General features: G+C 41.3%; 1 protein-coding gene across 2 annotated transcripts; it reads left to right on the forward strand.

Annotated features, from left to right (window-relative positions):
* Nucleotides 1–6399: 6399 nt before the first annotated feature.
* Nucleotides 6400–37339, forward strand: Fas (Fas cell surface death receptor). Of its 2 annotated transcripts, XM_021657972.2 has the most exons (10): nt 6400–6636; nt 22080–22233; nt 29565–29702; nt 31330–31438; nt 33442–33503; nt 33656–33715; nt 34175–34236; nt 35487–35511; nt 36494–36519; nt 36597–36751. In XM_021657972.2, exons 1-10 carry the CDS (start codon nt 6607–6609, stop codon nt 36606–36608), a joined length of 678 nt encoding a protein of 225 aa, XP_021513647.1. In that variant the 5' UTR covers nt 6400–6606; the 3' UTR covers nt 36609–36751. The 2 variants fall into 2 exon arrangements, with proteins under 2 accessions (XP_021513647.1, XP_021513646.1); XM_021657971.2 differs by lacking the exon at nt 36494–36519 and having other exon boundaries at nt 6405–6636; nt 36597–37339.
* The last annotated feature ends 34750 nt before the right edge of the window (nt 37340–72089 follow it).

The raw sequence follows: 72089 nt of genomic DNA on the forward strand, positions 1-72089 counted from the left end.
AGTATGTAGAGTCAGATGATCACAGTTATGTAAGTGACTGAAGCTCCCTCCTGCAGAAAACCGTCCACACACCTAGCTCTGCTTTGACTTGGTGCCCTACAATCTAAATTGGGCTGTGGCTCTCTTTCAACTCCATCTCCATGATATCTCCTTAACTCCACAGGACCCACTGTGGTCTTTCCTTCTTGCCATCCATTGTCTCCCTCTAGCTGCCCTTCAGCATCAGCTGACAAGGGAAGGCTAGGCAAGCAGGGGATACCCATCCCATTTCATGTACTAGCTGGGTCCCCTATCCCTCTCCCCTGAAACTAGATGGGCCTTCAGAGATAAACTCCCCCACCCACCATCACCCACTCGCACCAGCATTTGTTTGTTTGTCTGTTTGTTTTACATCATCTCTCTTCCAGAGCACTAGGCCAGGTTTGATAGTCTTAGTTTGTCATTTGGTGACAGGCCACAGGATAACGCTCAGAGTAGGGACTCTGCCTTGTACCAGCCTTTCCAGAGCTGCAGTGTTCTTACCGGTAGTGACTTGGGGGAACAGTTTTAGTGGTATGCAGAGAAATATTTTACTTCATATTTATTCTTGTAGATATTCTCTATTTTTGGCAAGGAATGCTGATTTTCCATTTTCGGCTAGCATGTAATCTCTTATTTTAAAAATAAAACGATTGAAGAAACAAGTAAGTTGACTTTTAAAAATACATTTTGTTGAAACGAGTATTTAATACATACTGCAGGCACTTGTGCGGTACACATACCTGTGAAGAAAACACTCGTGCCCATTAAATAAGTAAATCGCAAAAGAAAGAAGAACGAAAAGACTAACGGGTGGTATAAGAATTCGCTAAGTGACGTTGACCTTTAAAGTTTGTCATCAGTTGGCCAGTTGTCCGAGTTAGCCAGGTACCCTGCTGATAACAGAGAGATGACACCCTTGTCAGTTAGGATGAGTTAGGCTGAGCAGTTCACCCAGTCTTTCCCAGTGTAAAGCACAGCAGGGGCACAAGGTGATGGCGTCTGACACTGTCTTGAGTGGAGCCTACTCGAGACTAGACGGCATCAACAGCAGCTGGGCACTTCTGAAGACACGTTCCTCATCCCTCTGTGTGTCAGTTCATGGTGGTAAGTGCACTTGTCCTGCATGGAGTCCCGGAATGTCTCCGTGTTTAATGCAGCCTCATAGGCAGAAATGGCAGGGGCAGGGTGCTCAGTTGGATGTTGGGGTCTGGCTGCATTCTCCCACCCCTCCCCCCACTTTCCTCTCCGGCTATCTGCATCTCATTTTCTAAATGTTTTCTGACATTGTCACGTCCATGTGATTGGTCCAGAGGGATACTGGTATGCCAGTTTCAATGGTGAGAGAATCTGGCAGTTGGGGTGGCTTCTTTTGCATCCCAGAGGCCAGGCATTCAGCCCTGACAGCTCTGGGGTACTTTTCTTTGGATAGTACAGTCCCTTCAGGCATGTGGACCCGCTCCTGCAGGAGGAAACTCAGGAGAGGACACTAGAAGCCAGATAAGTTATCTTCCTTTACTTTGACTTGTACAGCCACCTGGGGACTGGCAATGTGCACTTTGGAGCTGGCTTCAGAGTGAGCTAAGCATTTTATGAACACAGTCTCTTCATCCTCTGAGAAATACAATCTTCGAGAAGTGAAAATACCTGTATGAGCAGCACTATCGATTACTTGCAAAATTAAAGTTCTTCCTTTTCCCTATCTGTGAACCTAAATACATTTTGTTGTTGTTGTTGTTTTTTTTTTTTTTTTTTTGGTCAATAGAAAATTTGATCTGTCATTTGGTCAGTATAAGCTCTGATGCCCTCTAGTGACAGAAGATTTATTTTGCACAAGCAGTGTCTCCCTAGATGTCACACAGTCTCTAAAGGACTGTCCAGGCTATCTTCCTTTCTTTAGGTTTGAAAACAGAATAGCTCATGTTAAGCAAGTACTTTTGATAACAAAAGATTTCTTACACTGACCAGAAGCTTTAATGACACCCTAAGAACCTTAGAGGTTTAGGAGTTTAGCTTACACAAAAGCTGGGTTAGGCAGTGTGGGGAGCCCAAGTTTCAATCTTAAAGATAAGTCATCCAGGAGTCACGTAGAGCCCCAGGCTCCACCTCTCCATGTGACTTCCTCTCAGTGTGAGCACCCTGCTTCTCTGTCAAACCACACGCTCTGCCAAATCGCCAACTGTTTTTCTACAGCCAACTGTACCAATAACACACCTCACATATATTTTTATCTCATTTGAAATCCAGTGACAAAGAGTTGCGTCTCAGTTGCTTCCAGCAAAACATCCCCAGGTTTACTCCAACTGAGTAGGAGACGTTGTTTTCCTTGGCCAAGTATAGTCTCTGGACTAATGCTTTATTAAAGAGATTGGCCACTGGTGAGAAAGTGAGGGATCCCACCAGCAGGCTGCCTTTGCATTTGCACATCAGCGTTTTCCTGGGTCTCCATCTGGCTGACGTACACCCTAGCTCCTGGGCACACCAGACTCTGCAAACGTGAACAAATCCCCGAAGATCTATCATTTCTCTATCACCTCTCCTTCCACCCACCCATTTATCCCTCCATCCATCCATCCTCACATCTACTGATTCTGTTTCTCATCTCCTAGAAAGCACCAACTAAAAGAACCACTTATATCAGATAGTCAAGGAGAGAGGAGATGAGCAGCTTTTCCAGAAACATCTTGAAAGTCCTAGAAAGTTACTAGAAAGGAGAAGAAAGATATAGGGTTAAAAAATAAAGTCATGGATGCCCACTACAGTTGCAAACTATTAAGTCAACTTATTGCTATTTCGTCAAAGCAGTTTGGCTGACAGCAATGTTTTAAAACATTAGCTCCGTTGAAGAAAGAACGGAAATAGTGTTGGCAGTGAAGAGATGAAGTGTTTTTATCTGGTAAGTTTTTATGCAGTCAGATATGCATGTGAATGATACACAGTATGGTCAGAAGCAGGCTACCTGTTTACTATAGAAGTAAACCTTAACTTGTGTGGTGTAGTGTAAGATGGTATGACCATCATAAAAACACTCTCCACATCCGGTGCAGTGCCTGAAGCTGTATTAAAGAATGCACATTCCCGTGTGGGTTCTGGTGATGGAATTCAGGTTGTCTGCCTTTCCTGATAAGTGCCTTTAAAGTAACTTCATAATCACTCACCCTGCCAAGCGTTAAGAAAGAATAAAACTAATGTGAAAGTTGCTGACTCACAGTTTATGTTCAAGGGATGTTGATTTTTACCAAGTGCTGCCTTGCCAAGAGTGCTCATGCTCCCCACCTCACCCCTGCTCCCCCCACTTCTCCCCTCCCCTTCTCTTTTACTTCTTTTGCTTTTTGCATGTAATATTTTATTTCAAATGCTCTTTCCTTCCTTTCAGTTTCATAATAGGTATAGGAGAGCACAGCCTGAGGCTTCTTCATGGTGCTGATAATCTACAGGAAGATGATACAAAATGGGGGTGGGAGGAGGGGAGAGAGACTTGAAGGGTGGGTGTGGGTGTAAGTGCAGTAACACCTGCCAAGTAGAACGAAGGAACCCGGACAGGAAGGAGAAGGAGGTTGACAATCCAGATTCAGAGGGGGAAAAAAAAAGCCTTCAGAAGAAAATGTTGCAGGATGATGTCTCTCTCTTTCCCCACCTCTGAGTGTGGGGTGTGTGTGTGCATTTTGCAGATAGCAGATATCCTGACCAGTAGAGGAATCCCTTCCTGACAGGGACCTCTTGCTGCCCTTGAGCAAACTTACCTTCTGTAAGCATGCTTCTTAACCTATGTGTCTCAACCACAAAGAATATCCTGCATATCAGATACTCACCTTACAGTTCGTAACAGCAGCAAAAGTACAGTTCTGAGGTAGCAATGGGATAAATAAATAGAGGGTCACAACATTAGGAAGGTTGAGAACCACTGTTCTAGAACAGTCACTTAACACTGAAGTGTTATCCACTTTTCTAAAACAATAGTTATTTTGAGCTCTGTTAACTAACCAGAGCAGTAAAGAAGTACAAGAATTATTTTTTTTTTTCAAAGAAAATTGGCCAGGAAATAATCAGTGACAAAAGGAGGAAGTAATAGTAACATTTAATACAGCTGTGTGAGGTTTTTTTTTTCTTTTCTTCTTATATCCTCATTATGGTCCCCCTCCCTCTACTCCCAATTCCTCTCTGTCTCCCCTCCCATCCAGATAGTCCCTTTCTGTTTCATTAGAAAACAAACCAGCTTCCAAGGGATTAAAGAAAAGAATATTAAAACAAAAACTAACATACTGAAATTGGACAAAACAAACAAACAGAAGGAAAAGAGCCCAAGAGAAGGCACAAGAAACAGCGACAGACTCATTTTCACACTCAGGAATTCTGTAGAAACACTAAACTAGAAATCATAAGTATATATGCAAAGGACCTGGTACAGACCTGTGCATATACTGCCTCAACCTCTCTGAGTTCTTATGTGCAGCAGTCATGCTGACCCATATCGCCTTGTTTTGTTGGTGTTGTCCATCTCCTCTGGCTCTTACACTCTTCTTAACTCTTCCCCTTCTGCTGGGTTCCCTGAACCCTAAGAGGAACAATTGGATGGAGATACCCCATTTAGGGCTGAGTGTTCCAGGGTCTTTCACTTTCTGCATAGCATCTGGCTGTGGGTTTCCGTATTAGGAATCACCTTATTGCAATGTGCCTTTCCGTGTGTGTGTGTGTGTGTGTGTGATTAATTTATTCTTTGTTTATTTATTTATTTATTTATGTTTTAAAGACTTATTTATTACGTATATAGTATTCTTCCTGCATGTACACCTGCACGCCCTAAGAGAGCACCAGATCTCACTATAGTTGGTTATGAGCCACCATGTGGTTGCTGGAAAATGAACTCAGGACCTTTGGAAGAACAGCATGTTCTTAACATCTGACTCATCTCTCCAGCCTGCTTTCTTTCTTTCTTTCTTTCTTTCTTTCTTTCTTTCTTTCTTTCTTTCTTTCGTTCTTTCTTTCTTTCTTTCTCTTTCTTGAACAGTAGTATTTGGTTTTATCCCTAGGTCCCTGGACTATCTAGTCTCTGGTTCTTGGTTCCCCAAGCAGTGATGGGTATGTGTTCCATCTTGTGAAGTGGGCCTAAAGTCAAATCAGGTATTGGTTGGTTCCTCCCACAAACTTTATGCCACTGTATGCACTATCATGTCTTTTAGACAGGACACTGTTATAGACCAAAGGGTTTGGGGTTGTGGTGGTGTTTACATTTCTCCTTTGGTAGCATGCAGAGTACCTTCCTGTACCAAAGACCTTAGCATACAGGGATGAAGGCTCTGTGTAGGCACTTTCTTCCTGTTCTCAACTTCTCCATATGCGGTGAGTTGTGTAGGTGTTGTCTACAGCAATGGGTCTTACTGTCAGTTTGTGGAGAGCAACCTATTGGCTTGGCAACAGACTGCATTGTTTGGGGACTCCCATGTGACCCTTTTGGCCAACAACTCAAATTGATGTAGCCCAATCCAGGTACTGGAAACTTCATTTGGTAACAAGAGATGTCCAGTTGGGGCTCTGTGTTTCCATTATTTGACAATTTCTTTTAGATAGCCTTCATATATGTGTATACTTTAGGAAACATCTGCTGTATTAGGTTTCCATGCTAACCCTAACCCTCAAATGGCCCTTAATTTTAGCTGTCTCTCCGTGTATTCCCTCCATCCTCTTCCTCTCCCCTCTCCTTTTGATCCTACCATCCCAGCCCCCTCACCCATTCATAGCTACCAATTCTATTTCGTTTTCCCAGCAAGATCTACCTGTCCTCCCAGACCCTTACTCTATATCTAACTCCTGTGGTTCTGCAGATTCTATCTTGGTTATCACTATGAAACAAGAGCTGTGTGGTTTGTTATAGGTCATTTAGCTTGGTTCTACATTTGGGAAGTGCAGCCAGGAAGACATTTTCCAAATCAGGACCCCCTAGCCCAGTATCTTTACCTCCTGTATGGTTACTGTCACTCCATACATTATTTATGGGCTCTGTGGAGGAACCCTCCTTCATCAGGATCCCGTTGTCTGGACTTCCTCTATGGTAGCTATCATCCAGGGGTCCCAGGAGCCTCAACAAAAATACTGATGGCTGAGTTGAAGGCAACACGGTCTTTGTCTCCATAACTTAGTCAAGGTCCAACTCACTCAGGAGGTCAGCATTCTTTCCAGGGTGAGCAACAGCAAACAGAGTAAAAAGCTCTCGCTTGCGCCCAGCATGGGGAATGCCCGATTGTGCAATCAAGCCCTCCTCAGGCTTCCCTCTCCCCAGCCTCCCCTCCCCTCCCCCGGTGAGGTGATGAATCAGTGGATTTTCCCCTGGGCCCTGCAGAACTTCCTCCCAAACCCTGGGGCTTTACATCTGTTGTGTCTAGTCCTTCAGAAAAGTGACATACAGGTGTTCAAATCGATTTCTGGGGAGACCGGAGGGAAGCGGTTTGTGAGCTCCAGGGGCGGGGCCCAAGCAAAGGACACACCCAGAGGCCATCCAGAGCAGAGGGTGCGCAGCCGGCAGACTGCCCACGTAGGAGGCTCACATTGCTGAGAGGTGGAGACTTGGGCTGGCTTTCCCTGGCTGCAGACATGCTGTGGATCTGGGCTGGCCTGCCTCTGGTAAGCTTTGGGACGCTTGGGACCACCGCAAGGGAATCCAGATGCTGCTGGCATTGGATGCCGGCCACCCACTCCAGTCCCGATGCTTAGAAAAGGGGGGAGCTGCTTTCTCTCCCGGCTGATGGCCAACTCAGATCCCGCAGCTTCAGAACTTCTGTAGTGGAAAGAGTGTAGGTGGGGAACGGCCAGAGCTCGATTCTGGCGTGGTCTTGGATAGTTTTGGCGTGACTGGCTGGGAACTCAGGCGGAGAGTCATGCCCAGGCAAAGAGCCACTCTGGGGCAGGAGAAAGGTTCGCTACGAGGCTGTGTGGCATTTGGTGTTTCTAACAGTTCGCTGGGGAAGTGAGTTGACTCTGGGCTGTGGAACGTACCATTTCTCAAAGTAACTTTAAGAAAGTTACTTTGGCTTGATAAGCCTATGAAGGCTTTACATTCTTGTGACAACACGGAAAACAAAACAAAACTATTTTTCCTTTCCCTTCCGGGAATTAAGCTGTGAAGCTGTGGGTGGCTGCGCTGGTGGATATGTTTGCACTGTTGTTCTGTCCAGTTTCTTCTCTCGCCCTCTTTCTGTTGGCTCTCTCAGGGCAAGTTTGTCTTGGTAACTCTTGGGCACAGAGTCCCAGCCCCGTGCCTGGGGCAGACACAGGATCCTTCCAGCACTTGGCCTCTACAGAGAGTTCCCTGCTCAGGAATGCCAGCTTGACAATGGCCAGTCAAAGAGTCTCGACCTTTGGAGGTTCAATCCAGTTCTGAGTGTAGATAGATTGTTTTATTAGGCTCCTAGAAACTCCCGAGCACAACGATCTCAAATCGGTTTTCACAGCAGCAGAGGAGGGAGAAGGCATCCTTCTCCCCGCCCCCCTACCCCACTGCTAGCTTTTACAAGGCGAAATGAAGTTCGGAGAGCTTAAGCAGTGCACAGAGGTCGCAGAGCTGTCAAGTGACAGCGCTGCTCTTGAACTCAGACCTAACTCTAAGGCAAAAGCAGTTTGTGCATAAACGGACAAAATGACTGCTCCATGGTATGCTTAAGGGGAAGGTTTTTATTAGTGGATATAGAAGAGAGAGCAGCCAGAGGTATCTGGAAGAGCCTTGAGCAGAGAGAGAGAGAGAGAGAGAGAGAGAAAGGAGTAGACCGAACATGGCCAGCAGATTGGGCATGGCCAGGACTATCTGGCGCAGGGGCGGGGGGATCACAGGGATAGAAAATTGAGAAAACCTAGTGAGAGAAGCAGGAGCAGAGCATGGAGAGAACATAGTGAGAATAGCAGGGATATAGTGAGAAGGAGTAGTTGGGGGACGGCAAGAGGAGTTTGGGTAGGGGAGCAGGTGAGAAGGGTTAGGATGCCGGCATGCACTTTGAAAGGTGTAACCGGTACCTGTGGCTACAAGCATGTGCTTTGATATGCTGATAGACACTACAAGTAGTCATAAGTCCTTCCTGCCAGAGGTAAGGGAAATGACTTCCCAGTGAATTCCTGGAGGAGGCACATTTAATTAAACCTTCAGCATAAGCAAGCTAGATAAGTTGACAGCATGATGCCAATACCTTGTCCTTGGCAGGGCATGCATAACATTGTAATCCCCAAGGGCTTCTTTTTAGCCAGTCTTTTCCACAATGGATTTATGACCCCGCCCTTCTCCTATACCCATATTGTTCTGTCCAGGGAAGGGACATAAGAGAACAGAGGTCTACCCAAAAGATAGTTTTTCATTCCCCAGCTTTTCTGAATTCCCATGTTCAGGTTTGGGGCTGATTGTCTATCCTGAGTTAGCAAACTCTGGTCAGTCTTATTTTTAAGGGGTCTGTAGTCCAAGTGTCAGTCTGTCTGTCATCATCCTCAGTGGTCTTTTTTCAAGGAATGACACCAGCTACTTTAATAGCAGGGGTAGTGTGAGGGTACCTGTCTAGAGTCCCCTCCAGACAGAGTCCAGGGTTTGGGCAGGGACCCTCTTATCCAAACCAAGTCTCCTGGCTGGAACTGGTCTGCAGGTTCAGAGATGAGAGATGGCAAGATTCTCTTTTCAGTCTGGTCAGTGCTAGTCAGTGGTCTGGCAAGTTTCCAGCCCTATAAGCATGCTGTAGATTTTTAAAACGTCAACCCTTCTTGTTATAAGTTTTAAGCTGACTTTTTGTTACATATTTGTAAGTGTTTTTAAAACCATACCCGCTGAGTTTAGAAATGCTGGGTCACAGGAAGTTTACACAATAGTCCTATTACTAATGAGATAAGGTTTATACTTTAGCAAAAGTTTTAGAGACATAAAAGGGGAGTATTTAGAGAGTTAAATAAAACAAAAAAAGAGGAGAATGAGACAAAGGGAAGCAAACGCTATTGGGAACATTTTACTTCTTAGCCGCTTTAAAGCACATAGTGTTTTACCTATGTTGTTCTGTTTTGTTGTCCTTCTCTCAAAAGGACAAATGGCCTTGCTTGATCCAGAACAGAGATTCTGTAGGAAACTCTTAAACAAACATGCTTGGGCCTGGAAAGGGAGGGCCATAACTCAATTCCAGAGCCACCTTGTGTGTGTGTGTGTGTGTGTGTGTGTGTGTTGTATGTGTGTAAATAGAATAGCATGTAACGATATTTAAATATTATTTATACCCCTAAAGACAGTTGAATCTATGTAAAAATGAATTTACATGGTCAGAGGGAGAGACTTGAGCGATCCAGGGGCAGAAATCCCTTACACATAAGACATTTCTGAGAGTTGAGAGCAGAAAAACTTTACAAACAAGAGATTGGAGAGTCATTTGTTTGTGCCATGGCAGAAAGTGTTGTAAACTGTAAGAATTTGGAAATCTACTGTGCCATCTTCGGCCACTGAGTTTTACTGAGTCCAAGATATTTGCAGTAAGACAGTGTGACTCAGTGGGATAAGTCTGGGTAGAAAAAGAGGTTAGACGAGGCAGGTAAGAAGTATTCTGAATGAGAAGAGCCCAGGGTTAGAGACAGGAGCAAGTTCCAAGAGCAAACTGAAAGAGAGGGAGAGAGAGAGAGAGAGAGAGAGAGAGAGAGAGAGAGAGGAAGAAGGCATCCTTTAGCAGCACAGTGAAGAGGAGGTAGGAAAGGGAGGCTTAGGGGGACCTTCACCAGAGAGAAGGTTCCAATATCTTAGAGGTCTAGGGGTGAATACAAAAATGCCCAGTGTACCTGCAGGTCTCAAATAGCAGTCTCCAGTGAGTCAACAAGAGGGGCAGATACAGAGAGGTGAAGAGAGACAAGCAGTTAGCCATAGTTAGAGAAACAGTAATTCTCCAGGAGGGAGCTGAGAGACAGAGCTGGCAAGGAGGCAAGCTGGGAACAGAGTGAGGAGATGGACACAAGAGATAGAACAAGCTCCAGGAAGGCACTCAGAACATATGGGGAGGGAAAGCAGAGGTAAGGGAAATTGTCTCCTTTGGGCTGGCTTTTTATCTAACTGCCAGAAATCCAATAATTGAGGCTCAGTTAGTTTCTGGACAGTAGGACTGCCTTTTGGAGTTTGGGGAATCAGAGTTTCTTTTGGACATGACAGTTTGCTGATAGCATCTGATAGCCAGAATATGCCAAGAGTGGAATGGCAAAGGCTCTTATATTTGGCACCTTATGAAGAAGTGAAAAAAAAAATCCTTTTGATTCTTTAAGAAGTAGTGTATAACATTTGGCCTTTAGAAATGTCCTTACAGAATTTTAAGATTCTCCTCAGTGTAAACATCCTTGTCATCACACCATCACTGCAGTGTGGGTGGCTTGGACACACTCTCAGCTCTTACAAATACCAAAACACACCCAGGGAACAGCCTTCCTAAAATAATGTCTGTGTGAATTTTTATGCACATACTAGTCCGTAAATATTAAAACTAAATATAATCTGCTATATGTATAGCCTAGGGATTTAAAGTTTTCTAGATAATGCTGTAAAGATGGATGAGTAAACTTGTAATAATAACTCTGTCCCTGGCATAATCATTGCTGCATTTTATGGTGCCTTCCATCTACCCCACGAAACTCTGAAGTTTCCTTACTCAGAACCTGGCCTTACCCAACGTCATGTCCCCATTTTCTAGCACTGTGTCACCTGGTGTGTCTCCTAAAATATGTCTCCCATGTGGCAGGGCTTCTTCAGTTGTAGCACAAATGAAACAGAGGCAGAGTGTGCATGGGAACACAAAAGTGAGTTTCGTTAAATAGCGCTAGTTTCCAGGGAGCAGATTTGGGGACTGGCTTTCCTTTACTCCCTTTCCTAAGTCTTCCTGTCTCCAATACCATTTACAGACACAGCAGCTGCCTTCTTCCCTCCCATTGCCTCTCTTCCTTCTCTGTGCTTCTTAGAGATTCTTTTTCCTTGCTTAGCTTCTGGAATTTTATTATTATTATTACTATTTTTGTCTAATGAGTAAGTCTGAAGTTCCAAAACTTTCACAAAATTTTAGAGGCAATAGGAAAACAGTTTATTTGACTTTACTCCGTGTGTATATGTTGTGTGAGTTCCATGTATGTGTGTGTGTATGTGTGTGTGTGTGTGTGTGTGTGTGTGTGTGTTATGAAATGGGGCAAGCCCCTTGAAAGTTTTATCCTTCAGTATTTAGGGATGTAACCGATCAGTCGATAGACAGCCTCTTTCCTCATGTTTCTTAGTACACTTGTTAAAAATGATGGTTGAAGAAAAGGAGAGGTGATTTTTGAAAGGAAACGGTATATTTACAAGTAATCCTATGGAAGAACCATACCACTGTGGGTAGTTTGGCTTGTTTTGAAGAGTGGACAAAGACAGCTGCTTAATTTGTAATTTAATCATTTTCTTTAAAACAACTCTAGAAACATGAAATGTTTTCTGTATTTTGAAAGTACTTTATTTATCCCCAAAGGGACTTGAAAATTTTATGAGTGCAGTAACAGGACTAAATATAAACTTAAGCGTTAGAAACAAGGATGGAACAATTCAAGTTTGTGGGTTCTGGAACATTGAATTCAAGGTCTTGTGCGTGCAAGGCAAGCAGTTTTCCAACTAAGCCATGCCTTCAGCCCCAAACACAAGTTTTTAAATCACGGCAAGACTGTGAAGTGAAGTGAGAACTGAGTTGATGTTTGGAGAACATCAGCATCAGCTACAGTTATAATCAGCTACGGTTAACAGAGAGTCTTCTGCCACTGCTGTAGATAGAATGATCTCCTTTACAGCAGACGGAGACTTTAATGTGGGAAAAGATTTTATTCTGACACCGTGATTACAGGATGGTCAAAGGTGACAAAGAGCTGACAGCCAGGGTTTGATACCGTCTCTTAGTAAGCTTTTCTGAGAGCGAATAGTCTCAGGAGGAGAGTGACTGCATCAAAGACAACTTTCTTAGGGCTCCAACATGCTCGGTGGGGAGGCCGATCACCAAAATCCCATTGCCAATTGGAGAGAAACACTGTTTTTCTGAGATAATTAGAAACTTGAATAAGGAAATCCCCCTGTAAAAGCCCCTTCTAACTTGTATGCTTTGGGTGAATTATCTTGGTTCCGAAAGTCCCTTATAAAGCACATGTCTCATATTGGGTACCAGAGACCACTTATATGCTAAAGAGAAACAAAGAATATGTGACTTAAAACTGCAATAAAATAATGCAATAAAAAGTTTATTTTTTTAGTCAGCCTTATGGGAGCAATTTAAAATTTTACTTACTTAAGCTTTTGAGCGTTGTCCACACATGTACATAACTATATGTTGAATCAGTGTGATGTATGGTCTGTTCTTTGACACTTTCTATATATGTTAACCTGTTTGTGTTTCTTAAGGTAATTACCGCCTTATAATTTTTATTTGATATTTTATACAGAGGGTAGTTATTCAATGAGGAGTTTGAGTAACCATCATTTCATTTATTAATTTTATATTTTATAAAGAGATGTCTCTTGAGTCTTAGAAGAAGCCCAGTGGTAGTGTTTGCTCAGCATATGCCAGGCCCTGAGTTTGATTCTACCACAAACAAACAAACAAATAAAGAAATTCCAAAAAAGAGAATAGTGGATAGAAGTGCTTGCTGGAAAGCTTTACCGCTTGGGTCCCTGGGCCCCACATGGTGTAAAAGAGAACAGGCTCAAATGGTTGCCTCTGACCTCCGCTTGTGTAGGTATACACACAGATGGGCACAGACACACAGATACATACACTCAAGCACTCAGGCACGTACACAGGCACACATGTATGTTCATGGAAGTGCCACAGGCTGTAGCTTTGTTTTATTTTCACTGTTGGGGCACACATGGATGCGTTTGTCTAATTCACCAAAGCAAAATGAAAACTCACTTAGTTGTCTATTATTCTCCACTTCATCCCACCCCACCTCAGAAAAATCCTTGCTCTAAAACAGGGGAGGGTTCTGGGCAACCGGCTCCCTCAGGAGAGCTGCTGCCGGGCAAGTGTGAAGTTGATAATCGTGACATTGAGCAACCTTTCTTTTTCGGGAAGGAAATGAGCTGGCCATCTTGTTTAACTATTGCTCCTCTGTGTACTGCCACTCAGCCCAGTCACCCCATTCACGACAGTTTAGAAGCAGCAGTCACAGTTTGTTCAAACCATTGTCCAAGGCACACTCAGTTGAGATGCAAGGTTGGGGGGAGTGTGTCTCCGTGACCACCATGGCCTGGATAGTAACGATCCCCAGGAGGCAAGAAAGCAGTTCGGTTCAACAAGACTAAGTAGCTGATGTCGGTTCATACTTTGGGAGTCTGACCCTGCGTGGTTTATTTTAGGCACATTTAAGCATGGCAAAACTGGGTAAAAACTTTCGGGAATGATAATTAGTTCAGCCTTGTGTGCATAGCCAAGCATGTGCGACATGACCACGGTTGGAAGGTCTTTGTAAAGTACACGTGGCATCTGCCGTAAGGATGGGTTCTACAGATTGACTACTCGTGACGCCTTTCATAAAGACAGGTTCTGTAGATTGAGTAGTTCACAATAAGGGTCTTTGGGAGGATCCAGTGTGGTCTGGGCACATGGTGGAAAGCATGTGAGGCAATGCAGATGTGTGTGTGTGTGTGTGTGTGTGTGTAAAATGTTTGTCAAAAACAGGCTGCCCATTGTTTAAGACTGTGTTTTGTCTAGCATACATAGTGTTGACATATGTAACGCATAGATATAAATTTATTCACGCATTTATTTTGTTTAGATATTGTTGGTGTCTGTTGGGAAACAGATCTGGGCTAATGTCACACGCACAGCTGTTCCCCTAGAGCTTAGTCCCCGCTGGCCTCTGGGTCTAGGTACAGCAGTCCAGTTTAACAAGTCCATGCTCATTCAAATATCCTGATTCTCTGGGTTGCTGCTAAGGCCTGAGCATTTTTTTTTTTATCAAAATATGCCTTGTATGATTCTGGTATTTGTTACAGTTTTCGTGCATTACTCAATGATTTTGATGTCTGAGAACCCTTTTAGAAATTTTGCTTTTAAGCCAAACTATCTGTATTACTGTTTTATATTTGCACCATGCTTTGGAAAATTCACCTTGTTGTGTAAGTATTCTTGTAATCCTAATACACGAGTGTAACAACATAAAAGAATGTTTCTAACTCATTTAAAATGCATGTTGATGGGATTATCTGAAAGATAGACGACTCAGTTTGAAAGGAACACTATTTACTCTAGAACCGGTGTTTTCACCTACTTGAATGTTAGAGTTAAAATGTCCACTTTCAAATTGAGTGTGGATTTAAGAGCAAACTTTCTGAAACGTGTACATGAAAAGAAATATATGAATCTTTTCCAACACTTTCCAGAGAGTAGTCTCTGGATAAATAGGAACTTCACATTGTTAGATTTTCTATTTTCCTTTTTCCACAAAACAAACAAACAAACAAACAAACAAACAAACAAACAAACCCTAATTTACAGAAGACAGTCCAAACTTCTCTCCAGGCATAAAAGCAATTTTAAGAAGCACATTTACTTAGTCTCAGTTCTAGAGAAGCACTGACTATTAACTTCTGAGTCATTTTTTCTTGCTCTCTCATTGGTAACCCAGTGTGTCGGGGTGCACTTTCCACAGGGCTCTATTGGGACATGGAGGCGTAGCATCCTTTTAGAAAGTATTCTGTAAGAAAGATACCCAGAGAGGCGTCAGAAATATGGCTTACCATGAACTGCAGCTACAAGTTTGTGGTGGTGTATGTGACAGAGCTTTCTATTCAACCAACAGTTCTTTTCAATAAAACTTTAAACGGCCCCGTCCTTTTTGTCCAGTCTGTTTAAATAAGACAGACGTTTTCCCAGGATGAAGCAAAGCCCAGAGGTCCCGTGGTGGCATGGCAGGTCTCAGAGCACTGGGGGAAATGAAATGGCACGGAACACACTAACTGGAGCAGATAGGATCAACTAAACAGAGGTTGTATTTAGGATCCTTAATTCAGTGAACTGATAGGACTGCCATAAAAAAAAAAACCACCAAATTTTTATGAAAGATCAAGTGCTACTTACTCAAACACAAACTCTTTTCATCTTTGAGATAGGTGGTTCCTGATAACAGATTCACTACTGTTATCATGCAGGTTCCGAATCTTATCGCGAACACAAACCAGAAATCATTGCAGAACTTTAGAATTAATACAATCTTGCTACCATCAAAGCTGCCTCTTTCCATTTGCTATTGTGCAATGAAGTCATACTCGGCAGCCAGCATTATTCCATCTTTGATGTGTGGTTATTTAAAGAAAATTTCTTGTCTTTGGTTTTTGTTTTTCTTTTCCTCCTTCCCCTCGTTTTGAATAGTGTCTCTGCATGTAGGAGCCAGGCAAGCATCAAACTGGTGACGCCCCTGCTTCAACCTCCTCTGGAGCTGAAATTGTAAATTAAATGTGCATTGCTATGGCTGGCTCAGTCCTATCCTTTTCTTCCTCTCCTTTCTGCTTTCCCAACTCCTCAGCTTCTAGACCAAAAGCATAGCTGTGTTTGTCTGTAGTAACTTTACTGTGGTCTTACACCATAGTGGAAGGAGACGACACCCTTGCGGCTTTGACTAGAAGTAAGTCACTTTTCATTTCACTAGTCACAATGGAGCTGAGGCTTCACTGTGTCTCTACAGACTGTGTTCAGTCTGATGCCGACCTCAGGGCTAGCACTCAACAGTCTGGCTGAGACAGGCATCTGGTAACTCACTCTTACCATTTAGAGGGCTGATATTTTCACTACCCAACACCTTTTCCCCCAATTTCCACTTTTAAAAAAATCTTTTCCTGTTTGTTTTGAACCTGAGAACAGAACAGAAAAAGAAAAGTGATTTTCTTTCTTTCTTTCTTTCTTTCTTTCTTTCTTTCTTTCTTTCTTTCTTTCTTTCTTTCTTTCTCCTTTGTTTCTTTTTCTTCCTTTCTCCTTTCTTTCTCTCTTTCTTTACCAGGAGGCCCAAGCTCTTCAGTAGGTAGTCTACTTCAGTCTCCTGGGTATCACTCTTCCTGTCAAATTATCTTGTTACCTCTTGAGTACTGACCTTTTCTGAGAGGGTGTGGTGAGCCTGGCCTAGATGGTGGCATGCCATGAGGCAGGGGCCAGGCCTTCTGGGTGTGCTCATTCCTGTACCGTGTCTTCTGTTGACAACTTGAGTGGCTCTAGAAAGCCCTTTTCCGTCATGCTTCAGGCCACAAAGTGCCCACTGTTCTGTGTTTCTTATAACCTGGTAACAGGAACAGGTGCCCGCAGTTTTTTCTTTTGGGAATCCCAAAGGGAACACATGTGAAGATTCCTGCATCTGAATTCCACAGCTCTGCCAGACACACTGCCACACAGCCATGGCTCTTCAAAGAAATGCTGCCCCATCGGGAGGGAGGACCGGCCAACTGAAGTTGACTGGCTAGCTTTGCTTCCATACTAGCCACAGCCCTGGCTTTGGTGGTCCTCTTACATTTTCCCCTAATAGGCTGACTTTTGGGTCTGAGAGAAATCTTTTCAAAATGCTCCCTTCCTCCCCACATGTTTTTGTTTTCAAGGTTCCCCCATAAAACTAATAGGCTGACTTTTGTCCAGAGTTGTCTGAAAACAACTGTTAGCGTGCCTAAATGAAGCAAGAGTAATTAAGGAAATCCTCAGAGATATGCGTCAGAGCCTGGCCCAGGTTTGCAGCAGAAGTGCTGAACTGGGGTCCTCTGCTAACCACTCCCAAGTCTGGACTTTTGGGAAGGTCACTTCTCAAATGCTAACCAACTACAGCTAAGTCAGTAATGATTCTTCATGAGTACTTTACGGCAGCTGAAGGGGTGGTGTATGTGAGTGGACTGGAAGGGGTCAGGCAAGGGGGATGAGCTGTATAAATAAAGGTGGATGCTCTCACATCACACACACTCACAAAGAATTCAGGAAAGAAGAGAGAAAAAAAACAAAATTTCTGATTTGCCGGAAATATTAAAATCTGTAGGTAGTGAAAGATTCAAGGAGATGCTATTTTATGTATTTATTTTATTTTTTAAATTTAAATTTATTTATTCACTTTACATCCAGATTGTAGCCCCTCCTCCTCTTCTACCCCTCCCACTCTCTTCCGTCTATCTCCCTTTTCCTTCTCCTCAGAAAAAGAGAGCCCGCCCCACAAACCAACTCCTTAAGATTGAGCACGTCAAGTCTTTTCAAGATTGAGCACATCCTCTTCCACTGATGCCGGGCCAGGCAGCCTTTCCTGGGGGAAGTGATTGAAAAGCATGCAACAGAGTTCATTTCAGAGATAGCCCTTGCTCCCTTTTCTAGGGGACCCACATAAGGACTAAGCTGCCCATCTGCTACTTATGTGTGGGAGGGGTAGGGCCAGTCTATGCGTCTTCATGAGTTAGTAGGTCAGTCTCCATATGCCTACCCTGAGCCCAGGTCAGTTGACTCTGCTGGTCTTCTTGAGGAGTTCTTGTTCCCTCCTGGAATATCCTTCCCCCAACTCTTCCACCAGACTCCCTGCACTCCACCCAATGTTTAGCTGAGTCTCAGCACCTGTTTTGATGCACTGCTGGGTGGAGCCTCTTGGAGGGCAGCTGTGCTAGGCTCTGTAAGCACAGCAGACTAAAATACTATTTTTAAAAGATTTATTGTATTTTTAATTTTTATTTGTTTGTGAGCCGACATGTGTACCTGAGTGCACGTGCCCATGGAGGCCAGAAGAGGGCAGCAGATCTCCTGGTACTGAAGTGACGAGACGTTTGTGAGCAGCCTGACTTAGATGCTAGGAACTAAACTCTGGTTCTCTGCCAGAGCAGTGTATGGATGTTAACTGCTGACACATCTCTAGGCTGAAGGAGATCCACTTATAAAATCCAGCTTGAAGCTGAGCAGGGGCCATGATTTCTTTCTAATTTGACATTCCAGGGTTGTACGTGAGTGTGCAGCACGAGGGCTACAGAATCCGACTGTGTCTGCAAGCACCCAGGTGCTTCTTCCCTTGGTGGATTAGGAGCCCTAGAAAGCTAGGAACCTAACTTGGCTCTTCCTTATAAGTCACCAGGGCTATGACTGCTTAGTAGCTTTATTTTTATTTTTATTTTTTATTAAAAAACTTTTCTCTCTTTCTCTCTCTCTCTCCAAACAAACATCAAAACACCTCCAACAGAAACACAAAAATGAAAGCCAATCAAAAAACTAAGAGGACAAAAAAAAAATGCCCAAAAGGCCATAAACATCAACAAAGACAACCACAAAGCATGGAATTAATTTTGTTCTGACCATACTACTCCTGGGCATAGAGCCAGCCCTGCCCTGGAACTCGATTTTTCTAAAAATGATTTTCCCTTTGCTAGTGAGTATCAATTGCAAAGAACTTCTTGGTTAGGGTTGGGACCCTATTGTCTACTTCTCCCTCTCAGTTTGGGACTCATCTATCTGGGTTGGACCTGCACAGCCTGTGCCTAGAAGACACTGTTTTCTTGAAGTTACATACCACCCCTGGCTCCTGTAATCTTCCTGCATTGATTTCCGAGCCTTGAGGAGCAGGATTGGATGAACACATCCCAATAAGCACTTAGTGCCCCAAAGTCTGTCACTCTGAACACTGTCCAGCTGTGGATCCCTGTGTTAATGCCCATCTACTGCAAGGAAAGGCTGCTCTGATGGGGGTTGAGAGACGCTCTGAGCAATGGGTATAGAGAAATGTCATTGAGTCATTTGCTTGCTATTTTCTTTAGCAGAATAATGGTAGGTTTTTCCCTAGCTGAGACCACTTTTTCTTAATGAGTACTCTCTCACTCCTCAAACCCCTATGCCTCCTAGCTTCCTTTACTTATTTGCAAAATGAAATTTCTCTCTGACAGACCCATTACTTTTCCTCATTTATTAAGCATTTCTTCCCTAGAGATGGTTGATATTTTATGTCACCTTGCACCCAGAGTTTTGGTCAGGCATTCTGCATGTATCCTGAGATGAACATTTAAATTAATGGGCTGTGAACAAAGTAGATAATCCTCCATATTATAGGTGGACCTCGTTTAGTCAGTTGAATGCTTTAATAAGGGAACACCAGGTTGCTCATTTCCCCAGTAAGAATGTTGTCTGCCCCCAGACTGCCTTAGGCCTTGAGATACAGATTTTCTGATTGGTGACCTATACCATCTGTTCTGAGGACTGACATTGCCAATTCTTTAAAATTAATAGCTTCATTTGCATGCATGCACACATGTATGTACGTATGTTCACACAAACACACACATAAACACACACACACACACACCTAGTGATAGATTTCTATTTCTGTGGTGACAAATGCACTCACTTATATATAAATAATGCCAGAAGAGAAAACTTTTCTTTCCACTGGTTTGTTCCCAGGCATCTACCGGGCAATGCCTAACATACTGTAGGTACTCACCAGTGCATTTGTGTACTCAATGCATCCTCTGTGGAGTAAACTATCAAGGTTTCTCTGACTTTAAAATGTTTTCCTTAAGAAAGGTGTTTATTTAAATAACTTTTGCATTTCCTTCTTTCCCCTCCTGTCATTTGTCATAGCTCATCTATTTTTCCTATATTAATTCTTTTTATAATTTTTTTTTCTGCTTCTCAAACAAAACAGCAACAACAACAAACCAAAACCAAAAACCTATTCAGAACATTTAGGTTTGTGTGGGTTTCCCGCTCTGTTATAGTTGAAATGCCCCAGTCTCTGCCTAAACAGTTTCAGTTAGATCATTGCATTCTACAAAGATGAGTTAATGCAAAACAATTTTTTTAATGGAAACTGTGTAATGTGGCTTCCCTTGCCTCTGCAAACTGTCATGAGAGGCGATTCAGACCATCTTTCTTTTTGACACCTGACACCGTTCCTTGATATTGTACTGAGTAAGGCACATTTCCGGAAGACATCATCTCTGAAGTGTGTGACCACATCTGAAAGGAGGCTGCTGCCAGGATACCACCTGCAGGCAGGCTTGTGTCTCTTTACTCATCTTGATTACAGATTTCATATTCCTCATTTCCGCATGTATTTTAGATAATGTTTCCCTGTCCTCAGTACTGAGAAAGTAGGGCCTCAGGCATTCTAGGCAAAGGTGATACCTTTGAGCTGCCTCTCCAGGCCTTTTTCATAAACCACAACAAAAGCAACTTTTTTTTATTTTGAGGTGGTCTCCCTAATTTGCCAAGCTGGCCTCAGCCTCCTGAGTAACTAGGGTTGTAAGCCGGTACTACTAGGCTTCCTTGGATGAGTTTTGGTTTCCAGCTCAGGACTTCAAAACTAGAGCAAAATGAAGTATCGAAGAGAGGTACATTTATTTATTTATTTATTTATTTATTTATTTATTTTAGAAAGCACCAAAGATAGAATATATGCATATTTTTTTCTGTAAAAAGCACTAGTGGCAACAATCCATAAGTGTAAGGTATCCTGCTCTGTTTACTTGACCATTTTAGGCTAGGAACCGAGGGCATGCACACATAGGTCCTCTCAGCTGCTAGTTAAAATTTTCCATACCAAGGACAGGCTGCATATCCACAGGGCACCTACATGAATATAAAATTGGGCATGAAGCTTGAGTAATTTCTATTTGTCATTTTGCCCTAGCCCCAACCCTATAAATACTCTGTCTTTGAGTTTCAATCTGTGTCCTTTTGTTGTTGTTGTTATTGTTTGTTTGTTTCTAACAGAAAAACCAGAATTGACAGGAAGAAAAGCAATTTGACTGATGCTAACAGTAAAGTCTATGACCCATTCAGGCCATAGGGTACCATGGACTTCCAGCGGAGAAGAAGGGAGGAAGTGATGAAGCAGCCATGTTTTCTCCTGGGATAGACATATTTTATAGGACGCCTCTCTGACATCCAGACTTCTAATAGGGAAAAGTGACACCAAAATATCAGAAAACACTTGACAGGTGTTTCTTGCTAGCAAAAGATACAGTTAGGATGTCTCTAAGGTTTTCCAGCTCCCAGGCTGCATGTCTAGTCCTTTCAAAAAGTGGTACCCCCTGCTGACCAAGTATTCAAACATATGAGTCTATGGGGCTATTCTTATTTAAACCACCACAGAGGGACAAGAAATCCCAAGAAAGGAATCATGCAGATGTTACCTCCAAATGCTTTAATATCTTTTTTTTTCCAAGTAACTCCAACTCTGAAGCTAACAGAAATAAATTGAAAATCATTTTACTTGGAATTACGGGTTTATGTCTTCAGAAAAAAAGAATTAAACATAGATAAAAGGTTTGTTTTCCATAAAAAATATATATAGATATAGATATCTAGATCTATCTAGATATCTAGATCTATCTATCTATCTATCTATCTATCTATCTATCTGTATTGAACAAGGGTGATGAGACCCCTATGGATTTAGTGGAAAGTTTATTGTATCCTTAGAAACAGTGAAAAATTAATCATAGCTTTGATTCTGTGGCTGTATAGTAAGAAGGCAGCATAGACACTCTCTGGGTAAGTACCATTCTGATCGAATGGACGGACCTCTTTTATCTTCATGATTGACTTTTAAAGACAGAAAATACTAGTCTCATTAACAGGTGAAGAAATTACACCACAGAAAGGTTAGTCACTATTGGTAGCAGAAACCAGGCTTCCAACTCTATCTGCTTTGAGTTTGTTTTTCCCTCTATTTTGTTATTGGAACTTCATGGTAAGAGTAATGCTACCAATTACAGGGAACATATTTATTAGGTACCAGACATTGTGCTGAAATCTTCAAATGCCTGGTTCCATGTAATTATCACTACAGACCTGTAGAGGCAGAGGGTATTTCCACTGTTGAGATAAAGCATCACTCCCCAGGCATGGAACCAGCTAGTGTGGGCTAAAAACAAACAAACAAAAAAAAAAAAAAAAAAAAAAAAAACTTGTGGTTGTACCTGCTGGGCCACAGGGTGCCCCTCTCTTGGCAGTCATCGGCATGCCTTGGCTTAGCCTATACACAGATCCAGTCACTTTGGGTGTGTGATCCATATTTTCCATATTGCTTGGTTTAGAAATCACTCAGATACTTATTATGCTTTTCTTTCACAGGTGCTTGCTGGATCCCAGTTAAGTGTTCTTACCCAAGATAATGATAGCTTCTCTGTGGCATTGGAGTTGAGAAGGAATGTTCGTGAAATCGATACTGGCTGCCCAGAAGGATTATATCGTGATGGTGAATTTTGCTGTCAACCATGCCAGCCTGGTAGGTCACATGAAGTATCTACAGATGAGCCTGAGAATCAGGGTGAGGGATTGAGAGGTCCTAAGTGTAAGAATGTGCTGGACAGTTACACAGCCATTGACTATCCTATAGTGTATAGCAATACAAAGAAGCTTGGGGAGGGAACTATAAAATTATTTTCCAAATACAATTTTTTTCATCTGTATCATATTTGTCTGGAGTGCTTCTGAAGAAACACAATTTACAGATGGCATGCTAGTCTGAAATAAGAAGAGCTCTCTGTTTAGCTCTGTTTCTCTTGAGCTAAGGAAAATTCATTTGTGAGGATTAAAAAGACTAAATCTTCTCAAAGCTAACCAGGGTGTGCCTGACTAACTCTGGGGCTCCCCTCAGCAAGGGACTTCCACCCTCAGAGGTTTTTCTCAGCTCTTCTCTTCAGTCAGTCTCTAAAGTGCTCTGTTTTGGCACTGAGGCCTGCAAAAATAGATTTGCATTTCACAGCTGAATAACCAGATGAACCTAAGAAGCAATGAACAGCAACCAACAGTTTTTCCAAAATCGGTATTTTGAGATGCAAATCGATTTCAGTTTGGAACGCTTTCAAGCACCAGCGAATGAGAGGCAAAGGAAAAAGGAATTTTATAAACTTAGTTTCCACTCTGGTGTTGACCACAGTTACATACTAATGCAGAGCTTTCTCACATGCCCTGGGAGGGTAAGAATTTGAGCTAGTGGCACGTATGTTTGTTTGACAGGTTTCAGACAATAGCCGTAGATCTCCAAAAGGCTTCTTTGGGCTTTGTCATTGGCCCCTCAGATGATGTACTTTGCACATTAAGGTGTCTAAAATTTCTGTCTGTGTGCTTTTACTTTAATTTTATCTTTTAAAATTTTTATCTTTTGCATTTTAGATGTCATGTTTGGTGTTTGGATATAAAGGGCCCTCAGACCACTGTGGGGTGTAGGAGGTGCAAACTTTTAAGAAGGAAAATCGAATGTGGGTTGAGAACCGTGTGACAATGCTTTTACTTGCTGACACAGTGATGGATTAATTTACAGAAAAATGCCTTAAAGTTAAAAATATTGTGTGTACGGCATTTCTCTTTGATACCCAACAATGTAGGCTTTTGAATGTAGATTTCTGGAGTAATAAAAGGCTTGAATAGTTTGTATCAATCAAAGTCTAAGTGCATCAGCATTTTTGATATGATTCTAATACAACCCTCAGTTGTGTGATTTTTTTTTTTTTTTTAGTAATTACTAACTGTCATTCTGGCTGTGTTAAAGGTTTTTCTCAGTCCCTTCACTAATGTTTCCCAGCTGCCATTCAACACACTCCTAGTACTCTCTCTACCTTTCTTCTCTCTGGTTGAATTTTAGGCTTATCAGCATTCAAGTTAGTTTCAAATCTGCTTCTAGCATTGATGATCTGATAGTAACTTGTAATGTTAGTGGTGATATAAATCCGTGAATATCAAATATTGGGAAATGACAAGTTTTATTTTTAAGAAAACTAGGCTGGCCAGGTACCGTGGTGCACCTCTGTAATCCTAGCACAAGAGGAGCCAGAGGCAGGTGCATCTCTGTGAGTTCAAGGCCAGCGTATTCTCTAAAGTGAATCCAGGACAGCCAAGGCTACACAGAGACCCTGTCTTGAAAAACAAAACAAAACAAAAAAAGAAACTTAAAGAAAATGAGGCTGAATATTTTGGAATATTCAGGAATTCATAGACTGTTGGAGTAATTCCACTTTCTTTATATCAGAAAGAAGGGAATGGGAGAAGGAGGTATAGGAAAGCTAAGTGGAAGCCATGGGTGATGCATTATGGATGTGACTTCAGTGAAAAGAGTCTGTAACTTCTCTCTGGGCCAAATGATCGACATACTTATCTAGAGACTCTTTAAAATAAAAATAAATAGACTTTTTCAGTGATTGCATATGTGAAATAATACCTTTGATTAATTAAAATACACTGTGTACTTAAACAGAAAATTTTTAATTGAAAATAGATTCTTCTCTCATATAATACATCTCTACCACAGCTTCCCCTCTTCCGCTCCCCCATCTCCTGTCTTCCCCGGGTGCACTCCCCTTCCTATTCCCTTCAGAAAAGAGCAGGCCTCCAGGAGACAACAACGAAACATCACAAAGCAAGATACAAGACAAGGCAAAAGTCCTTCTATTGAAGCTGGACAAGGCAACCCAATGGGAGGAAAGTGGTCCCAAGAACAGGCGAAAGAGTCAGAGACCCACTGCTAGGAGTCTCATAAAGCCACCAAGCTATCAGCCATCACATATGCAGACCTAGTGCAGACCTGTACAGACTTCATACTTTCGTCCTCTGTCTCTGTGAACCCAATATGAACCCTGCTTAGTTGATTCTGAAGGCCATGTTTGCCTGGTGTCCTCCATTCCCCATGAATCCTACAATCTTTCCTCTTGAGGGAGGTTCTCTGAGCTCCAAGGAAAGAAACCCAATGAAGACTCTTTCTCCACATAATGTCTGACTGTGGGTCTCTGTACCCATTCCCATCTGCTGCCAGGGGAAGCCTCTCTGATGACAGCCGGACAAGGCACCAATCTATGAGTATAGCAGAATATCATTAGAGACCATTTTGTTGGTATTTTTTGCCTGTTTTATTTGGTTCTACCCTAGGTCTCTGGGCTGCCCAGTCTCTGATTCCTGGCCATGTAGGCAGTGTAAGGTATGGGTTCCCTCTCATAGAGTGGGCCTCAAGTCAAACCAGACATTGGTTGGCTACTCCACAAGTTCTGTGCCACCATTGCCCCCACAGTCAGGATACATGTAAGTCAATGGTTTTATAGTTGGGTTGGTGTCCAGGTTTCTCTCTCAGTAGCCTGCAGAGTACCTTCCTGCACCAAAGAGACTAGAACATTGGGGCGAAGGGCCCATGATGGTACCAGCTCAACCTCTCTGTGTTCAATGAACTATGTGGATGCTGTCCTTGGCAATGGGACCCTATCTGTCAAGTTTTTGGAGAGGGACTCTCTGTCCTAGCATCCGCCTGGCTTGTTTAGGAATCTCCATGAGACACACACACCCCTCAGCCAATAACTCAACCAAATGCAACCCAGTGCCAGCACTGGAAGCCTTGCCTGGCTAGAAAAGATAGCCAGTTCAGACTCTATATCCTCCATCATTTGGAGTCCTCACTAAGGTCTCCCTCATAGATTCCAGGAAATAGCCATTGTCTGTTGCACTAGGCTTCCACATCGCCTCCACGCCAATGTTCACAAGTCCCAGATCTCTCTCCCTGCACTCTCTCCCTCCATTCCTCCCCGCCTACAAGCTGATTTCTCCTGCTTCTGCTCACCCAGCCCAGTCCACCTGCAAAAATCCATTCTATTTCCCTTTCCCAGGGAGATGCGTGTGTCCATGTGTTTACCCTAGAGGCCTCCATTTTAAAGTCAATGGGCCTGTAAATTGCAGCTTGGTTATCATTTAATTAACAGCTAATATCCACTCACAAGTGAGTACATACCATATTTGTCTTTCTGAGTCTGGGTTACCTCATTCAGGATGATTTTTCTGGTCCCATACATTTGCCTGCAAATTTCATGATGTCATGAAATTTTTAACAGCTGATTAATATTCCACGTGTAAATGTATCACTTTAAAAAAAATCAAGTACTCTATTGAGGGATATCCAGATTGTTTATAGATTCTGGCTATTACAAATAAAGCTACAGTGAACATAGTTAAGCAAGTATACTTGTGATATGGTGGAGCATCTTTTGGGTATATGCGCAAGAGTCATGTCGCTGGGTCTTGAAGTAAATTGATCCCCAGTTTTCTGAAGAACTGCCATGTGGCTGTACAAGTGTGCACTCTCACCAGCAATGGACGAGTGTTCCCCTTGCTCCAGATCTCACCAGCATGAGCTTTCAATTGTGTTATAAATCTTAGCCATTCCAACAGGTGTAAGATGGAATCTCAAAGTAGTTTTGATTTGCATTTCTCTGATGGCTAAGGATGTTGATCATTTCCTTAAGTGTTTCTCAGCCATTTAAAATTTTTCTGTCCCGAATTCTGTTTAGATCTGTACCCCATTTTTAAATTGGATTATTTGGTTTTTAGATCTATCCTAATATATTTTGGATTTTAGACCTCTATCGGATATGGACTTGGTAAAAGTATTTTCCCATTCTGTAGGCTGCTGCTTTGTCTGATTCATGGTGTTCTTTGTCTTATAAAAGATCTCAGTTTCATGATGTCCCAGTAATGAATTTTTGATTGATTAAGATAAACTATAGACATGTACAGAAAATTTAATAATAAATGAAAATTAAATACTTGAAAAATCCTCATCACATCTTGATATCCAATAGGATGAATTCAGCAGTGCATTTCCTATTATATATATATACATATATATATGTATATATATATAATACATACTTATCTGTTGCATATATGTGTATATTTATATGGTGTATATATTTATAGTGTATTTGTATGTATAGGAATACAACAAAATAAAACAATAAATATATCAAGGTAGTTGCTTTGTAGGTGTTTTTAGTAATTTCCTAAATTTTTCTGGAAGAAGCATGTGTGTGGCTATCTGAAAATGAAACATTTTGACATCTTATGTTCAGGAAAACAACCGTTCTTTTTTTTTTTTTTTTGTCTTTTAGTAAATTTAAAGTGTGCACTTAAGAGAAAAAAAGTCTGTGGTTTATTGTATCCATATAAAGTGAGGCATACTCCATGAGTTTGTTCTTTAGCTATCTCAGTTCACTTAAACAGCAGTATCATGCCACCTGCAGGAAATGCAATGCCTCTTCTGCCCTGCCCCCCTAAAACACTGCTCTAAGGCTGGATGGCTCTGATGTGCCACTTTAATTTTGCTCCAGATTCTCACTGTTTACTTTTTAAAATAGACTTGGTTTACCAAAAGACTGCAATCTACATTTTCGTTTAATAACTGACTCGTCGGTAAATATTGTGTCTCATCAGCAAGAATCCTATGAGGTAATTCACCGAGTCCTGTGCTAGCAAAGGCAGCATAGATTACACTTGCCGTTTTGTGCATGTTGAGCAGGTTGACTGTGTTTGTCTTTTATGAACGTTTATGCCATTAGCGGCCACAGTTAGTTGTTAGTTACCCCCTTACAGACTGCACTTGCTAGTTGTGTGTTTCTGGTACACTTCCCTGCATACCAGCAGCCCCCTTTGTCCACATTCACTGCCAGCTGCCACTAATTTTTCATTGCACTTGCTGCCACTTAGCTATCTGCCTGAGAAGAAGAAGGTGAAGGCCCGGAGACTAATCTTTTGTCTTACTTCCGGCAGGATTTCCTTCAGCTCCTATAAATCCCTAGCACACAATAGGCATTTAATAAACACTTGTTAAGTTCGCAACCTTTCCAGAAAGCATTGTTCTATGATGTTTAGTCCTAGAAAATAGAATGACTCATTTTAATAAATCAAAGCAAATATGAATATTACTTCAAATTGTTTGCAATAATAACAAATAATAAGCAAAATTTATTGGAAATTCACGTTTGTGTTTGTCTACAAAAAAAGTACTGTGTTCCTGAGCAGGAAAGAGCTAGAAAGGGGAGAGAAGAAAAACTGTAAATATTTATTTGGTGGCATGTGCACGGTTCTGATAGTAAAGACAGAGAAGTCTTAGTCATTTGCATGACAAAAACTTAGGCTCACAGACACTAAGCATCTGTCAAAGATTTCACAGCTGCTTAAATTTTGATCAAGACTTCTAGAAACTTCCAATGTTCTTTTGCTTAAACTGCATTGTCTAGGACCAGAATTTGAGGACTTTGGGAAACAAAATAAGAATCTGAACAAACTGAGTTTGTTTGGCCAAGGAAAACCACCTCCATCATTTAGCTTCTCCTTCCCTTCAGAGAAGTACATTCGGCCACTCTAACTGACCCTTTCCCCATTCGTTTCTATGGATAACTATTCTACTTTTTATTGTTTTATTTTTATTTTCTGAGTTTTTGAGACAAGGCTTCTCTGTGTAACTTTGGCTGTCCAATTCACAGAGATCCACCTGCCTCTGCCTCCAAAGTGCTGGGTTAAAGGCCAGTATTGCCTACCTTAATTATCCTACTTTTATAAGAATATTGTTTGGCCTTTTGTTTTGGAATGCTTTCTGACTTTAAAAAAAAAATTTATTGGTTCTTTGTGAATTTCACATCATGCACCCAAGTCCCACTCATCTCTTCTTCCCCTCGTAACCTGTTTTTCACCCTTGAAAACTCCACCACAGAGAAAGCCCCAGTGTGTCACACGCCATTCTCTTTTGTCCATACTTCTTTAAGTGCAAACGTTCATTGCAACGACCCTTTGGTCTGGTACAAGGCCTTTGGCTTCTGCTACTCTATCAATATTGGGACCTCGCTGGGACTCCTGTCCAATACCCTCTTGTTGCCCTATGTCATGGAGATCCTGTAGTTTCAGATCTGTAGGACCGATCCCTTCAGGCACTCCAGCAGTTCAATGATGAGGTAGAGGTTGGGGTGGGCCAACTCAAAGCCTTGATCTGGGCCTGAGAGGTATCTGAGCTGGTCAGCCCACCAGCTCTCATGCCCTCCCTCGGGGCAGTTCACCAGAATCCCCCAGACATCAGGGCTGTCTCTACCCTGCTGCCTCAAGTGTTGCAGGCTCAAGGCCAGTTATCCCACTCCCATAAACCCAGGGCCAGCTCTACCATCTGCTGTACATGGTGAGGGACAAGGGAGGACAGGAGGGTGTTTCTTCCTTGTCCTGCAACCTCCACATCTAGGGCCAGGTGCAAGGCTCCATCTCCCGAGTGCTGCAGCAGGTTGGGGGTAGGGATAGCTTTCCTGATGTGATGACCCCAGGGACAGTTCTCTGGACTGCCATAGGTGGCAAGAAGAGAGGATGGGGAAGGTATCTTTGTCCATGCTGCCACACAGCAGACAAGAGGCAGGGCCAGCTCTGGCATGCTTACGCCAGTACTCCCACCATCAGGGTCAGTTCTACTGTTCTGCCCAGGTAAGGTGCAGTGCCTGCTCTCCAGGGTGCTGTAACTGGAGAAGGGCAGGGCCAGATCTCCTGCTCTTATAACCCCAGGGCTAGGTACCCAACCTGCTGCAGGTGGTGAAGGGGAGGGGGAAGGGAGTATCTCTGTCTGCTTTCTGGCTCTTGATAAGATTTTTTTTTCCCAACAGCTATCTGTCTTTCCCATTGTATTTGCATATAATCAGCCTAACACAACAATCCCTGGTTTTGAAATTCTTTATTACAGTCCTTGCATACTTCCCATGCTTTTGCATGCCTCTAGCTCCAGAAATTCAATGACTTTTCTTTTTTTTTTTTTTTCTTTTTCCATGATAGGTGAACGAAAACATTCGAGCTGCACAGGCAGTGGGAGTAAACCAATCTGCCAATCGTGCACAGAAGGGAAGGATTACATGGACAAAAAGCATTACTCTGATAAATGCAGAAGATGTGCGCTCTGTGATGGAGGGCATGGTATGTAACTAAGAAAGCAATGTATAAAGGCCCATCCTGGTCCTTCATGTAGAACCACGCATGATACAATTTGAGATTGGGACCTACTATGGTACCATGCTGGAATACAGGAAGAAGCAGAATGAGGTTAGCTGGGCACTGTGGAGCCACAGCATAAGATAGCAATCACTTTTAATCACTTCTCAGCCATTTTCCAAATAGAAGCAAAGGACTGAATAACTGGATGAGAGTAAGTGCACCAGCTGCAATCCAAGCCACTCCTAGAGGCTATTTTTTTCCAACCTCTTTTAAAACTTGTCTTGAGGTTCCTGTTCACAGCTGTACAAAGAAACCCAAGATATGGAAAAGTAGTCCTGTAGGGATCTGGTCTGTCATTATCATTCTACTTGGGGACCTGAAGTTTTGTAGCTATTTCAATCTATTCTCAAGTACAGGATGAACAACACAACAAAAAGATGAACAGAATAGCCATCAGGAAAACTCTGGGCAACAAGTTCTAAAAGTTTTTTTGTTTTGTTTTGTTTTTTATCATAAGGTTTAATATGAAGAAAACTCTGGACATCAAGTTTTAAAGTTTTTTATTTATTTATTTATTTTGGCATAAAGCTTTTAAATCAGACTGTAAGGAAGTGATGTGGAACCCTGGATATACATTAAAGTTGTACAAGAAGCTGTTGAAATACTAATACTTAGGTCTCAACTCACAATTAAACCAGAATCTCCAAGTGGAGTCTGAAAATTTGTCTGAATAAGTCTAGTTTGGGCTATCATGCAGCATTCCAACATGCTAAGATGATGATGATGATGATGATGATGATGATGATGATGATGATGATGATTGAGAGGACCAAACCTACTACGTTTTGAATTGGACCTCCATGTTAAGCCTTAGGTTTTGGTTTCCCAGAAAGGCTTCTCAGAGACCACAGAAGACGAGCAACCAATCAATGGCTGCCCAATATTTAGCCAGAAACTAAGTCAGACAGACAAACAAAGAGAAGTCCCTATGAGGTAATCCTGTCTCTCTCTCTCTCAAAAGTGAGAGCCAGTCCCAATTAGAGTCACATAGGCTCCATGGGCATCAGCCAATTTTAATTGAAGTCACGTAGCTGCAGTAGAAATTCTCCTAAAGCTTTTAAAAGATCCTGAGAGATCACTTCAGGGTCAACATTTTGTATGACTGGTTGACCCCTGCATGCTGGTTGTTTCTGCAGAATAAGCTCTCTTTGCTTTTACATACTGTTTGAGTCTGAGGTCTTCCTTCAGCAGTTCTCCACCCTTACAATTATCATGACAATTTCTAAGACATTGATGCTTTCCAGGCCATGTATTTATGGTGCAAAGCTCTCAAAGAAGTGGATTTGCCATTTAAGCAATGGTGAAGATTGCCTGCCTTTCTGGATTTTCTATCCCCTAACAGCTCTACTAAATGGTTGCTGGCCCTTTTAAGCTGTTACTGCCTTTTTTGTTAGTGAGCATTGTTATTAAAAGTGTGATAGTGTAACAGTTGATAATATGCAATATATCTAAAAAGAAATACATAAATCTATGTAGCCCCTGGTCATTATTTTCATAGCTTGTTTTTAACTAACTGCAACAATTAAAACTTTATAAACTGGCTTTCTAGGTTTAGAAGTGGAAGCAAACTGCACCCCAACCCAGAATACCAAGTGCAGATGCAAAGAAGGCTTCTATTGTGATACTTCTGTCTGTGAACACTGTGAAGTCTGCGTCTCGTAAGTTTTAGTATTCAGTGCGTAAAACACTAGCTATCATATACAGGAGGTCCTGCTTTCCTAGAGAAGAGTCATACTTAATGAGAGCTAGGAACTGAGTTCTCTTCTTGTCTCTCCTTCATTCGCTCAGTTACCACCAGTCAGCCCCGAATGTCACTGAGCACTTTCCAGTCTCTGAATATTCGCAAAACCCTCCTGTTCAAGTTGACACTGCTGGCTGCTTTTGTTTGTAATGAGGGACACACACGTGACTGTCGTCAAGGTTTTGGTTCTAGAGGCAGAGACAGCCAGAAACAAAAACAAAACGAAACAGAAAAAAACACACAGACAAACAAACAAACAAATGCTTATTGCATGTCAATACTTTTTTGGTGTATGGCAACCATAAGACATTTGTGCTCAGCGTGGTACAAGTTATGCAGGAAGACCTTTTGACTCAGTATGAAAGATGGGAGTCTTGATGAGGCAGTAAACCGCATTATCAGGTATGAGTGAGTGGAAAGTATGCGCAGGCAAAGAACAACGGCTTTGAAGAGTCATAAGAAGCTCCCATATCTCCTGGAGGATGAAGAGCCTGGAGGGGAATTGGATAACCACCTTGCCTTGATGCTAAAGGGCTTGCTTGTGACTCAGATCTACAAAACCTGGTTGTACAGCTCGCTCATCTGCTGATTAATTGGGCTAGTTTGAGCCGACTACTTGCGCTATCTGAATTTCAGTTTTCTTATGAAATTCGAAGAATATTTAATTAGCTTCACACACCTGGAGATCACACTAGTTTCCAAACACAACTTTTGCAAAAGGGGGGGAGGTAAACACTTCAGTGGTAGAACACTTGCCCAGCATGCTCAAGCTCTTGGGATCAATTCCCAGCACTGAAAGAAAAGTAGCTTGTGTTTTGTAAGAGGCTGGTTTTGTAGAGAATGTTTAGGACTGCTATTTCCTTGCCATTCCTTAAAACTGTAAGTCATTTTTGGAACCTTCTGAGCATTCATCAAATAGGTCTAAAAAGCAGAGACATGGTACTTCACATCTTACTTATTAAGAAAATCATTTGTCTGGCTCCCCTTGCTCCCCTCTGTTAGCCCCAAGTGTCTGGGAGTGATAAGAGGATTGTAGGGAAGTAGCTAACTCGGCCACAGAATAACACAATAATAGCTCTGTATACTTTATTCTCAAGATTTAGTTTCCCTCTCACTGGCACTCTTAGAGGTAGATAGTGTAATTATCTCCATGCTGTCACAGCTCCTGGAGGTTAGCTGCTCGCTCACACTCAACCTGCTTAGGCTTCAGGAAGAGGCTGGCTGTGAACTGTCAGAGTCTGGCTAGCTGAAGAAAATCCCACAAGTGCCTCTTGACTATCCTGGTCACTCCCTGCTGGGACCCTGGCCAACATCCTAGGCAGTGTCTACCTTCAGGCTATTTTAATGATTTATAAGATTTTTTTTTCCCTGAAATTGTTCTTGGTAGGTTATTTTAAGAATAGTTTATTTTGAGCTCTTGTATCCTAAGAATTCAATGTAGTAGAGTTTATTTTTGTTTATCCCTTTCTTTTGTATATCAGTTTATTGCTTTTAAAACTCTTGATATCATTAAGATTTTTGTTTTTTATTTTTTAAATATGGGGATGCAGGTATATGCACGTGACTACAGTGCTGGGGAAGCCAGAAGACACTGTTAGATGCCCTGGAGCCAGAGTTACAGGTGGCTGTGAGCTGCTTGGCGTGGATTCTGGGACCTGAACTCTGGTTTTTTCCAGGACTCTTAGCCCTGGAGCCATTTCTCTAGCCCCTGTATCTTCAAGCAGATTTAACCGTTTCAACCAAACACCCAATCACAGTCTTTAGGTTGGACCAACTTTGGGCGGTCATCTAGAAATATCCGAGAGGAAACAATGCCAGAGATGAAAGGACAAATAAAACAAACCCTAATTTGTAATGCACTTTGAAAGACAGGAAAGGAGTCTACTCAGCCTCCTAAGTTTCTTCTGCCATTCCCCCTAGGTGTGAACACGGAGTCCTTGAAGAGTGCACACGAACCAGCAATACTAAATGCAAGGGGAAAGGTGACCATTCGTTTTTATAACCACATTCCTTTCTCGCCTCCATTGCCATGTGTCAGAATGAAAGCTCATTGGTTTATTACTGGTTGAAAGAACAGAGCTTTGCTTTATCTTAAAAACTGCATAATTTCATATAAAATATCTAATATTCCCAGGCCCCAGCAGTCTCCTATGGTTGCTGTTGTTGATCATCCCTGTTTTGGTAATACCGTTTGGTAAGTCCTAAATTTGTTCAAACTGTGGAGTGGAGTGACATGAGAAGTAGCTGCTGTGCCCATTGGGAAAACACAGAAAGCCGGGCAGAGTGTATACAGCACACGGTGAACCTGACCTCCGTGCCTGCCCACCCGCCACAAACTTTATTTTAATATTTATTTAATTTTCTGTTTATTTATTTTTAAAATTACTCCTTATTTTGTGCCTTGAACTTAAAAATCTATGACCGAATGTTTTGTTCAAAGATTCCTTAATAATGTCAGTAGTTAAGGGAAAGCTGGAAAAGCAAGTCAAAGCCTAGCGATGATGACACACACCAACTTTCAGTGAGTCAGAGTCTTCTAATCTTTCCTTCTTTGTTAGAACAAGTAACTGTCTTGTCAATTCAGTTCTCTCAGTGTGAGGATTTCCTATCAGAATGACATTTGAGTCTGACAGAAATCTCTTTGATCCTTCAGTGTTATATAAAAAGTACTGGAGAAGAAGCCATGATGACCCTGAATCTGAAACCTCAAAACCTGTGAGTATCCAAATGTGCATCATCTTTCTTGAAAACAAAACAAGACAAGACAAAAAAAAAAAAAAAAAAACAAGCCAAAACACCATTAGCACTTTCTTTAATACAGGTATGTGTTTGTCCAAGCGTGGGTTACAACAACAATAAATTAATACACTGCCCACAGCTAATTTAGTAGTTAGTTTTTGCGGGCTGCTATACAAAAGTGTCTACCTTCTATGGTCATTTGGGTCTAGATGGAGCTGGATCTGACCTGTCCACTTCTTCCTCAAATAGAAGAGCATCCGCACTGTCTACTGAGCAGCACAAGAAAGCATGATATTGGAAAGGAACATGGAACTTGCTGTTAAAGACTCTTTTACCAGAGTTTAACCAGGGAACAAGTTGTTTTCTGACCCCTACCGACCTAGAAGAGCACTCAAAACCAGCAGTAGATTTAATCAACCTGTATTTACATGTTGCCTTCATCATTTACAGTGGCTAGTTGCCAAGGTTTGCAGTCAGCCTACGGCCTGCATCCAGGGAATGCCTGCCGCGAGACTGTGTTATCACAGCACGCATGCACGCGTGCATTATTTTGGGCAAGGGACACGATTCAGGAGCACGGGCTATGATTAAAGCTGTGCATCAAAGTTACCTTGTAAAAATCTGCTTACGTGGTATAGCTGGATTGGTTGTAGTGTTTTCTCAAAGGTGGATTAAATGTAAGGAAACAGATTGAATCGGTAGTTTTAAATAGTCTCAAAGCATATTATCATCTGGTTGAAAATGTTGAATTTTGGAAGGGAGGCTTACAAAAGGTATTTGTAGAATAAAATAAATCTTTGGTAGTTTTCTACAAATGCTATAAGGAGCAATGGAGGAACATGGAGGCCTGCCATCATGAGCTGGGGAAAAAATATACAAAGTGCAGCATTTCCTCTTGCCGTTTTCACAGAAAGGCCATTGGCCAAAGCCAATGGGATTCAGATTACAAATCCTAATAATAGACTTTGCCCTTAAAGTCTACTTAACACCCATAGTATGGCTCTCTCCATCTGGCCATGGAGTTAATGTAGTTAATCTAACAGAGGAGGCTGGAACCTTCCAGAATTAAAATTGAATGGCTGAAAGACTCATCTTTACTGCAAAGTTTAGCTTCCTAAATATGTATACCTAACAGGCAACTGTATAATATTTTCTGCTGGATTTAGAAAGAATGAAATGACATTTAATATGTATGTGTCTCTCTGCTTCTTTTTTATTCTTCCCAGGAAAATGTGCCAATGAATTTCGGAGGTAAGTCCTTCTATTATTTTATTTCACAGATGTTGGTATAATGTTCTTTTGGAATGTATACAATTTATCCTTGTTCATTCAAATGCTGATTTCTCTACCCCACTATCTGGTTTCAATCCGGACATTGCATTGTGATGCTTCGAATAAGCAACCCCTGTCTCAAGTTTGTGTAAACATGCCCCCATTTGTTCTCTATATTGTCAATTAAACAACCAGCCCCAATGCTGTGCAATGGAGAGAACAGGGTAGGACATCGAAGCAGGAGGGAAGATCAGAGGTCGGGAGGACAAGATTTGGAACCATGAGGGGAGAGCAGAGAATCAGCAGGACAGGTCTTGGGACCACTTGGAGAGATAGACCGGACCTGAGATATGACTGAAAGCAAGTATAATGGGTGAAATCTGAATAGTAAGAAACGATGTGGGCTTGGATAGAATGACTATTGCCCAGCATTGTGCTCTAAGTTAGTTAAATAAATCCCAGTCTCTGTGTGGTGATTTGGGTATACAGCTGGTTGCACTTTAGACTTTCCTGTTATTTGAACTGTCAGTTCTAGCAAAAGTTTAAATTTATAACAGTCCTAATTTAAAATGAATCAGGTAGTGATGAGACAGTAAAGTATAAGAGGTGTAAGAACAGATTTCTTCATTATCAGTTAGCTATATCACAGGACTCCTTGTAAACTGATGTCCAAGTCAAATGGAACCCTAAACCCTAAACATGTTCTCACTGCTGCAAAACATGCCCAATTTCCTTTGGTCTTGTCCTTTGACCTGTGACTCAGAGATAGGCTGAACTGACCTTTTAAGTTTGTGGGTCTGACCATCAAATCTTTAGCAGGCATTAGAGATGATATTTTTTAAAGCTTCTGATTTCATAAATGAGGTAAGAAGACAAATATGTCACATATCATGTTTAGCTCAGAGAGGAAGCTAGAGAAGCTTGGATGTACAGCTCAAGCTTTCTTTGTTTGAACCTACAGGACTCCCCTGTACTATGAAATTTAAGGTGAGAAGGGAACAAGGCTTCAGTAATGGGAATCCCACTTAGAAAGATATTTCTAGAGACTGTTTTCTGTTTTTCAGATGATAACTTGAGTAAATACCTCCCAATTATTGCTGAACAAATGACTATAAATCAAGTTAAAACATTTGCTCGGGTGAATAAGATCCCTGAGACGAAGATAGACGAGATCAAGAATGACCATATCGGAGACACAGCTGAGCAGAAAATCCAGCTGCTTCAGTGCTGGTATCAGTCTCATGGGAAGAAGGATGCATATCACGCCTTCGTTAAAGGTCTCAAAAAAGCCCACTGTTGCACTGTGGCTGAAAGATTTCAGGCCATCGTCCGGCAGGACAGTGAGCATTCAGTTTAGGACATAAGAGAGAAAAATGACAGACCACGTCTTGAGTGAAAACTACCTCAGTTCCAGCTATGAAGAGGGAGAAGAAAGAGCATTGAGAGCCTCAATGACGGACACAAAATGAAAACCTACTTGACTGCCATTGGCAACTCTGGGTCTGTTCTCTTTGCCTGCAAATGAAGGCTAGTACCCAAAAAGGGTAAAATGACTAGCAGGTTCCAGGATCTGGTTTTGTTATTTTTACATTCAAACCTCATGACAGCTGTATTAAATGTGAATTGGAATCTGCAGTGTTTGAGTTTATACTCACGTACTGTGAACTGAGGAGACTGATGAATGAAGACAAATGCTTGCAGCTACCTAAAGATCTTCCGCTGATGGACAGTTATTTTCCTCTGTATATGGGAATGTATACCAGAGAAAATCGTTTACTTAAATTAAATTATCATTTTTGCATTTCTAGCTCTCTGTTGTCTCACTTGTTACTTTATTTTTCTTTACTCTAGTGACGGCTTAAATGTTACCTGTTGAAAGAATCGTTAAAGGTTGCTTTGACCTTTCAGGAGGAAATTCCTTTGTAAAGCCTTGTAAATGGTTCATTCCAACATTTGTTGGATGTTACTGCCAAAAATACCCTCAAACAGTATACAGTTATTTGTCAAACAGGATTGTACAGGAGGCACTGAAATGTTAGTAAGGGGTTGTTGTTGTTGTTGTTTTGGTAAGTGAGCTAAAAGGAGGAAATCCAAATATTCTACTATTTACTTGTTAACCACCAGGTCTCTTCTTTCTTTCTTTTTCTCTGTCTCCCCAAGAAGCCTTTAAAATGTATTTCCTATGTTTAAGAATATCATTTGAACTCAGTCATTGCAGAAAGCAACAGCTATTGCAATTAAATTTAGCAGAAGCTACTTAACAGAGACACATGAAGTAAGCCCAATAGAAATAGTATGTAGAGGAAGTGTGACTGGCTCACAGGTTACCACAGCAAACAATCAAAGGAGGCTTTGAGCATCTGGTCTGTGCAGAAGGTGCCCTTCTCCCCATCTTAAATCAGCATTTGAAAAAGCAATCCTCTTTTCCTATCATTCCTATGGTAACATTTCCTGTTTTGAAAATTGTTTAGTTACAGCCAGGATTGGTGGTGCACACCTGTAATCCCCATTCAGGGAGGTGGAGGCAGGCAGATGGCTATGTGGTTGAGGCCAGCCTGGCCTACAAAGAGAGTCCAGGACATCCAAGGCTACACAGAGAAACCCTGTCTCAAAACCCAAACAAACAAACAAACAAAAAAAAAAAAAGAAGAAGAAAGAAAGAGAGAAAGAAAAGAAAAAACTTAATTAATTAGAGTAGTATGTTTTATTTAACCAAATATTTCCAAGTATTGGCATTTTAGTGCATAATCAGTCTGAGAGCTGGAAGACCAGCTTTGTAGAGCAAGGCCGTATTCAGTCCCCAACAACACAAACAAAGCAACCCTCCCTATCAAAATAAATCACTATCAGTAATATGGCTTATATTTCCCCACAAAGCTTTAAAACTCTATCTTGTGTTTTGTTTAAGCACACTTTAAGCACATCTAATTTTGGGTTATTCACATTTCATAGATCCAGTGGCCGCATAAGGATGATGGTGACAGCAGAAGATAATTTTCATCTTGATCTTTGTTGTAAAGGCCTCCCAAATGACTGTCACTCTACAGTCAGATGGCTGTATGACTAACGCTGGACTTTCTGGGAGTGTCACACGAGATAGCTTTCCTCTGTCGGGTTACAAGTCCAGCATCTCCCATCCATGAGCTAGTTAGCTTTGGGAAATCATTTGCTTACATTCATCAGCAGCTGTTCTTTCACTTGAACTTGTTCTTTGGTTGGCTCTTGGAGCCCTTTTGTCAGACTCCAGTGAACCTCTGAGTAGATGACAGCCTTCTTCCCCTAGGACTCTGTTCTACCAAGTCTGATTGTGCCAGCCTCCTGAATGCCATCTATGTGCTTTAGCTTGGCACATGTCTGCTTTCTTTGAGGAATCTGACCACTGAGGTCTCAAAAATGCCTTTAGGAAGGAAAATTGAGTGGTGTGGGTGTTTGCCCCACTGCACTCTGAGGGATGAGAGTCTAGACTGTCCTGTCCAGCTTTCCAGTTGGGAACAGCAGAAAGGCAAACCCAGTACAGTTCAGCAATGAGTCTCCAGCTTTTCAAGGTGAAACTGAGTGTGGGAACATCCTGTGGCTACTTTGATGAGTTTGAACTTGGACCAAGAACTCCAAGTCCCTTTGAAAAGTCTTTGCAGTAGAGGATGTGAGTCTTTTCTCTTTGGCTTCACCCAGAGGCCCCAAGAGTGATTGCTTCCACATCAGTAATCACAGTTGTGTTCTGGACAGGAAGTGACTTCTTGGTCCAAAGTTACCTTGCTTTAGTGATCTACATCTTGATAGTAGTTGGCATCTTTAGCAGGACTATAATCCTAATGTCTCTTAAGGCCTGCAGGAAAAAAAAAACAAAAACAAAAACGAAAAACCTCTACTAAAGGTCAGATACACTATGAACTTGAATACCATCTTGGCATTCTTCTTTAGCAAGTCCAAAGAGTCCTCTGGTATTTGTTTTGACCAGGCACTATGTAGTTTTGTACAGTGATCTGGATAAGACTGGGTTGTAGTTCAGTAGTAGGTGACTTTTTTAGCAACCCTGAAGCCCTTAGATCAATCACCACTATCAAGATAGATAGATAGATAGATAGATAGATAGATAGATAGATAGGGAAGGAAGAGAAAAAGAAAGTCTATGCAATGCAAGATATTTGTAGCTTCTCCTGAGTACTTTAAAAACCATCAATCCTCTTTTTATTTGTTGCTGATGGCGTGCCCACTACTGGTCTAAGTACTTCTTTCTATATAACCCTTTTCTAGTAGATTTTGAAGCTTTCTCTAGTTGGTTTAACTTAAAAGAGTTTCAATGTGGATTTATCTCCTCCTCCTCTTCCTCTTTCCTTCCCCTCTTGCCTCCACTCCTCTTTCTGCCTCTCCTTTCTTCACCCTTGTCTTTTAATGTCCATCTCTGTGGTCTAGGCTGGCTGAAGTTTGAGTTAATCCTCCTGCCTTAACCTCCTGATTGTTGGGAACTTATTTTTAACTCATTTGATAAGCAGTACAACTTTTAAAAATTTATTTCTTTTAAGTTGTGGGGTTATAATTACTTTATCTCTCCTTCCATTTCCTCTCTCCAACCCCCTCCCATTTCTCCTCTCTTCCAAACTCATGGTCTTTTTGTTCATTAATGTAGTAACATGCATGTATGTACATATACCTTCTTATGTACATAAATACAACCTGCCTATCCTGTGTAACGTTACTTGGATGTATATGTTTTCCGGGCTGACCATCTAGTGCTAGATAACCAATTGGCATGATCTTCCCTGGGGAAGACTAATTCTATCTGTCTCAGAATTCTGTAGTAGCGTGTAGTCCTTTTTGTAGCGTTGAGGCCTCCTGAGCTTTCTTTGATTCACATTAGGATGTCTGTTAAAACCATTCTCATTCAGGTCGTGTTTAAGCAGCTGTGTTGGTGATATTTTATGCATAAAGCTTCTGACATTCATAGGAGACACACTCTCACAGCAGACACTCTGTTCCTCTCTTTTATCTTTTATAAGAAAGGCGGAATTTTGAAATTATCTTCTTTTGCTGCTTTTTTCTTTTTTTATTATTTTTATTTCAGTTTATTTACTTTACATCCCACGGGTGCCCCCTCCCTCCTCTCCTCAAAATCCCCACCTCCCCTCCTTTCCCCTTTTCCTCTCCCTTTCCCCCCAGAAAAGGGGAGCCCTCTCTGTCCCCATATCAACCCTCCCCAGCACATCAAGTCACTCAGCACTGAGTATATCTTCATCCCCTGAGGCCAGGCCAAGCAGCCCTGCCAGGGGTAAGTGATACAAAAGCAGGGAATAGAATCCATGTAAGAAACAGCCTCCCCAACCCTTCCACTTTCCAGGCAACCAAGTCATCCATAAGCCGCCTATATGCAGGGGTCCCAGGTCTAGACCTTAGATGATATCTCAGTTTCTGTAAGCCCCCATGGGAGTGGGTTAGTTGTCTCTGTTTGCCTTTTTGTGAGTTCCTGTTCCTTCTAGGTCCTTCCCAAAACTTTCACAGGACCCCTGGAGCTCTGCCCCATACTTGGCTGCAAGTCCCAGCATCTGTCTCCCAGATGACAGTCAAGTTAGGCTCCTGTCTGAAAGCACAGTAGAGCATCATTAATAGTGTCAGGGACAGGCTCTCTACCATAGGGTGGATCTCAGCTTGGACCAATTCTTGGTTGGACTTTCCCTTAGTCTTTGTTCCCTCTTTATCCCTGTACTTCTTGTAGGCAGGGTAATTTTTGGATCAAAAGTTTTGTTGGTGGGTTGTTGTTCCCCTCCTTCCACTAGTCCTGCCTGTCTAGGAGAAATCATGAAATTTGCAGGCAAATGGATGGAACTAGAAAAGATCCTCCTAAGCAAGATAACCCAGACTCAGAGAGATGCACGTGGTATGTACTCACTTATAAGTGGATAGTAGACCCATAGTACAGGATAACCATACTACAATCCACAGACCCAAAGAAGCTAAGTAACAAAGAGGGCCCAAGGGAGGGTGCCAGACTGTCACTCAGAAGGGGACACAGAGTGGACAGCAGAAGTGGATGAAGAGAGGGAACTGGGCAGGGGATGGAATGGGGAGGGAAACAATGGTGAAAACAGGAGTTGGGGTTGGGAAGTGATAGGGCTGGGAACAAAAAAGGAAACTGAAGAGGGACATCTCTTTTTCAAGCTGGAGGCCTGTGACAGGGTAGGCTCTTCAGAGGATATGGGTGTGGCTCTAGCTGAGACTCTAACAGGAGGGATGTGAAGACTTTTTGAGTTCTGAAAACTCAACTGTTTTCTCTTTGAACGTGTAGGTAAGATCACCTACATCCTTTCCTTCCAAAGCATGGCACTGCCTAATGAAGTTTCTCTAAAAAATAAATAAATAAATAAATAAAAATAAAAAATAAAATTAAAATACACAAATTGCATTGAGAGAGATGTTTCATTATTTTTCTAAAATTAACCATTTCCTTTTTTAATTGTTTCAGCTGTTGTTCTTAACATTTCCAATTATTTGTAAATACTCACTTGTACATGTTTTGTTTCCGCTTTCTTTTTATTATTATTATTAATTACAGTTCATTCACTTGTTTCTGCTTTCTTTTCATGGGCATTTTAACATTATGTGGGAGATTTTTCTCTATTGGGTACTCTTTGTGATGTAAACAAATACTTGATAAGAAGCAACCAGAGGAAGAAAGCTTGGGCTGGGGCTTGAGCATATAGTCCATCATGGCAAGGAGAGCATGGCTGCAGGGCCAAGAGACAGCTGGTCACATGTCTGCAGTCAAGAAGTAGACAGAGGCGCGCTGGTGCTCCACTGGCCTTCGCCATTTCCATTTTATTCACTCTAGGATGCTGGCCTGTGGGGTGGTGCCACTGACCTTTGGTGTGGGCCTTCTTTGTTGAGAACCATTCTGTTAAAGGAATTCAGCAGGCAGGTGGGCCTCCTGGAAGGTAACCAGGTGTTTTGCAAGGTCTGTGCCATGATGCACCCTCAGAATTGCTTCAACCTCTGACAACCCCGTCGTTTGTGCACTGCTGCATCTCTCTAAATTCTGGCATGGTGTAAACCGTCACTCTCGGGGTATTCACCCACTCTGACTGAACAAACTTCCTCTGGGATCTTATTGAAGATGTACTGCTGTTCGGATTAATTAATTTCTGATAATGGAATACCTGATTTGATTCAAACAATTTTAAAAGTTAAATTGTTGTAGGTGTTCTAAAACAATGTTTTAGTTTATGGCTGCAATAATAACTTTGTGACCTCCAGATGCCTCACTAGGAGATAGGCTTGAGACAGATTTGTGGTTTCAAGATAAGCCTTCACACACGAATGCTGGTATACAGCTAAAATATAGGTGAGTTGGTTTAAACTTCCCCTGAACAGAAAATATAATGGGGCTACTTAGGAATGTCTAAATTAAGTACAAATCTTGATGTCAAAATACATTAAGACATTGTAATTTCTTATACCTTCTCAGCTTATGGAATAATATACTGTCATTCTAAATTTACTTTGTTTCTTGGAATGAGAGATAGATAAAATTATTGTCCTGAACGCACTATAAAATAAGCGATAGCTGGAAAATGTGTAGCAAGGTCAGTCTTAATTGAAAAGACATATATTCCTGTAACTTTTTTTTTTTGTAAATGAAACATTTTTTTCTTTTTATTATTAGTTACATTTTGTTAACTCTTCCTGTAACCTTTAAACCCTGTTAACCTTTAGGCTTTGTCAATCTTTGTCACTCTGAACTCACTATGAACTTGTGTAATGGAATTCATAGATAAGAAAGATTTACTTTTAAAACATGTAACCTGTTGTATTTTAGAATTCATCTGTTTTTGTGATCAGTTGCCTTTTGGACTATGAGAGTGTTGTCTCAGAAAGGATAAAATTTGGTAATAAATAAATAAACAAAAATAAATGTTGGTAAAAGCCCTCAAGGGTTGAAGTCTCCTGGAATTCATTTTATCCATGAGTTTTATATATATATATATATATATAAAACTCATGGATAAATAATAAATGGATAAATATATATATAAAACTCATATGTAAATATGTGTATAGATACATGTTTGCATATAAATATGTCCTCTGTCTTTCGTATGTGTGTTACATGAGTTTATGGTGTATGTCAATTTTCTGTCTGTATGTAAACAGCTCCTTTTGCATCATCCAGTGAAATTGTATATGAATATGTACAGGTCTATATGTCTGATTGTCTATGTGTACTTATGGGCTGATACTATGGAATCAGCAGCCTAAACTTGCTGTTTAGAAACTTGTTTCTGCAGAAGAAATGCTAGCTGAGATCAACATCGTACTCACATATAAGCTCATAGAACTTTGTTGGTTAACGTTAAAGTTTTTAACTTCATCCACCATTTTCCCTTGAGCATATGTGTGTGCGTGGTCATTGCTTACTTTCTCTCTTCCTTCATTTTTTTTCTTATCGATTTACAAATAAGTTAGTAGACTCAGGACCTAATTATAAGCCTTATAAGATAAGCAGGCTGAAGTTTACTTTAGCCTGAGGAGGCCTCCAGAGTGGGCTGCACCTATGCAGAAGCTAATCTCAGATCAAAGAGCCTCCTTTTACAATCCCCTATTTCTTTTTATTTCAATCATCCATCTTAATCAGTTGCCTGAGCCATGGGGACTTAAAAGATAAAGGGGATTCTGGGTTCCCTTTATCCCTTCCCAGATTCTACCCTGAACCTTGCTGAAGCAGAGGGAGATTTTGGCACTCCCCTCTTCAATTAAGCCTTTCTGGAACACCCCCACAAACCTACCCAGAAGTGTGCCTCTTAGGTGATGTTAAATCCAGCCAAGGCTGCAATGAAGATTAATTGTCTCCATTCTTTCCCACCATTGCTTCTTTAAGGAGTATTCAGTTCTCTGGAAGTCCTTTACAAAAGTACTTTTACAATTAAATTTTGTCTCTTGTGATTTCATGATGCCAGTGATAAGCTCACTTCCCCATGTAACTGTGTGTGTTTGTGTGCACTGAATACATGTGTTTGTGTGCAGATGCACATGGCTAGATTGGTAGCCAGCCAGCCATCTCTGCCCACTTCCCATCACTGAAGTTACAGATGTGCCACACCCAGATTTTTACATGAGTTCTGGGGGCTTGTCCTAAGGCTACACATGAAGCCACATTCCTAGCACACTCATGTGATGTCTTTTTAAACTTAGACTGTAGGTCTCTTGAACGACACCTTTTCTATTTATCCTCATTAACTTCATGCATGGCAGTTTTGTGGACACCTTTACCAACTCCCCCAAGAGACTCCTGCTCTGAGCCAGGATTTCCTAGTGTACTGGTGCTTATGGCTTTCAATAATTTCAGGTTTATGATAGAATTCTGCACCAGGGCAAGTTTGGCTCGCCTATTGATCCCGCTTTCTTATGCCAGGTCAGTACCTGGCAGGAGATTGGTTTAAGCTGGCACCAAGTCTGAACATTTGTTAACTAAGGTTCTAACTCCTTAATACTTCTGTCTTGTCCTGGTGTCTCCAGTGATCTTCCTGAGGCTAGAACACACAGATGGGAAGATGAAGGAGGTCATGTGTCACATTCCTTTGCTTAGATTTTTGTTGGCCTAAATGTTTATTTGAACCTCTTGGCGCTTCAGCGCTTAGATGAATACCTTGATTCTAGGCAGAAAGAAGACAACAACAAAATTTTGAAGAGTCGTTTTGGTACATTGTATAAAGCACTGACACTGTGTCTTAGTTTTGTGGGTGGTAAACCTCTTCCAGAGGCCCTCCACTGGAAGACCCTGAGGTAGAAATACAGCAAGGGAGGCTATGAGGTCACCTGAAATGCTCTGGAGAGCTGTGATGAAGACATTATATTTATTTACGGGCTTTTTTGGACAGACGAGATTTGGGTTTTCTTCAGATACAGCCAACTTTGTATTTTAAAGTAGAAGCTGGGATAGGGAATGGGCGGGCGGTTCAGAGAGTAAAGCATTTGGTGCACACACACTACGACCCTAGTTTAGGTCCCTAGTGTGTATTAGAAAATAGGATGATGGTGGCATGTACTTGCCACCCCAGTGTTGGAGAGCAGGGCCAGGGGATGCTAGAAGCCCCCTGACCAGTTAGTCTAGCCAAAACAGTGATGGTAAGAGACCATTTCAAACCAAAAAGGTGCCAAGGGATAGAGGGGCCACCCTGAAGTCAACTCCTAGGCTCCGTATGCACCTGCACAGGCAAAGCACACCTGCACACGTGTACACACAAAATTAAATAAATCAGAAGGGATGATGTTATGTAACCAAGTGACTGCAAGGAGACTGAGACATGCTGGGTTTTTTTATATCCAGATTTAATATTGCACGTTTAGTTTCTAGTGAGAAAGACAAGATCTCCATTCCAGAAACACTCACCATCAGCCGGATTATGCTCTACCTCTAAGTTTGTTTCTACTATAATAATGCCTGAAGGGAGAGTGTTACTTCTTAGTGAGAGAGCAAACATCTCTGATTCTTTGAGCTTCATTGGAAGATGCCTCTAGTTACCTCATAGAAGCATCTACCTGAGCTAAAAAACCCAGAATCACACAAGTGGGCATAATAGCTCTACTCCATAACAAAGAAAGAATGGAGAAGGAGGAGGAGGAGGAGGAGGAGGAGGAGGAGGAGGAGGAGGAGGAGGAGGAGGAAGGGGCGGAGGAGGAGAAGATGTAAAAAGCGAGGATCTATCTAGGTTAGAGACATGTTACATTTAAGTCCTTCACCAGAATCACTTGACTGTTGGTTAGTATCACATGACTCCAGTAACTTTTAAGTCCTTGATCTAGATGAGTAAATTCATGTACTGTAGGACAAAATGTCTCAGCTATAAAACCAGAGGTCCAAGGATCTGCTCATAAAGTGCAACGGTGAAGATTGAACCTGGTGCCAAATGCATCACTGAAAGATGCACCAGGTTGGAGGAAAGCGATGCTGTGCTTTCACACATGGCCACAAGATGGCACCGTGTCTCCAGCACTGACTCAGAACCTGGTTGACAGTTTATCCAAATTATGGTATTCGACTCTTCCCACTGAACATGCCAACCAAGAAATACAACAGAGTTGAATAAAACAAGAGCTGTTTCTAGAATAAGGCAACTTCTGGTCCAGAGTCTACCCTTTTCATGACCTCGCTGTATAACTTTAGATTTAACATCTTCAAAGCTTAGTTTCCGTATCTGTAAATTAAAGTCATATTCTGTCAGTCCTTCAGACAAGTAGGAGGCACAAAAAAGAGAGATACATACGCGAGCATGTGATAAGTTGTAATACACTATGATGTTGGTTCTTAAGCTTAATGTTCATAAAAACCAAGTGAGCACATTTGGAAAGTGTGTGCTCCTGCCTACGGGATAGCCCGAGAGCAGACCTCACGCTCATGACACCCTGGGTTTGATGCTCGGCACTCTAAAACTCACATTCCTAGGTCCAGACATGCTAGGCTTCAGACTGGAAATATTCATATGTCGCATACATGACCTGCAGTCATGAAATTGTGCAAGGCCTCAGGTCACAACGGGAGAGGCGGTGAGAGAAAAAAAAAAAGCAGATGGGTAGATATGACAGGCCTCAGTGAGATGGAGCAAAGATTTGCAGCAGGGTGGTCTCTAGGAGGCCTAGAGACCCCCAGATCCAGAGGAAACCAAGCACGGGTGCGGAGCGGCAAAGGTGCCAGTGTGGCCGCAGCGTGCAAACGGGGAAGCGAGCTAGGTGATGAGGCAGGAGAGCTAACAGGATCTAGAAGCCTGGAGCTCTCGCTGAGGAGCGAAGGCTTTGCCAATGCATCTTCCTGCGTCTTCAACAACTAACGCAATAATAAATCTCATGGATCAGAAGTTTATATTGTGCAGCGTTATTGTTAAGAAACAAACAAACAAATCCTGGGGGAGAGGCCGGGCAAAGCTTCGGGGAGGGCCTTCAGGAAATGAATGTGGAAAAGAGAGGTTTCATGAGAAAAGGCTTCCGATGAGGTTCAGGACCTAAGTATGGGTTGGAGGGTCCGCAGAGGGCACTGGTTGACGCAGCAGGACTCTGAATTAGCAGCACTCTCTCTCTCTCTACTCTGCTCTGATGAGATCCTGTACCCAGCGCACTAGGCCTGAACATTTTCCCCATTCCTCTCACGACCTTGGTGCTTCAGTGACCTTCGATCACACCTTACTCATCCTTTCGCGGAGAGAGGGCTTTCTTAAGAACTTGGAATTCGGAAAGTCCCTTCCTTCTTTTCCCTTTCCTTTGTTATTAATCTAGAAGAAAATCACACAACATAAAATCTCACCATTGTAAAGTATACAATTCAGTGTTATTTAGTATTTCACAACATTGTGCAACTTTTTATCTCCATCTAGTTCCAAAAAACTTTTATTGCTTCGAAGAAAAACTGATGTCTATTAAGCAGCTTTCCCTAGCCACACACCCCCATCAGGAGTCAGTATTCAGATTTCTGTGTCTTTGGCTTTAATTATTCTGAGCATTTCATGGGGATAGTCATGTTCTGCACAGCCATCTATGAGGGGCTTCTTTCAAGAAAGAACATTGCATAGCAGCAAAAACGCTCTACAAAATGCTTTACAAAAGTGAAGATTGCAGAATTTGGTTGCTCTACAGTCAGATGGGGCCTGTAATGGCAACTAATTATGTCATGTGATAGCAGAGGTGACAGCTCTTAGATTTCCCCAACTTTCCAATGGACCCAATGGAAATAAAAAGTTTCTAATGCTTCTCAAATGTCAAACGTGTGTGCATGTGAGGGGTTATAAAAAGAGCCCTTCTGTTTCCTAGGCTTTTTAATCATGTTTGGACAAAGAGTCAGAAAAATGGTTGACATTGTTCATGGCATCGACACATCATTTCATGGCCATCTTAACTTACTCTTCGTCCTGTCATAAACAACACGGGCTAGAATCAAGAGGTTTGCTGTGCCTGTGTTCTATGGACAGTCCTAATGAAGAGCAGAGATGTGGTCTTGTTCTTCAGGGTATAGCATGACACATGCAAATATTTAAAAAGATATATTTTCATTCCTAAGTAGCCATTCTGATACATCACCGCCCATGGGTCCCTCGGAGACAGCAATCTGGAGATACTGCATGAATGGAATGCGATTTGTGGCCTTTCGTGACTATTTCATTTCACTTTGCATGTTTCCAAGGCTCAGCTAATTGCAGCATTTCAGTACTTCTTTTCCTGGGCAAATACCATTCCACTTGGTAGCAGAGGCTGGCTTGAGGAAGGGCAGTGTATGTGGTAAAAGGTGAAGAGTTAAAGGAAGAAGATGGAGAAAGCATTCTCAACAGGACAATGGCTGTATCATCCATTGATGCATGTATGTTAATAGGGAAATGTACTGGCTTTCTCTAGTCATCTCCTCTCTTACCTAAGAATGGCCACGGACTTAAACTCTCTCTTGTTTTTGTCTCCCCTCGTTCAGCCTCACATTTAGGACAAGCCCTGCAGCTTAGTGATCCATTAGTGAGCTTTTCTTCGTGCCATCATCCAAGCCTCACAGCCAAATTGAAATGGAGAACTAGAAAACAAAACTGGGTAGAGTAATTTTTTTAGTTCAAACGTGCTTCAAGTGGGTCCGTCGATTACCCTTCCCAATTCTGCATCAGTCACCCTTAATAGGAATTTCTGTTGTCTAAGCCGTGAGCAGCAGTGATGTGCTCTGTGAGTAAAGTGTAGCACGTCCTCTTTGTGCACACGCGGACCAGCGGACACAGAGGAAGGCCACCCTCATGTTGAGTATGGCCAGCAGAATATCCCGAAGCATGGAGGTGCTGTCCATCCCTCTTGATCTGGTAGGTGAGTGTGTTTTTCATAATTTCTTTAAATTCAGTCTTTCATCCAGATTCACAATTATTTCCATGTGTATTTCATTATAAGAGTAACATATTTCCTTAACTTCCTTATAGTAGCTCCAACATTCAATCAAAACAAATGTTTCAAAAATGCGTTATTTTTATCTGACTGATTTTTGTAAGCTACTGTGGCTACAATTTTGATTTCAGTTGTGTTAAGGTGAAAACCACAAAGTAGACACCCTGACTCTTCCTTGTACTTTCCTCTCTATAAATTCCTCATGCAGCTCCACATGACTTCTGTCTGGGGGGAAGTTGGCGATGCCAAGAAGTTGCCAGAAATTACATACCGAAAGGGAAATTACATAATACATTTCCTTTCTCCCTCTCTCCCTCCCTCTGTGTGTGTGTGTGTGTGTGTGTCTGTATGTACAGATCGATAGTGTGTGTGTATGTGTATGTGTATGGTATGTATGTATGTGTGTGCATTGTGTGTTTGTGGGTATATGTGTTTGTGTGCATATATGTGAGTCTTTGTATGTGTGTATGTGTGTTTGTAGGTATGTGTTTGTGGTTTTGTGTGTATGTTTCGTGTATATATCTGTATATGTGTGCATCTATGTGTGTGTATGTGTAGCTGTGTCTACATACATTCCTAGGAGAAAGGGAACATGAGGATGCACAAATCAAGTATTGTCTTAATGTGCGGATTCACAAAGGGGAAAGTATTTGTTTATAGCCAAAATTGTTCTTAATCAGAAATAATCTGATGGCTTTTGAGGTTAGACTACAGAGCTTGAAAAGATGATTGGCAGATGGGTGCTAAGCACCTTAAGAATCATCCCACTAGCTTTCCAAGGCAGTCAGACATGACAGAAGCCTTGGAGAAGCATATAGGCACAACAGTGGTACATAAACTGAAATCCAGTCATCCCTGAATTTTATTCCTCAAACGAGGTCTTTTCTTTGAGGATTTTCATTCCTTCATTTACCAAATCAACAGACTCCTTTCTATAGCCAGGAAGTCTGTCTATTCAGCCTTTCCTGAGAAGGCAAAGACAGAACCAACTAAAGATTATCCAGCCTGTGTTGGTGAACCAGTGAAAGGCATGGCCCATTTGAAGGCAACTGCAATATCAAGAAATCCTCTGTGCAACTTCCTGGCAGCTCTTACACCAAAAGCCTTCCCCTGTCAGCGACTGTTTACTGCTCATGCTCTCCAGGAGGGAAGGGACATCTTGAGCTTTGCAGCACCCTCCACCTGGAAATGTTAAGAGGCCAGTCTTGTGAGGACCTCGGGTCTTTGGACCACAGCTGCTCTGATCCAAGGAAGCAATAATCATGTCTAACACAAGAAAAACAGCCACTCAACACCATCACTCTCTCAATAAATTCTGATCACCACGAACATTTTGTGCAAATCCCTTAACAACACGAATCATGTTGTTTTTAATTCTTTTTAACTTTTAATTAAAAAACTTTTTAATTCTTTGTACCGAGCCTGAATATGTTAGTTGTCAATGGTTGTGTAATAAAGTTCTCTGTAAACACAGAAACTTGAAATAACAAATGTGTTCTTACACAGTGAGGTCCAGAAACCTCAGAGCTTTTTAAGGAGACGATCTCCCACAGGTTGTATTCTAGATATGGTCAGGGCCGCAAACTTAAATGGAAGCTCACATGCGCATGCTGTGTGTGTGTGTGTGTGTGTGTGTGTGTGAATATTTCTAAGCACAGTCACATAACTGCTGAAAACTTCAGATCCTTTCTCTGGGAATCTCCACCGGGCTTCCTGAATGTCTGCACAGCAGAGTGGATGGCTTTCCTCTGACAGTAGGGAGAGGAGGGGAGGGAGAACAGGGTCATGATTTACAGCCTTACTCTGCAGAAGTACAGAACAGCTTTGCTAAGTCCAACTGAGCATACAATGACAGTGTCACAATGTGTGAAGGGAGTTATAAGGAGATGAATCCTGGACTCGGTGATATATTAACAAACAGTGTTGTCAAATAAACAAAGTCCGTGCTGATTTTCGATCATATGATCACAGAACAGGACACAGAAATAAGTGTCACTGAGTTAAATCCAATAAAACAAAAGCATAGTTCAGAAAGCTGGTCAATTTATGAAAGAAATTAAAATAGTTTTCCCCCACAACCACCAGAAGTCAAATATATTAGTTAAATACTTTATACTTTTGACTACTAGGATATACACTTTGATATAAATTTTGTTTTTTTAATTCCTAAAAATTATAGAAAACAAGAATCTTTTTTGTGTGAGCAGGAACTTCTTTATTTATATAATGAAGGTTGAATGCATAAAAAATATGCAGATATATAAACGGTATTAGTTACATTTTCTGAAATCCTAAATTTTATTGTAGGAAGCATGCTCTTAATACAGCCTATAAAAAAGAAAACAAGTATGTGACCTTTACAAACAGTTTTCAAGTAGATCAGCACAGACTAACAGAAAACTCCTAGTTCTTAGAGCTGGTGAGACTGATGAGAGCTGGTAAATGTGGTTTGTTTTCAACAACACTCCTGCTGAGGTTCAGGCCCCAGTGCCGTGATGTTGCCTTTAGGACATGATTAAATATTGCCAGGAATTAATACGTTTCTTTTCCGAGTAAGTTCTCTGAGGGCTGCACTGCTTAAACTTTCGAGTGGGTCATTGTCACCCGTGTTTGGTTTCTTTGGCATTCTCTTTCCCTTGCCTTTGCTCTGAATCACCGGAGAGTATCCCTTGTTGTGAGGTAGAATACTCTTTCACCACAAACTAGCACCATGATCTTTGGATTCTCCAGCTACTGGATGCAAAGCAATTACATGTTTATTTGTTTGTTTTTTAATAAAATGCCTAGTGTCAGGCATCCTATGATAACAATACAAGATAGACTAAGACAGGAGCCAAGCAGATCTCAATTTAAATCCTAGCTTGAACAGTTACTATCAATGCAGCCTTGATTAACATACATAAACTCCCTGAGATAATGTCTTCAAAGGTAAAATGATGTATAGAGTTTCATTAATTCAGGTAGGGACCTACAGGAATGAGAGACAAGGAAGGATTGTGTATGGGATACAAACCCTATGCACCCCTTCGTATTCCCTAAACTCCACCTAAATCCACAACTGTTTATCTGTCTTCACTGTACCAAAAGGTCTACGTTGTCCTAATTGTCCTTATACTTGGACACTGGGTCTTGAGCTTGACCATCTATAGTTTAATGCTGATCATTCTGGACTCTTGGTTTCAACAGAATACCACTCAACAAGGTCTGAGACCAAGTGTCTTTAGATTTCACTGAAGAGACAGAACTGACTTATCTAGAAGTGTGCTGGCCTGATCTCTTATGGGAAAATGTGATCAGGGAGTAGCCTTGGGGAGAAGCTTCAGTGGGCAAGTCTCTTCTCTTTCTTTAAAGGGCAGTCAGTCTCTCTTTGCCACCCACATGCGGACAGCTCAAGAAGAAATGCCTGCGGAGTGTCTCTGACGTTTTATGGCTTCTCATGGAACAGCAGGCAGCTACATGTCAATCACAGCCTCGGTCGTGCTCTTTGCCAGAAATCCTCAGATACGTGGGCAGAGTTCCGGTTGACTGAATGTTACCATCATTTCCTCATTCGGTCTCATGTTTTTCTTCATGCAGATTTTTGGGTAAGAAACTAGAATGTGAGGCTCATGACAGGCTAATAAAAAGCTCATGTGTTGCTTGTGTGTGTTGCCAGTGTTCCTGCGTGCCTACTTAGCAGAAGACTGGGTTTTCTAAAAAGCTGGAACTTGCAACACACAACAAGAAGCACACTAGCTCTTTATTTCCCTTAATGAGGAATTATTTAAGCTCAGTCACCCTCAACTCTCTTTTTAATCTCAGCTTCTCGGTCTTATTCATTATCCAGCATGGTCAATGCAACTTTTCTAACAGTTTCCCCGCTCTCTGCTCCATTATCAACATAGTTCAAGCATATGAGTCCTTTATGAGGTTTATGGACGAAAACCTCAGAACTGCTGTTTTGGCAGCATCCAGTATCACCCTACTTGAACCCATTTTCTAAATCATCACCAGATACATCTTTCTAAAATCTAAAGCAGACTATTTTTTTTCTCACATCTCATAACTATTTAACAGTTCCTCATGCCTATTAGAGAAAACCATTCTAGGGCCATCCTCCATCCTCTCCTTAGCCATGAAATAGCAATTGTAAACAGTATAATAAGTCCTGGAGAGGAACACATCAAAGGCTGTGAGAACAGGGGAATAGTCATCCCCACTCTACGAGAACTACTGGGCCATAATTTTAGATTTGCTTTTGTTTCTGTACTCTGAAACTACAAAGTATCCAAGCCACTTGCTCCTTTGCTGTTTTGTCTTATGTTGGCATGTTCACTCTGGTTAATCACATATCCTGAGGATTCCTTACTGTCCCATGGAGCCTTATGCACACACAATGACAGATACGGAGTGTCATTTCCTTTCTATACCGCTTGCAGATGGATTGCATGCTCCTAGACGCAGTAAATTAATGTCAGCCTTGGCCGTAGGAACGCTTTTTTCACTGACAGGTGCACAGGGTTATGTGTGTCTTGCCAGATGGAAGACTAGGGAGCCGTGATCCACAGCATAGCCTGCTTGCTCTCCCTGTCCCCCTCTCTTCTCCTTCTTTCTCTCCCTCTCTCCCATCCTCTCTCTCCTTCCCTTTTGTCTCTCCTCTCCCTCCTTCACCTTTCTTTTCTTACTTTCAGGTTATCGAGTCATAGAAAGAGGCCACTCTAGCCGACCTGGGAAGGATAAGCAATGCATGTGGAAATTACCATTGACTGTCTTATGTCTCTTGAGATATCAGGATTGGTTATTACAGCCACCCTATATCCTGATCTAAGCTGATCCACACATTCCCTTCCACTGTCATTCAGTTACCTACTACCGTTTACAACCCACCCCAAATCAGGGGCTTATACTAGCGATGGTTCTTTTCATTTGCCTAAAAATACAGGCAGTGCTCGGGTGCAGGGGGAGGGCAGACAGCGTTTCTCTGTTCTGCGCAACACAGCAACGCGGTGCAGTAGCGGAGGACTGACACCGCAAGGTGTCCCACTTGCTTAAACACGCTGGTTGCTGTCACTGCCCTCTCAACTGAACTGAGGCCAGAGGACTGTCACATAGAGGCCTGTATGGCTGCCCACTTTCCTTACAGCGTGGCTCAGACTCTCAACAAAACAATCACCTCCCAGAAGCCCAATTGCCTTTAGAGACATTTCTGCATCACATCTCAGTCCACATGGGAAAGAATGCATCATCCCTCAGGCCTTTTAGAGAAAACCTGAACTCATTCGGCGACCGTTCCCCATCCTATACTTAATTATGCCCAGCATGATGAGTAGTGGAGAGGAACATAGCAAAGGCTATACTAATGCCAAACTCACAGCTAGATTCTAGTTCTCTACAAAGAAACAGAGCCAATAAGATGGGTGGGTGTGTGTGTAAAGAGGATGGGGGATATTTTTAGATAATTGGCTTATGTTCTTTTGGAGCAGCCATGCTGGACATCTGCAGAGCAGATGGACTGGAATCTAAGTGGCAACCTCTGCTGAAGGTATCTGGAAGAGGTAGAATTACTTTCAAATTTAGATCACATGTCATGAGTCTCCTGGGAGAAAGCCCTAACCTCACAAGAAGGCTCATCTTGTGCATGTGTGTTTGCACATGTGTTTGATTCAACCTCAAAATCTTACAATGGTGACTTTGACAGGGCAGGGGTGGGGACGGTGGAGCAGGGAAGTCTGTAATGCACACTCAACTTAAAAAATATTTTAACAAATAAAAAATATAAATCAACATAGTAAGGAAGAACCTTTAATCTTCCTACAATGTAAAATAAAGAAAAATGGGATAGTAGGGTTAAAAGGGGAAAAAATGGCTGCTCCTTACAAAGTGCCCTTAGCAATATGAATAATAAATATATGGATTATAGGTAATTCATGTTATCCATATTAGCAGGATTAAACAGATTTGTTTGAACTAGTCAATTAATGAAACAAGGCAATGCTTATCAAGTGCTGTCTAGCCACATCATACAGCCATATGAAAGAATTTCAGGAAGGCAAGAGGCTAGGGTTTGAACCCTATGTTCTAAGCACTGGCTAGAGCTCTCCTGTTGTCATCGCAACTTCTGGAGAAGGGTGGGCCAGAAGGCTTTCAGTGAACTGGTTATGACTCAAGAAGTCTTATTTTAGAATTATAGAGTCTCCGGTCCTTCCTGCCATTTCCATACTTTTGATAGATAAATAACAGAATAAAAACTATCCATTGTCAGCAGGAAATCCCATCTTTCTTGAGAGGACAACCACCATATGCAGAATTTGGGTCCCTGGGAAATCCAACTCCTGCCTCCACCCACTGCCTCCCCAGTTTGATGGTACAAGCAGCTTAGGCTCAGGGGATAGGCTGGGGTGCTTGGCTATAAAGGCAGATCCCACTTGAGCGAGAGTAGTTTCTCAGTGAAAGAGATCCCACTGAGTTCTTTGGGCTCCTTCTCCCTTCTGACATCATCAGCAGGTGATCACCTTTGACCCAGGAAATAGCCTACTCATGACGTAGTGAGCCTGCTTTGTCCTTGACATTGGGGTTTGATTAAATTACATGTAGGATATAACCTTCCATTTTGTACTTAAAAAAAGGGTAACTGTCAACCCAAGCTATTTTTTTTTTCATATTCTTCTGTGATATGTGGATTTTCGCCATGCTGGGGTTTGCCCAATTTGCTTATGGTGGATGATGAACGCTGTGCTGAACTGCTTTGGGGAGTATGTTAAGTGCAGAAAAAAAGTTATTTCTAAATATAACCTAGAACTCCTGCTCAGATGTAGCCCCTGGCACCTCAGTATCCCAGTGGGTTCCCTAGTAAGGGGAACCCGCCCCGAGGGAGGAGCAGCTTTGCTAGGCCACAGAGGAGAACATTGCAGCCAGTCCTGAAGATACCTGATAATTTAGGGTAGGGGATGGAAGGGGAGGAGGACCTCCCCTATCAGTAGATTTAGAGAGGGGCAGGGAAACAATGAGGCAGGGAGGGTGGAATTGGGAGGGAATGAGGAAGGGGGCTACAGCTGGGATACAAAGTAAATAAACTATAACTAATATAAAAAATAAAAATTTCATTAAAAAAGAAATGTTAAAGTTATTATACTGTATATTTATTTTATACTACATGGTACTTAGAAATAAAAGAACATGTTATACAATTCTAAACACACATATACCCAATTAGCCAAGTATAACAAACATTTGGCATGTTTATGTAGCTTTTAAAATAAAAGCATTTAATTATATGAGAAAAAAGCTGTCATACAGAAAATTCCACCCTAAGAATTTATCAGTCTGTCTGGAATCAAGTAGGAAGTTACAATTTATAGTTTCGGGAAAAGCAAATTGATAATTACAGTACAAAACTCTCAGAAATAAGGACTTAATGAAAGTCTGCCTGCTTAAGAGGAAAAGAAAATATCACATGAGATTCCTCTAATAATGTCAGGAAATGATTTACAAAAGGAAGAATACAGAATGATGGAAACACAACCTTACGTATGCCCTCTCTGGAAAAACACAATCATGACATGCTGAGAGGTGCAGGCATCCGCGTGCGCGCGCGCGCGCGCACACACACACACACACACACACACACACGTGCACACACGTGCACACACGTGCACACACAGAATACACAAATTCCCACATGAGAAAAAGAGACATTCGCCCCAGTGGCTTATTTTTTTCTCCAAGAACTTCTAAAACCATCAGGCGCTCAAATTTATTTTGTTTCTCTTTTTTTTTTTATTTGTTTGCTCTTTGATCTTAGTGCCTACCCAATCCTCACTACAATGTCTTGTCACTTTCTTCCATTTGTATAGATTTATACAGATACATACATTTATACAGTCATCCTATCACAGAACCCCACAATCCTGCCAGGACTGATCTAACATCAGTCACTGCATAGTTTCATGTCTTCTCTCTCCAACTGGGCTTCTTTAGACCATAGTATTAACCTAACCTGATTTAGAATAGTGAGAATTTGGTGACTTAAATAGTTATATATTTTGCATTTTTTAATAAAAACAATCGATATTAATATGAGTAAATTGTATTTTAACCTTCTGTATTAACCTTAAGTCAGTGATTACTCTCTACTCAAGTCCATACTTCCACGTGAAGCCTCTGAAACATCCAAACCACAGGCATTAATTGTTGGCATTTAGTTTTTAAAACTCTTTTATTTACATTTCTTATAACTTTTTTCTCCCTACACCACCCCAAACCCTTCCAACACCCCACACCAGGTAGGAGAGAGAAAGGGTCAGTTGGAGAGGGAGCATAGTTCTTTTTTAGCTGCTTCCTGCTGGTCAGGGTCATCTGCTTCCTTTGAGCCAGTCCAATCCTCGTTTCAGAAGATCTCCAACTTCTTGTCTCACAACAGCAACTAGGAGCAGCAAGGTGGAAGCAGGGACTGCCTTGTTCCTTCTTGGAGATGCTCCACTCTCTGGGCTTTGGCATTTATTCTCTCTCCAGAGTCCTCACATTTAAACTATCTGCAGCTGGCAAAGAGCTCCTCTCAGAGCCCACGTAAGGCAAATAGCCTGCTACTGCAGACCATCGGAATCAGTTCCATATCCCACAGCTGGAACCAAAAAAAAACATGTTAATATCCGTAACAACTGACATCTTTAATCTATGAGTTTTATAATGAATTGTCTCATGTGCTGTTCAATATTAGCTCATGCCTATCCATTGGAGGTTGATCTGATGCTGGCCCTCAAGATCCGGTTACATCTATCCTTGTTTTGTAAATCTGCCAAAGGCATACGTGATTGGTTGATTAAATGGACTATACCTGAGCAGGGCAGAATGGGGTAGGCATGGTTAAGGTTCCCGGGACTTTTGGCTTTATGCAATGTGCTAATAGCTCATGCTTATCTTATTCAACTATAAATTACATTTCCACATTTTGAAATCACATAGGGTACATGTTAGCTTTCGAGATCTCAGAAAATTTGTTTCCTCACATCAGAGGCAAGATCTGGAATCACGGGGACAGCCAGGGCTTCTTAGATGTCTGTGAGGTGACATTTTTAAAGTAATTAAATAAATAATAGATAACTTAAATCCTATTAGTTTCAGTTTATTCATTTTTTTTTCCTTGACAACGTTTCTCTGTGTAGCTCTGGCTTTTCTGGAGCTTCTTTGTGGACCATGCTCACCTCAAACTCACAAATATCCACCTGCCTCTGCCTCCAGAGTGGTGAGACTAACGGCATCACCACCAGGCCTGGCTCTTAATCTTTTAAGTAGGGGTAACTATAAAAGTTAGAAAATAATTATAAAAACTTGTGAAAATCAAGAGAGTAAAGGACATCGTGCATTATGCTAGTACATATAAAACAGTCTTTCACAAATATTTATCTTTAGAACATACCATAGGACTTTACTTGCCTTTTGGTTTCCTACAGATTTATTACATTTTCTCTGTTGAAATTCACAAGGTATTTCTGTGTTTCTTTGAAATAAAACAAGCCTAGTTCGTCTTCCTTGTTCACACGCAACCCACGCACATGTCGTGGTGTGCCTTCCACTTTACCGAGCACGTCCTTCTGCATATGAGCCACACTGTGTGCAGCTCTCAGAGAACATGCCTGCCTCACTTGGGCCTTCTGAGGACAGTTAGCACAATGCAGCTGCTTAGGTATTGGCTGTTATTCTTGATCACTTGTGTGAGCCAATCCTAGGACAAGAGGAAACAGTTTCTGCTGCCAAACCATTCCTAAAGGACATAAAGGTAGTACATTCTCCTTTCCTCTGAGGGGGTGTTAGGGGCCACTGACAGGAAAGAGTGGAAAATAGATGTGTTCTTTGTAGAGCTGCATTAACTCCTTCAGCACGAAAGGGTTTCTTCCTTGAGAAGGAAGTTGAAATATCTAACATTCACGTACATAGAAACTACAAAGGAACTAAGTTAAAAAATCCAGATTTCTCTGGCTTGGTTTATAAGGAATTGAATCATTCTCTCTACAACATCTTCCTTAGCTGTTTAGATTCTAAATTCAATGTAATGCACATAGTGAATATTAGTGACAAAAAGAGCTGGGTTACTTTTGCTAACATTTGTATCTTGAATAAGCCAGTGAATATTTGTAAATTGAAAAAAAGTGTAGAAACAGGGAAGTGCTTGATTGAGATTGAACTAAGCACCAATAAACCACGTTGAATTGATTTAATCGAGTTGGAGCTAAGTCTCTCTAAGTGCATTTGCTGAGCGTAAACTGAAAAAACAAAACAAAAAAGGAGAATCAGGACTAAAATCGAAGGTGACATTGTAGAAAAGCAGGAATAATTTAACAACACATACCTAAGGCTGGGAAAAAGGCCACTCAGAAGATGAAAAATAGTTGTCCCAAGGAAACAGTCACCCAATGTCCAGTTAAAAGCCTTCTGCTAAGCTTTTCCAAATGTTACCCTACTTTTTTCCTACTGTCTCTCTCGGTTCTATGCCTTTCCTAATTGGCCATAAGCAATAAAAACACACAGTGCAGAATCAGGAACACGCACGCACATATCAGCTCCTCACTAGCCTTGCCTTCTCACGGAGCAGAACCTATAACCCACCACAGTCTCTAACTCCTATCAAGAAGCACCCTGTAACTAACATTTAAAAAATAACAAAAGAAAAAAAAAAAGAAATTCAGTCCTATTTTATTCAGTCTGGTCAGCGTAAACTCTTCGTTTGAACTTAGAGTGGGAAGCTTTGTTTTGAAGGTGGACTTGTCACAATGTAGAATCACCTGGGGAGTTTGTCTGAATGAAGGGTTATGCAGATTAGACCTTGGGCATGTCCATGGGGAATTATTTATCTTGATTATGTTAGTTAAGGTGGGAAGGACTGGACACCTGTGGTGGTGGTGGAGTACTATTCCCTGGGCAAGGCATCTAGATTGTGTAATAGAAGAGGAAACTGGCTGAGTACAGGCATGCATGCGGGCGTTAATTCATTGCGCTCTGCACTTGATCTTGGATGTAAGTAATGAGATTAATTGCTTCAAGTTCATCCATCTTAACTTCCCCCGTAATGATTGACTATTACTTGGAATTGGGAGCTAAATAAAACCTTTATCTCTTAAAAGAAGAAGAAGAAGAAGAAGAAGAAGAAGAAGAAGAAGAAGAAGAAGAAGAAGAAGAAATACCCACAGTGTGACAAATTGATACAACATCCCAGACAAATCCAATGTGATGTAAACAGATTGTAAAGCCACCCCAAAATAAACTCCACCTTGGTCCTGAAGAAGTATGATCAAATGATTTTTTTACAGCCAGGACTGTAGCTCACACAGAGATGAGCACTATATTCTATAAAAAGTACAGATGCGTTTGACCACAGAAGACCTCCATCTCTGGCTTGCTCCCCAACTTTGACCTCTTGACTGGTTGACCTCCATCATAGAGAAAGGAAGAGAGGCTTAGAGAGCAATGAGGAGGAGAGGGTTCTAGCTTTGTCCACTTACTGTGTAATGAAGCCAAAGTTCTTGGGACTCAACTACCTCTCTCTGGAATGCCCATTTTCAGGCTGTGAGTTACCACCAGCATGCCCAGTACCACTCTAGCACCTGAGGACTGCACCTCACTTTGTGCTTCTTCAGATTCCTGCGACAGTCTGGCCTGCTGCCCACCATATCTGTCAGGTTCCCTGTGCCTTTAATAACACTAATCTAATTAATTCATGTACAAGACTATACCTTTGTCCTGGGGACTCCATCTCTTAAAAAGCTACAAGGGTACTTTATCTTCAGGCTTCCAGAAAATGGATTTAGTGTCATTTTCTTTTGCTTCAGCTATGTCAGACCATCCAGGTCTTGTTGTAGTAGGATAGCTAAGCCCTGATGGTGCCGTATTCCCCTGGCTGTTGTTGATTGGCATTAAATAAAGAAAGTGGTAAATGTTGCATCCATCAGTTTTATAAAGCTACAACCTCATATACCTTCATAGTTCTTGTAAGAGGGAATAATATAATGATGATGTTTTATTCATTTATGTAGGGTTCATTTATTTAGCTGTATGGCATGTTCACTTATTTAAAAAAATCCAACTCATTAAGCCAAAGGCTTGTATATTGTTATATATTAACAGAACTTCTATGTTATGAAAAATGTTAAATAAATTAGTGTGCATACATACAGTTAGCTAGGTAGAAGGGTGAATTAATCAGAATGTATGTTTTTGTTGTTGTTGTTGTTGTTGTTGTTGTTGTTTGATTTCCCACCCCACTCCTCACCCCTGTGTGAGGTAAATGAAGTCAACAGAAAACCTATGTGGTCTCAAACCTCTACATAAGAAGCCTGAGAACCTTAACAGGAGAACAAGTGTTTTGTTTGAGGTTCCTGATATCTGGGGTGGCTCTTCCAGTAAGTATCCGAACTGGCCCAGCCCGATGGCTGTCTAATGATGAGGCCCAGGTCCTCAGCTTCCTGATGATGAGGCCCAGGTCTTCGGCTTCCTGCTGGGCTCCAGCTTGCCTGATGCACACAGTGCAAGACCAGATGCCTGGGCTGAGTGCCTTTCAGGGGGGCCCTGAATCTCCACATCTCATTCTCTGTCCACGCCAGAAGTCTTGGACAAGTTTCCAGCCTGGGTGGATGAAACACAATCTCTGATGGAAAAAAAATAAAAACAAAAAGACTAAAAGATTTATTTTATAAACAACAATGGATTTTTGTCTCCATTCTGGCTTTTATAAAATAACCAGAACAACAACAACGAACTATGTCTACCACAGGGGGAAAACACAGCGATGTTAAAGTTAAGCCAGCAAGTTTTTAAAAGATTGGCTTTTACATACACACACACACACACACACACACACACACACAAAGTATAAGAGGAATGTTTTCTGAACTACACAGCTCTCAGCCTAAATTTGAGACCCAAAGCAATATGTTTATTATGCACACATGAGAAAAAAACAGTGCAAATTAAATCACTTATTGCATTTTTTAGGACAGGCATGGACTGTTGTGAAGTGCACAGTCAAATCCTCGTCTGTGGCAGGTGCTTGCTGTTTTGTGTGATACCACAGAAACATGTAGACTTTGTGTAAGAAGATATAGGACTTACATATTTAGGCAGAACTTAAATGTTTAGGCAGCGTTTTTGTGCTTTATTTTATTTTATTTTATTTTATTACTTAAAACAACTTGAAATTCCATGGAAGTCAGAAAAATCATGTTCCTGGGTAGATTTGGCTTGGATACCATTCATTTGTAACCCCTCCTAAAAAAACAAAACCAAAGAAACAAATAAAAACCTGCAGAGGTGTATTCTTGATAGAAATAACTGCATAGCCCAATGCAATGTACAAGTCTAGGATCAGCCAAGATGTTAACTAGCTTTCTCAGTTTAGAGAGCAGGTTTGGAGAGAGATTGCTCATCACCCATTTATTCATTTGTTCAGGAAGCATTTACCAAGGAGCTGGTTGCCAAGTGCATTTCAATTTGGCTCCATGAAAGTGATTCAGTTTAGATAGCTCACCAAATGAATATGAATTCCAATCTAGAAAGGCTTTTGGTTCTGATCACAGCCCTCTTTTGGCAACTGTATTAGCAGGAGCTATTTGGGGGCTAGCTGTGGGATCTTGAGGGAAATTACAAGTCTGTGAAGGCTGAACTTTAAACTAAGGTCTTGTTACTTAATCAAATTTAAAACAGTGAATCACAATGGAAGGAATCTCATCAGATAGATGAGCTAAATAAATCAAATAATGCAGACTGACTTTTAGAAGTAGAAACAGAAACTAGGTCTGTAATTGCAAGTAACAAAGACATCAAAATTCCCTGTGTACATAACTGGCTCCTCTATTCTTCTTTCAAGTTTGTTTGTTTTAAAGGAAAGTAGCACGAAGAATAAAGTATAAATCATCCCACCAATAATATATAATAATCATTTGAGCATTTTCTTCTCTTTTCCTGTTGCTTATTTTGCTGCTATTATTACATCTGTGTTTCTAGTTTTTCCTCGAATATACAGATCAAACTTTACTAAATATTTTCATCCTCACAGAATCATTGGAGAGCCCAAACATAATTGTTTTCAATGACAGTAATTACCCTTTTGTACAATCAGCTCTCAAAGCTACTCAGGGGCTTCCCAGAGAATCTCAAACTGCTAGCTCGAGCCATGTTGAATAAAGATCCAGCCAGTGTGGATCCTTTCCTGGAACCAAACTGTGTCTTTCTGAACTCTGTTTACAGAATTCAATTTCTATTCCCTTCAGTTCCAGCAGAGCTGGTGACAAAGAAAAATGAACACATTCTTTAGAAATCTAGAGGTCAAGATCACAGGACAAAAGGGCTGGATAGTTTATTCCTTCTTATCAACATTTTGTACAGAAGGAGAAAAGAGCACTAAATTTCCCTGAAATTAGGTAGTCAAGTTGTAACTAGTTCCGGGGGTGGTAAGACAAACTTGGCCTGAACTTTATTTGTGTAGCCCTCATTCTTATTAGAGAGGAAGGACACATTCGACATGCTTTTGCCCCATGCTTCTGATGCTGCCCCACCCCGTTTCCTTTCCCGATAGTTGCTTGTCTGGCCTCGCACCTGCAGAACAGTAGGAATAAAGTGATGGTTTAGTAAGAACATCATGCAGGGCCCTGCCTACTCAATTACTCTCAGCTCTGACAAGCTCTCTAAGAAGACCATCTCCGAAAGCCACCTGGAGCTATGAAAAGGCCCTGGTTTGGGCATGAGGTTTCTTGTTGGATAAATACACACCGATAGTGTCATCCAATAATTTTCTTGTCTCTGGAATGAGGATTAATATCCATATCATGTGTCTGTAATGTGGATTAAATTAAGTGAGGGAAAAGAGGTACATTACATAACAGAAGTTCCTGGTCAGTGAAGGATTAATTTGAAGGCAAATGTATCTTGAATTGATTACAAACTTGTTTGCGAAACTTTAAGACATGGAGAAGCAGAATTATCAGCAAATGTGTTTATTCTAAGGCTGAAAAGGACAGAACACTAGAAAATGTTCATATTATTTCCAAAGAATACACAGGCTTGTGAGTAGGGATGCCATCAAGGGAGAGCCTAGACACACCTTTATCCCCCCAAAAAATGAAAAGAAAAAAATTATTTCAAGTTGAATTATACAGTTAAAGGTAAAGCAAAATCAGACAATTTTCCAACAGCATTGGTTGAATTTTTAAAAATTCAAACATTTAGAATCTGAAAAGTACACAAATTATATTTTAACCATTCACCTTAATGTATTAAGTTGTTCTGAGGGGAAAACACTAGGAATCCAGCCTAGTTTCACTCTCACAGTCACGAGACATTTGCTAAGCAAGATTAAACTTACTCTATATTGGCAGATTGACATTTTGCACTCTTACTGAGAAAGTGCAGGAAATTTTGCACATATAATTTTATAATTTTTGTGTTGAAGTATAAAATACTCTACAGAATGGTGCATGCACCATCAATATACAAATCAGTTTTCACGAACTGATACACCCATGTGACCAGCAGCCTCCATAGCAGTGATTTTCAACTTGCTGGTTTCAACCCCTTTGAGGGTTGACAGATCCTTTTACAAGAGTCCTATATCAGATATTTGCATTATGATTCATAACAGCAGAAAAATTGCACTTATAAAATAGCAACAAAAACAACTTCATGGTTTGGGTTACCACAACATGAGGAACTGCATTAAAGTAGGAAGGCTGAGAACCACTGACATAATAACAATAATAATAATAATAATAATAATAATAATAATGTCATCACCATCTCATAAATCCTTACACACTCCTGCCTGTCACTGCCTGTCTTAGTCTGTAGGATTTATTAAAGCGATTTACAGGCTATGGTTCAGCAAGTCCAACAATGGATGTCTACCTACAAAAGTCCAAGCAGCAGGCAATGAGAGGGCAAAATTCTTTCTTCCATGCCCTTTATATAAGCAGCCATCAGAAGGTATCGCCCAGACTAAAGGTGGATCTTCCCATCTCAAAAGATCTGGATTAAAGGTTTATCTTACCACCTTGATCCAGCGGGTCTTTACACTTCAAATGATTTAACAAGAAAAAAAAATTCATTACAGTTGTGCTTAGCCATTTGGGTCTTAGTTAATTGAAGATGTAGTCAAGTTGACAAGAAAAGCTATCACATGTCCACCTCTTATCAATTTGACCCACAACCTTATGTCATGTTTAATTTCCAAATGAAAACAACCATGTCATAAATACGCCTAACATGATATAACTATCCCTAGTACAACTACAAACACATTCTAAATTTAGAATAAATAACAATATTCTTTGGGGGAATTTTTTAGTATCTCAAACATAAATATAATCACTGATGTTTTCTTAATTAATGTTACTTTACATGATAAAGTATTGAGAAAATAAAACACAAATATCTGTACAAACATATTCTTAACAAAACACAACTACTCATTGTAATCCTCGTTTCTGCAACTAGTCAAGTGGCCTTAGCTGGTATTTATAACGATCTTACTCTCACACTTCTTTACTTTCCTTTGGAATTCTCAAGCCAGGCTTTCATTGTCTTCACTGCTCTCAACTTTCCTGTCTTCCAAGCTCCTACAGAACAGCCCACTAAATTCTCCTTATTCAAATGACTTCTAGCTTGCAGCCAAACCATATGGAGGTATTTTCTCAACTGAATCTCTTTTCTGTCAGATAGCTTTAGCTTTTGTCAATTTGACATAAAACTAGCCAACACAACTGATCCCTTATCAACTTGACACACAAATACCTCACTGTTAAGCCACAACCCCTCCTCTTTTGTCCATAGCCAAGATCAGACATTATTAATATGGATGTTACAATATAGAACACCTTATAATGTCCATCCCATTTGTCTTTCTAAGTGAGGATTGATCATCTTTCTCCGGGTCCTCCTTGTTTAGCTTCTTTAGGTGTACAGATTTTAGTATGTTTATCCTATGTCATAGGTCTAGTATCCACTTATAAGTGAGTTCTTGAGTTCACTTGAGTCCTTGATCTTAGCCATTCTGATGGGTGTAAGGTGAAATCTCAGGGTCGTTTTGATTTGCATCTCCCTTATGGCTAAGGACGATGAGACTAATCAATGTTTTCCATGTATCTGCATATCAATTGAATGGAAATAACATATTTTATTTGCCTATTGTGTTGAGTTTGGATCTTTTATAAATGCTGCTACTATAAACATTGTAGTGACTCTCTTTTGGTGAACACCCACATGCACTTGTGTTTATTATACACCAGTTAATGAAATCTCCCGATGAGCAAATAAGATCAGATTTGTATACAATGCCTAGTAGTTGTCCAGAGCAGCTGTGTCAAAGTATACACCTATCTGCAGCATATGAGAATTCTGATTAATCCCTGTATTTATTAGTATTTGGTATTATCAGGCTTTTTTTCCATATTGGTCATTTGTAGTAAGTATTTGGCATTATTATATAAAAGCACATTTTCAAAAAAAACTTTATTTGTTGATTATTGCTTTGAGCTTTTGAGACCAAGACTCAGATGGTCTGAAGCTACAAATAAGCTGTCTAGCTTCCTATTCTCCAGAAGGGGCCTGCCTGTTGTTTGCTAGCAACCTTGTAAATAGAGGTTGGCTATTCCCAAGGGCTGTGGAATACGGGGTGAACAGATCACCACAAAGCCATCAAAGAGACCATAAAACTCAGATTTATGGACTGTATGCTTATGGTGCTTCTAAGAAATTTGCCATTATATATTTAATAGAGGAATTTTTATTATATTAGTGAATTTGTTTTTTTCTAAAATTATTTATTTTCATTTTATGTGCATTAGCAGTTTGCCTGGGTGTAGGCATTTATGTTGAATCTCCTCAACCTGGATTCAATATACAGTTGTGAACTGCCATATGGATACTGGGAATTGAACCCAGGTCCTTGGGAAGAGCAGTAAAGTGCTTTTAACCTCTGAGCCATCTCTCCAGTCCCAGTGTATTTCTTCAGAATGAAGTTTGTGATAAGCGGCCAGAGTTTTACTCCTTCCTATGATCTTTCCCAAGATTCTTAGCTTCTATGCCTCAGTTTCCTGATATGTAAATTATAGATAATAATAGTATTTACTGTCATGAGTATTAAGTGTAAGTTAGACAAGTTTATATTCCTAAACCAGTGACAAGCATATGGTAGTTATGATAAAATGATTATCATTATTTTCTATTGCTATGCCTTTAAAAGTACATTATACCATTGACAATTACTCTACCACTCTCAAATATATACTATCATATGGAGATACTACCTTTCTGGGGAATTCCATGGACAAAGGGGGAGAATTACTACCCTGGGGACAAAGGAATTACCAAGTTGACTGTGTTGAAAGTTCTGAGATCATTTACATCAGTGAAATTCTCTAAACATTGAGAGGGAGCCAGGAATCCAATTTTAGAATAAATAATACAGTTTACTTGGGATTGCCAAATTTTTAACCTTGTAAGGCTGTGCCTGTTTCAAAGTTTAAAGATGAAATAGCCCACAAGATAGCCTCCCATGGGAACTTACCAGGGAATCAGCCACTTGGGAAATAAAGTTTGGTGTAGCTAATCAGTTCTGTTAGGATACACTGTTGACATAAATTTGCTGAAATAATAGAAAACACGGCTCAAAAATATCTTAAATGATCAAGAGGCATTAACCTTCGCCTAATCATAAAGTTTTAGGAACATTTTGATCAGTCTTTAAACTCTGTCTCTAAAAGCATTTCAGTGAAAGCCTATCGCGTGCGTTGAGATGGCTGCGGACAGAAGACAGAGGCATGTTTCCCAATTCATATAAAAAACCAGAAAAGATAATGTTGCCTACAGCCATGAACCAAAGACCCAGGCGAGTGAAGAAGATGGAGGTGATCAAAATGATCTAGCCAAGTGGCAAGCTGGAATGAGGGGGTAAGGTAAGACACACCCAGGGCTCAATGGTGCTGTTGTTGCAGAACGGTAAAAATAAATACTGGAATGGGTGAGGGCAAAAATGATGTTCATTAGAGGAAGTCATAGCAGAGGGTGGGGATGGTTGAGCAGGAAAGGGAAGAATAACTATATATTGCAATCTTCTTAGGAAAAAAGGTGAAGCAGACAAGGGGTCCTGTAAAGATCTCACATACAAGTACTTTAGCCAGCTCTGAAGACGCTGATTTGGAGGAGAGGACCAACTTGTTTGATCATGTCAGCTTATTACTATGCAAAACATGTAGGCTTTAGATAAACTATATGCAGAAATGTTGTGACATGGATGTGCAAGGTTAAAAAAAAAAAAACAGATCTATTTCAAACTGGACAAAGTGGCTTTTAGAGTGGAATAAGCCTGGATCTAATTTTCACGAAAATAGCAGAGAGCTGAAGTTCTGTGTCATTTATCCACAGGGCTCCCTGTGTTCCCTGCCTGCTCATCTTTCCTCTTGGAGAACTCCCACACACCCTTCAGCACTCAACATAAATGCAATCATTTATATGAAACATTCCCTGATTTTTGTAAGGAGGGGTAGATATTTTGTCTTTGTGTTAATATTACTGAGAAGTTAATGCTGTCAATTCTAAGCACATTCCAGACACTACCATAAGCACTTTACAAACTTAAACCAAATACACATAACAGTTATTGATATTTTTATTTCATAGATAACCAAAAGTGCAAATTTGGTTTGTTTGTATTGCCACATTTAAACATCATGATATTGTTTTTTATATAATTTTTATTTATTACAATTTATTCACTTTGTATCCCTGCTGTAGCCCCACCCTCATCCCCTCCCAATCCTGCCCTCCCTCCCTCTTCTCCTCCCATGCCTCTCCCCCATTCCACTGATAGGGGAGGTCCTCCTCCCCTTCCATCTGACCCTAGACTATCAGGTCTCAACAGGACTGGCTGCATTGTCTTCCTCTGTGGCCTGGTAAGGCTGCTCTCCCCTCAGCGGGGAGGTGATCAAAGAGCCAGCCACTTAGTTCATGTCAAAGACATCCCCTGTTTCCCCTACTAGGGTACCCATTTGGAGACTGAGCTGCCATGAGGTACACCTGTGCAAGGGTTCTAGGTTATCTCTATGGTTGGAGTATCAGTCTCAGAAAAGACCCCTAGGCCCAGATTTTTGGTTCTGTTTTTCTTGTGGAGCTCCAGAACTTTCCAGGTCCTTCTGTCTCTCCCTTCTTTTATAAGATTCCTTGCACTCTGCCCAAAGTTTGGCTATGAGTGTTAGCATCTGCTTTAATATCCTCCTGGGTAGAGTCTTTCAAAGGCCCTCTATGGTAGCCTCCTGTCTTGTTCCTTGTTTTCATCTTCATCTGATGTCTACCCCATTTGCCTTTCTGAATGAAGATTGAGCATCTTCTCAACTTCATATGGAATAACAAGAAACCCAGAATTGCCAAAACAATCCCCTACAATAAAAGATCTTCTGGAGGTTTCTCCATCCCTGATCTCAAGCTGTACTATAGAGCAACAGTAATAAAAGCTGCATGGTACTGACATAGAAACAGGCTGGTGGATCAATGAAATTGAATAGAAGACCCAGAAATAAACCCACAAACTAATGGACACCTGATTTTGGACAAAGATGCCAAAAACATACAGTAGAAAAAAGATAGCATCTTCAACAAATGGTGTTGGTCTAATTGGATATCTACATTTAGAAAAATGCAAATAGTTCTATACTTATCACCTTGTACAAAACTAAAGTCTGAGTGGATCAAAGATCTCAATATAAAACCAGACACACTAAACATGTAAGAAAAAGCGAGGAAGAGTTTGAGTTCATTGGCATAGGAGATAACTTCCTGAACAGAACACCAACAGCACAGGCTCTAAGATCAACAATCAATAAATGGGACCTCATGAAACTGAAAAGTTTCTGTAAAGCAAAGGACACTGTCGTCAGAACAAAATGACAGCCTACAGATTAGGAAAGGGACTTCACCAACCCTATATCTGACAGAGGGCTAATACCAGAATAAAGAACTCAAGAAGTTCATTTAGGTGTCATCCACCCAAAGAGCATCAGACCCGTCCGATACCTTTTTCTCAGAGGCGGGACCTGGGGCATCAACCCTCATGCAATCAGACATGCTCTTCTCTGGGTCCAAAGCGGCTGACCCTGAGTGCAGTGCTTAGCCTCGCATCCTGAGCGTATCATTTTAGCTTTTTATGGTATCCAACCATGCTTGGGGAGAATGTCCTGCTTCAATGGCTGTAAAGGCCTGAATGATCATGGCTGCATCACATCTGTACAAAGTCCCAATTTATTTCTAATATCAGAGATCAGACCTCTACTCTTGCCTGATGCGTCTAAAACAAAAAGGGGGAACTGTAGAGAGCTGCGGAATGCTATGCCTTAAAGATGGAGCTGGTTTCCGCCTTCCACCTTCCCGATGGTGAGTGCTCTCTGTCACGAACAACTCCACATTTGGCTAAGGCCGAGGATCTGGCTTGCTTCCATGTATGTGGACCTATCTGCATTGCCCCCGTGGCACGCCTGGGTTGGCTACCCAGAGGCTATTTAAGCTGTGGGCTGGCTTTCCCCAGGGTCCGAGGATTGTTCAATGTTCCTGAACAAGTAATCCAACTAAAAAAATGGGGTACAGAGCTAAGCAGAGAATTCTCAATAGAGGAATATTTAATAGCAGAGAAACACTTACAGAAATACTCAACATCCTTAGTCATCAGGGAAATGCAAATCAAAACAACCCTAAGATTTCACTTTACACCCATCAAAATGGCTAAGATCAAGAACTCAAGTGACAACAAATGCTGGAGAGGATGTGGAGAAAGGAGTGAATTGCTGTTGTGAATGTAAATTCGTACAACCACTTTGGAAATCAATACAGTGCTTTCTCAGACAATTAAGATCCAGCTATACCCCTCCTAGGCATATATCCAAAAGATGCCCAAGTAAACAACAAGGACATTTGCTCAACTCTGTTCATAGCAGCTTTGTTCATAATAGCCAGAATCTGGAAACAACCTAGATGTCCCTCAGTTGAGGAATGGATACAGAAATTGTGGTACATTTACACAATGCAATGCTACTCAGCAATTAAAAACAAAGGAAATCATGAAATTTGCAGGCAAATGGTGGAAACTAGAAAAGATCATCCTGAGTGAGACGCTGAAAGACACACATGGTCTATGCTCACTTGTAAGTGGATGTTAGACATATAATACAGGATAATCATACTAAAATCTGTACACCTAAAGAAGCTAAGCTAGAAAGAGGACCCTGGGTAGGATGCAAAGATACAATTTTTGAGGACAATCTAAAATGTACACATTTTGTGAAACCCTTTTAAAATTTTATTTATTATATTTTATGCATATGAATGTTTTGCATGCATATATGTATGTGTACCATTTGCACAGTTGTGGAGGCAAGAAGAGGCCAGTGGATACCCTGGGCCTGCAGTTACACACACATGTGAGCCTCCTATAGGTGCTGGAAACCAAACCTGAGTCATCTCCAAAGACAAGTGCTCTTAACTACTGAGCCAACTCTCTAGCTCCAACACACATTTTAATTGGAAAAGATAAAGCCAGAGGGTAATATAACCTCTGTTCATCTTGACCACAAAAAGAATAACTAAATGAGAAGAACATATTTTCCTAAATAAATCTTTGGATGTGATCCCAGAGAGGTGTGTGTATACTTGTCAGAAGTTGAAGGAAC

The sequence above is a fragment of the Meriones unguiculatus genome, chromosome 1, assembly GCF_030254825.1.
Source record: "Meriones unguiculatus strain TT.TT164.6M chromosome 1, Bangor_MerUng_6.1, whole genome shotgun sequence".
NCBI lineage: Eukaryota > Metazoa > Chordata > Mammalia > Rodentia > Muridae > Meriones > Meriones unguiculatus.

Excerpts from the sequence above, each read along its gene's own strand:
- Fas (XM_021657971.2), top strand. The coding sequence starts at position 6,607 with ATGCTGTGGATCTGGGCTGGCCTGCCTCTG. Across the intron at positions 22,234-29,564 it reads CTGTCAACCATGCCAGCCTG|GTGAACGAAAACATTCGAGC; the intron begins GTAGGTCACATG and ends TTTCCATGATAG. Across the intron at positions 34,237-35,486 it reads AATCTGAAACCTCAAAACCT|GAAAATGTGCCAATGAATTT; the intron begins GTGAGTATCCAA and ends TATTCTTCCCAG.